At 39.6% G+C, this 72,089-nt stretch overlaps 1 protein-coding gene across 2 annotated transcripts; it reads left to right on the forward strand.

The window, feature by feature from the left end:
• The first annotated feature begins 6,451 nt into the window (after nt 1-6,451).
• On the forward strand, nt 6,452-43,014 carry IL20RA (interleukin 20 receptor subunit alpha). 2 transcript variants are annotated; one of them, XM_059941116.1, is made up of 7 exons: nt 6,452-6,693; nt 26,539-26,674; nt 31,973-32,154; nt 33,361-33,536; nt 34,114-34,258; nt 37,977-38,116; nt 40,922-43,014. In XM_059941116.1, the coding sequence occupies exons 1-7, from the start codon at nt 6,582-6,584 to the stop codon at nt 41,711-41,713; spliced, it is 1,683 nt and encodes a 560-aa protein (XP_059797099.1). In that variant the 5' UTR covers nt 6,452-6,581; the 3' UTR covers nt 41,714-43,014. The 2 variants fall into 2 exon arrangements, with proteins under 2 accessions (XP_059797099.1, XP_059797100.1); XM_059941117.1 differs by having other exon boundaries at nt 31,976-32,154.
• The last annotated feature ends 29,075 nt before the right edge of the window (nt 43,015-72,089 follow it).

The following is a 72,089-nucleotide window of genomic DNA, read 5'->3' on the forward strand; positions in this document are numbered from 1 at the left end:
TTAGAAAGGTATAACCTTCCAAGACTGAACCAGGAAGAAATAGAAAATATGAACAGACCAATCACAAATAATGAAATTGAAACTGTGATTAAAAATCGTCCAACAAACCAAAGTCCAGGACCAGATGGCTTCACAGGTGAATTCTATCAAACATTTAGAGAAGAGCTAATGCCCATCCTTCTCAAACATTCCAAAACGTTGCATAGGAAGGAACACTCCCAAACTCATTCTATGAGGTCACCATCACCCTGATACCAAAACCAGACAAAGATACTACAAAAAAAGAAAATTACAGACCAATATCACTGATGAATATAGATGCAAAAATCCTCAACAAAATACTAGCAAAGAGAATCCAAGAGCACATTAAAAGGATCATACACCATGATCAAGTGAGATTTATTCCAGGAATGCAAGGATTCTTCAATATATGCAAATCAATCAATGTGATACATCATATTAATAAACTGAAGAATAAAAACCATATGATCATCTCAATAGATACAGAAAAAGCTTTTGACAAAATTCAACACCCGTTTATGATAAAAAGTCTCCAGAAAGTGGGCATAGAGGGAAACTACCTCAACATAATAAAGGCCATATATGACAAACCCACAGCCAACATCATTCTCAATGGTGAAAAACTGAAAGTATTTCCTCTAAGATCAGGAACAAGACAAGGTTGTCCACTCTTGCCACTATTATTCAACATAGTTTTGGAAGTCCTAGCCATGGCAATCAGAGAAAAAAAAGAAATAAAAGGAATACAAATTGGAAAAGAAGAAGTAAAACTCTCACTGTTTGCAGATGACATGATACTATACATAGAAAATCCTAAAGATGCCACCAGAAAACTACTAGAGCTAATCAATGAATTTGGTAAAGTAGCAGGATACAAAATTAATGCACAGGAATCTCTTCCATTCCTATACACTAACAATGAAAGATCAGAAAGAGAAATTAAGGAAATAATCCCATTCACCATTGCAACAAAAAGAATAAAATACCTAGGAAGAAACCTACCTAAGGAGACAAAAGACCTGTACTCAGAAAACTATAAGACACTGATGAAAGAAAACAAAGATGACACAAACAGATGGAGAGATATACCATGTTCTTGGATTGGATACTATACTACCCAAAGCAATCCACAGATTCATTGCAATCCTTATCAAATTACCAATGGCATTTTTTACAGAACTAGAACAAAAAAATCTTAAAATTTGTATGGAGACACAAAAGACCCTGAACTGCCAAAGCAATCTTGAGGGAAAAAAACGGAGCTGGAGGAATCAGACTCCCTGACTTCAGACTATACTACAAAGCTACAGCAATCAAGACAATACAGCACTGGCACAAAAACAGAAATATAAATCAATGGAACAGGATAGAAAGCCCAGAGTTAAACCCACACACCTATGGCCAACTAATTTATGACAAAGGAGGCAAGGGTATACAATGTAGAAAAGAGAGTCTCTTCAATAAGTGGTGCTGGGAAAACTGGACAGCTACATGTAAAAGAATGAAATTAGAACTCCCTAATACCATACACAAAAATAAACTCAAAATGGATTGAAGACCTAAATGTAAGACCAGACACTATAAAACTCTTAGAGGAAAACATAGCAAGAACACTCTTTGACATAAATCACAGCAAGACCTTTTTTGACCCACCTCCTAGAGTAATGAAAATAAAAACAAAAATAAACAAATGGGACCTAATAAAACTTAAAAGCTTTTGCACAGCAAAAGAAACTATAAACAAGACGAAAAGACAACCCTCAAAATGGGAGAAAATATTTGCAAAAGAATCCACAGACAAAGAATTAATCTCCAAAATATATAAACAGCTCATGAAGCTCAATATCAAAAAAGCAAACAACCCAATCCAAAAATGGGTGGAAGACCTAAAAAAACATTTCTCCAGAGAAGACATACAGATGGCCAAGAGGCACATGAAAAGCTGCTCAACATCACTAATTATTAGAGAAATGCAAATCAAAACTACAGTGAGGTATCACCTCACACTAGTTAGAATGGGCATCATCAGAAAATCTACAAACAACAAATGCTGGAGGGGGTGTGGAGAAAAGGGAAACTTCTTTCACTGTTGGTGCGAATGTAAATTGGTGCAGCCACTATGGAGAACAGTTTGGAAGTTCCTTAAAAAACTAAAAGTAGAATTACCATATGACACAGCAATCCCACTACTGGGTATATATCCAGAGAAAACCATAATTCAAAAAGACACATGCACCCCAACATTCATTGCAACACTATTTACAGTAGCCAGGTCATGGAAGCAACCTAAATGTCCATCAACAGGCGAATAGATAAAGAAGATGTGGTACATATATACAATGGAATATTACACAGCCATAAAAAGGAATGAAATTGGGACATTTGTAGAGACGGGAATGGACCTCCAGACTGTCATACAGAGTGAAGGAAGTCAGAAAGAGAAAAACAAATATCGTATATCAACATATATACGTGGAATCTAGAAATATGGTACAGATGAACTGGTTTGCAAGGCAGAAATAGAGACACAAACGTATGGACACCCAGGGGGGAAAGCGGGGCACAGGTGGGATGAATTGGGAGACTGGGATTGACATATATACAGTAATATGTATAAAATAGATAACTAATGAGAACCTGCTGTATAGCACAGGGAACTCTACTTCACTGTACAGTAGAAACTAAGACAACATTGTAAAACAACTATACCCCAATTTAAAAACAAAAAAACTGGAAATAAAGCCACTTGTCTGACAAATGGAAAAAAAAAAGGATGCAGTAACTTCAACTGATGGTGATGAAGATGATGATGATGGTGACGATGTATTATCCCTGGAAACTATTTAGGAGTTAAACGGGAACGGGGAAAGTTTACTTCGTCTGTTTGTGGTATTAATGTTGGGGTTGTGGTGGGAGGTATTGGTTTACAGCTGTTCTGATCAGAAAGCCCAAAAACCCATATGTCAGGCACCGCAAAATTAAGACCCCAGCGTGATAAGTCATGGCAAGAAGGGTTGTAATCTTTATGAGTAGAAGAAAACATCAGTTTGAATGTGTTGAGTCATTTCAAAAATCTGTGGAAGGATATACTAGGATTTATTTCGACCTGAAAGGTTTAGACTGGGAGAGACTCAGACTGTCTCTTCCTGAAGTTCACAACATGGGATGAGGGTAGAATTGAAAGGTACAAAGGAAACGCCCTATAGTGAGTTCCAGGTCACAGGTAAAAACAAAGTCATGACTGCACTCTTTAATTTAATGCACGGGAAACATCAGCGAACGCCTAGCAATTTCTCAGGTCACACTCATCCTACAAAAACCATAGGCAACCTGAGGACAGAATGGTGAGTTTGTTCACAGGTATGAGACCATGAAATTCTGACTTGCTGTCTGACAAGTTCACAGGGGAAGATGAGGAGTGGTGGAGGGAGAGGCATACAGAAGACTGCTGGCTCACAAACAAAGGGTGTCCACTTAAGAGGGGAAAGGACTCCAGGTCCCAGGTACCCACCTCCCATTTCTGCTTCCTAGTGGGAGGAAACAAACAGTTCCTGCTTAAGTTAAGAAGGGTCAAGAAACTGTATAGCACAGGGAACTATAATCAATATCCTGTGATAAACCATAATGGGAAAGGACATGAACAAGAATATATATCTATAATTGAATCACTTTGCTATACAGCAGAAATTAACACAACATTGTTAATCAACTATACTTCAATAGAATTAAAAGAAAAAAAAAAAGAAGGGTTAGGAGAAAGGGAAGGAGGGCTGTATGTATGTCTGCCTTAGCCCCTTTAGGGCCATGAACAATTCACACTGGAACTGAAACGCACACAAGTCTTAAGGTTTAGATATCAAAAAATGATAGGCTCAAAATACTTCTATGGCAAATATACATCATATTTAACCCACTAGAATTGAAATGATAATAATGGTGCTAAACTAATATAATTTTTTAATTGAAATGTAGTTGATTTACAATAGTGTGTTAGTTTCAGATGTACAGCAAAGTGATTCAGTTATAGATATATTTTTTCAGATTATTTTCCATTATAGGTTATTACAAGATATTGAATATAGTTCCCTGTGCTGTACAGTAAATCTTTGTTGCTTATCTGTTTTATGTATAGTAATTTGTATCTGTTAATCCCACACTCCTAATTTATCCTTCCCTCTCTCCCTTTCCCCTTTGGTAATCATAAGTTTGTTTTCTATGTCTGTGAGTCTGTTTCTGTTTTATATATAGATTCATTTGTATTATTTTTTTATATTTTTTATTTTTTATTATTCTACATATAAGTGATATCACATAATATTTGTCTTTCTCTGTCTGACTTTAATTTAGTATGATATTCTCTAGGTTCATCCCTGTTGCTGCAAATGGCAATATTTCATTCCTTTTTATGGCTGAGTAATATTCTATTTTATATATATATATATATATATATATATCACTTCTTCTTAAACCAATTGTCTGTCAGTGGGCACTTGGATTGTTTTCATGCCTTGGCGATTGTAAATAGTGCTGCTATGAACGTTGGGGTACATGTATCTTTCTGAAGTAGAGTTTGCATCTTTTCCAGATATATGCCCCAGAGTGCAACTGCTGGATCATATGGTAGCTCCATTTTTTAAACTATATAATTTACAGTTAATAAGAAAAACAGCAACTCAGGATAATGCCTATGATGTACTTTTAACATAAAGTCCTTCCTAAAATGTTCAGTCCTTCCTAAACTCTTACCGAATCAGTAAGAGTCCAGCCAGGAAAACAGAAAACACACTTGTTGTTTTAACAGAAAAAATTTGCTATGAGGAATTGGTTAAACAGACCTTGGAGAACTAAAAAATTTAAGAGGGGATTCCAAGACTGAGACAGAAACTACAGGAAGCAACTACTAGCCCTGGAGCTGCAGGAACAAAGGGAGGACATGGGCGTTACACCTTGGAAGGAGAACCCAGGAAACTGGAACCTCTGAAAATGGGGCATGGCCAGCCCACTGCTGGTATCACTGAGGGGGAGGCGGGCAATGAGGCTGGATCTGGGAGTACAGGAGGAAGCAGGACACTAGAACTGGAACCAGCTGCTCCTACCATGGTAAAGAGACACTCTGGGGCGGTGCTCAACAACAGCACCTAGGAAGCAGCAAGCTCCATCTCTCCTCAGTTTTCAGTGCTCCTCCAGCGCCCCCTATTGCTGGAACCTAAAAGACCCACCTGACAAACAAGAAAGTGGTTTGCAGAGTCCCAGGTTGTGCATCATAAAGCCAAGTCCCAGCCAAAGGGATAGCCTGACCTGGGTTCATCCTCTGTTTCCAAGTCTTTCTGGGGAAAAGGAAGTAGCATATTTAGGAGACTCTGGAAATCCTGCCCACGCTCCCACCAAAAAGACTTTTTTTTTTTTTTAATTACTGAAGATTCTTTTTTCTAAAATAAAGATATTTGATTTAATTTTAGGGTCATTTCTCTTTATCTGTACATTTGAAAACAGGTATTTGTGAGGGAAAGAGAAGGCACAAATCATTTATTTCTCTATTTTCAGGCTGTGCCCAACAATAACTCCCTCTCAAGGAGCAGAACTGGGACTAGCTCTCAGATTTTCTTGATACTATTTCAATACATTTTTTTGTAACTGAAGTCATAGTTGATTTACATTGTTGTGTTAGTTTCTGGTGTACAACAAAGTGATTCAGATAGATAGATAATAATATAGGTTATTACAAGATATTGAATATAGTTCCCTGTGCTATACAGTAGGACCTTGTTGTTTATCTATTTTATATACAGTAGTTTGTATCTGCTAATCCCAAACTCCTAATTTATCCTTCCCCTACTCCCTCTCCCCTTTGCGAATCATAAATTTGTTTTCTATGTCTGTGACTCTTCAGCACATTTCTTAATTTCAGCCCCGCCCTCCCATTATGAAGCGCATGGTACCTAGAATCAAGCCTGTGTGGAAATCCGGGCGTCACTGCTCACAGGCTTGTGGGACTTCAGGCCGACGCCCCAACTTTCCGAGTGTCCCTTTCCTCATCTGTAAAATGGGACAATGCCTAATTGCAGATAACGAGGATTAAATGGAATCAAATACAATGGATGGCAGAGTGACTGACAGTGTGTGGAGAAATAAATACCCATTTCATTCTTCTTCCGGCTCTGAACTCGGACATTTCAAAAGTTTTACAGAAATGACCATCAGGCCCGAAGACCAGAATCACTATTCAGTGTGCGCGGCTCACTTTCTCTTTACTGGACGGAGGTTTTCCCTGCAGTAGTAATCTCGCTGGTCGCGGCGGTGGAAAGTCTCGGATAGTCAGAGCGGCGAGCCTGAGTGGCTGGGACTAGAAGTCGCGGGCCCTCCCCTCTCCCTGGCGTCCGGCCCGGGCTCCGGCGGGACGCGACTCCGCCTCCCCGGTCGCCCCGCCAACCCGAGCGCGGCGCGCAGTGGGAGCTGGGGCCCGGGGCGCCGAGGGGAGGCCGCGCTCCCACCGCCCGCGGCCCGAGGGGGCGTCGGACGCTACCGGCCGCCCGCTGAGATGTGACCCAGACCCGCCGCCCATGTGCGCCCCCCGACCCACAGCGAAGGCGGCTGCCATAGGGGCCCCGGCACCCGGCCTCCCGGCCCTGCCGCTGCTGCTGCTGCTGGTGGCCGCGCCGACGGGACGACCAGGTAGGAGGGTCGCGCCGGGGTCGCGACGACCGCCCAGCTGCGGCTGGTTTCGGCCCTCCCGCCCCCGGGTTTCGCTTTCAAGCGCGCAGAGCGAGAGGAGCGCGGGTCAGCGCCGGGAACCCCGGAGTCCCAGGGAGGAACTCGCCGCTGCCTGGCGCGGGCCGGCTTCAGGGTCAAGTTCGCGCGCTCCGCGTTTCACACTTTTCGTTGCGGGAGTTGCGGGCGAGGTAGAGGAAGGTTGACGGTGGTCGCTCCGAGCGGTACCCACAGCTGGTAACTTACGGTCGGTGGCAGTGACCTTTCGCGTTGCACTCGCCGGCACGTCGCAGGCTCCCACCACCCACGCCGTGGCCTCACCGACCTGCTCCCTTCAACAGAGCGCCCCACGGAAGGAGGCGATGTCTGCGCTTTAAAAATCAAACTTCCTGAAAGAGTGGGCTTTGAGGGAACCGGAGTTAGAAAGGTGCAGCGTTTCTAAACTAAGATCTTTCTGGGCACGTCATTTTTTTCCTCTGCAGTTTTGATCTTGTACATATATGTGCTCTTTGATTTTTTTTTTGAAAGTAACAAAACTTGGAACTGATCCATGACATAGGTAACTCAAGGCTTTTTGGTTTTAAGTTTTAACTCTACCAGCTGGAATCCAGTAAACCAGAATGATTCATTAACCTGATTTCTTTTTTTTCTTCTGCATTTCTGGTGTATGAGAAAAAGAAATTTTTTTAAAGCAAGATATCTAGGACCCTCCTTTTTTTTTTTTTTTAAAGTTAACGCAACACAACTTCCCAGAATACTGTGCTTTGTACAGATTTGATCCAGGCTTCCATGTTTTTAACCCAGAGCTGAACAATGACAGTGAATGCAGGAAGAAAGTTGTTCATGAAACTGCGGTGTCCTTAGTAGTCAAAGAAAAAGTTACTAAAGTTCAATATAGTTACAAAGGTAAGAATTGTGTGCATATAGATCTTGGAGAGATTTTTGGACAACAGACATTATACACAAAAAGTTTCTCTTCTAAATCCTAAAGTTACCAGAAATTGTTCTTTTGTCTTGTGATAAATATTCTTAGGTAAGCTGAATGGGAAGATCTGCTCCTGACTTATCCAGATACTGAACCTCAACTAACAGATATGAATTTAGTTGTTTCTATTTCTAATCAAAGAAATAAAGCTTGCTCCTTAATTGGGTTGGGAGGCTGACATTAGAAGGTAATAATATTCTTGGCTTCAAAGCAAAATTGGGGAAAAAACAAAGCAGAAGAAACTCTTTTCTGACCCACAAGACCCAGGTACTTTCTTAGCTCTTCTTAAAGAGTTCCTGCCCTCTTCTGGGCCTCCAGGCACCCTGAGGACTGCTGGGAAAACCAAGTGAGAAGGCATATGTGGTTACATGGATACCATACCTGACTCTTAATAGAGAGCTATTCTATCTTGATGGATCCACCACCATATCTGCTGAGCAATGGGAACTTTCTAATAGTTATATGACATTACCATTCTCCAGTAGGCGAATTCTTTAATTTTTCAAACTTTTTAGCACAAAAGTTCGAAGTCACACAGCTCTGTGATTGGATCAGGCTGTACAATACCAAACATCCAAAAAGAAAGAAAAAAAATTCAATGTGGCATCAACATTTTAGGAAAGTTCTTCGTATTTCATTTCAGGTAAACTTTTAAAGGAATTCAGAACGTCTGTGCCACTCCCTCAAGGCAGGAGGGATACATATCTGTACCTTCACTCTCTTATGTCTCCAGGGACAGAAGTTTCACTAGGAAGTTTATCACTGTGGTTTATCAAACTCTGCCCTGTTGGCCCAATCCCATGTCTTATTCCTCAGTGAAGATAAAGAACCGTGGTCAGCATAATATAAACAAGCATTTAAAGCCAGTAAGGGAGTGGGAGGAGATGACTTTCCAACGTCATGTATCTCCTCTCCTCAAGCCCTTCAGAGGCTTCCGTCTGAATTCTCCTATGTGGTCTTATACGGCTCACTCCTGCCTGTCTCTCCAGCCTTACCTCACATCACTTTAATTCCTGCTATCCTGGCCTTTTTCCAGTTCCTAGAGCAAACCAAACCGTTTTCCATCTCAGGACTTCATACTTGCAGTTCCTTGGGCTGGAATGTTCCTGTCTGCTCTGTCCCCGGCTAACTCCTATTCAGACTTGGCATCTCACCTCCAATGTGCCTCCTTCAAGGAGGGCTTCCCAAAATCCCCAAAGAGGGAAAAAATATTCTTCATTATGCCTATGAACAAATGAGCCAAACTCTAGGTTTGGAGCTTTTGAATGCAGTGTATTACAGCATCTCTGCTTATTAGAACTAATATACTACAATTAACAGAGTGAGGGTATTTGTTGAAGTGTCTCTTCTTTGATATAAACACAACAGCATCAGGTATTTTATTTAACTGAGAAATTATTTCAGGATATTTTTCAAACACACACAAATGGTTCCAGTGAACTAATTAAATTTTCTTCATTATTTTCTTCTTTTTAGCTTTTAATTTTGAACTGTTTTGAGACTTACAGAAAAGCTATAGAAATAATAGAGCTCTCATAAACCCCTCACCCGGTTTCTCTTAATTTTAACATGTTACATAACTGTGGTACAGTGTTCAGAATGAGGAAATTAACATTGGTATAGTATTGACACTATTCACTAAACTATAGACTTTGTTCCAATTTCACCCTTTTTTCCACTAATTCCCCTTTTCTGTTCCAGGATCAATCCAGGTTCCTCATTACACTTAGTTGCTGTGTCTCCTTCCTCTCTTCCGATCTATGACAGTTCCTCAGCCTCTTTTTGCTTTCATGTCCTTGACATTTTTGAAGAGTTCTTGTCACCTCTTCCTCAGATTGCTCCTCATTGTGGGTTCCTTTGAAGTTTCCTCTTGATTAGAGTGAGGTTATTCCTTTTGGGCAATAATACCACAGAGATTATGTTGTGTTTCCCAGCACATCATATCAAAGGGTTTATGATGTCACTATGTCTTCTTCCTGGCGATGTTAATCTTGATGATTTGGTTTAGGTGGTGTCTGCAGGGTTTTTCACTGTATAGTTACTATTTTCACTTTCTGATTAATAAATACATTGTGGGAAGATACTTTGAGATCATGCAAATATCCTGTTTCTCCTCAAACTTACACCCACTAATTTTAGTATTCATCAGTGGATACTGAATGCAGCAACTACGACGCCTAATGGTGATTTTTTTAATTTCATTTTTTCCTTCTATATTTATTAAATTGGAATTCTAATGCAAAGAAGAGCATTTACTTTTCCCCCATTTATTTATTTATTCAGTTGCTTAAATATATCAATATGGACTCATAAATATTTACTTTATTCTTTGAGTTATAATCCAATACTATTATTATTAATTTTGTTGCTCAAATTGTTCCAGCTTTGGCCATTAAAAGCTCTTTTAGTTTGGCTCCCATGTGCTTTCAACAAGCCCCATTCTTTTTGAGCAGTTCATTGCTTTCTAGCAACATAAAATGTTTCAGGTTCATCTTGTATTTTCCCTTCACCAGGGCTGAATCAGCTACTTCCCCAAGGAGCTCTAGCTCCTTCTACTGGAGAATAGGATCTAGAAACCAAAATCTAGTTGCCAGGCATACTAATTGCTACTGGAATGTTGTTTCTAGGCTCTCTCAGCGGACAGAGCTGGAAGTTATAAATATATATACTAACCGAGGCATCCACACACATCTGTATTTCTGTATCTATATGTATGTGTCTATGTATACAAAAGACGATAAGCTTACACTGATACCTCTGATTCCAATAGCACAGAGTTCATTGTCTTTCTTTTCTTTATCTGTAGCTTCTTTCTCCAACAGTGAGAAACCTGATATCATTATCTATAATAGATTTACTTACTTATTCATTTCTAGTTTAGAGTTTCAGAATTATTAACCCATGCTCCTATGAGAAGGACATTTACTAACTAGATTATAGCACTTATATACAGTTCTTTTGTCTTTGGCTTTATAATACCCAGTCAAGATACTGTTGACCAAAGTTACTTAGATTAGACCGGTTTTCCTTCACCTTCTTTACTGTGGTTATATTGTCTATTTGTAATAAGTTTAGGTTCATTTGTTACTGTTTGTATTTCAGTTGGGGTTGCCCACGTGCTAGTTGGTTTTGTTTGTTGATTTGGGGGTATTTGAAGGGTATGTGAGACATTACTGTGGTTTAAGAGTCAGAGATGTACAAAATGGTACACTTAAAGAGGGGTTGCCCCCTCATCATCCTTACAACCTGGTTCCTATTCTTATCCATGCCACTCCCGTAGGTAACCAGTCTCCTTAGTTAATGGTTTATCCTTCCTGTATTTCTTTTGCACCAGTGAACAGATATGTGTGTATTTTCTCATATTCCCCTTCTTTCTTACATGAAACCTAGCATACTACAGGTTCTCTTTTCCACTTAGCATTTTTTCACTTAACAGGATATGTCTTTTCTGCTTCACAAATCCGTAGTCCTCAAAGGTAGGCCCTGACTGTACCAGCCAAATTCATATCAAGGCTAAATCATTTCCAAATTTTGCTTCAACTTCTCATGAAAACACCTGGTTTTAAACATATTGTATGCTAATAGTCAAGAACTCGGTCTACATCTAGGTTCTCTATTGCAGCTAAAGCAGGATTTGTCTTCTCAAATGTTCTTTTCATCAAACAAGCTTGTCCTCTTTTCCAGCTTCTCTCCCATTGCCTTTGGAGCAGACATGAGGGATTTCTTGTACATTTGCATGTACATTTATCATTTATTGGCTATTATATAGCTCCTCATTGATCAGCTCGAAGCCCATCCCCAGCATGTCTGGAGAGCATCATATACCTGAGATCTAAGCGTGTGGCTATAGGTATCACCAGCCTCCCCTTTCAGAAGATGTGCTCCTACTACCTGTAGCTATTTTTTCAGCTTCCTATAGAACAAATCCAGGAAAGGCAGAATTTGCTCCCTAGAGAACAATTAAGGAGATCTGTTACCCATAGGAGGTGGCATGGTGTACGAACAAGGTGGTAGGGATGAGGAGGGGCACCAGTTCTCTGAGTGCACCTTTCTATACAGCTCTGACTCAGAGCCATAGGTAGGATGCAGATTTTGCATTTAAGCCTAAACTTTAGACAAAGACAATAAGCAGTAACATATATTTTTAATTTTTAATATTAATGCTATAAAACTAATACTTTAGTATAAGTATCTCAGCATAAAACATTAACTATTTTTAAGTGCTTGGCATAGTACTTTTCACAAATGTCACTCAGTAAATTTGCCTTTTTGGTTAAAAGGCACCTTTCATTATATGCGTGATACTTTTAAAATGACTCTCTACCTGCATCTTTTTCTTCATGTACAATTTGACCAGGTATCTTCGACATGTTTACTTACATGATGATAAAAAAAAAGACTGCTAAGAATTAACTGCAGCTTAAGGTAGTATATATTTTAAGAAGTGAAATCATTTTATTCATCTTATTTATAACACTACCCTTATGCTATGATTGTGATGTTCTGACAGCATTTTTACTTTTTCTTGGTCCACATTTATGATTATTTGACTCAAAAGGTGATACTAGAAAAATGAATTAAATCTCTGTAATCTGTCTCAAGATGTCAATTCCATATAAAATTGGAGAACAAGAGAACTTTTTTAAAAAAGAATGCTGGCTGGAGACAATACAATTAAATACTTCCTCTGCTTTATTTTCAGAATTCCTTTTGATATAGAAAACTAGGCTTGAAAAGGCCTTAAAATCCCATCTAACTGCTTCCCTTGTGAATCTTCCTTGCGACATAACTTCAAAGTCATTACCTATCTGCTGCTGGAGCACCTCTCATCACAGGAAACTTGATACCTGACACCCAAGACAGGATGTCCTGTCATTGTAGACTTCCAGCTCCTAGAATGTTCTTCCAATGAATGAGCTGAGGTCTTGATCTCTTTCATCTTGTCACATGGTTGGTCCTCACTCTAAGCTGATGACGTCATGCAGAACAAGCTGCTCAGCTCATTGACTGCAACCATCACATTTCCTCTGTCTTCATTCGTCTCAGCTAACCACCTCCCCAGTTGTGTCATGCCAGGCCCCTCTCTCTCCTGGTCTTTTCTGTATGTGTGTGTTCCAGATTGTCTGTAAGTTCTCAGGCATACTCACTGTAGGTCATGATGACATGGCTGGTCTGCCAACTTTTAATCACCGCCCCTGGCATGTTGGTCCTTAAGTGATTCAGCATCAGTTTCCTGGTGAACAAAGGGTTCCTGATGCCTGAAAGTTACCCTCCCTTTTTACCTTTGTTGTCTTTTCCTGTAAGACACAGACCTTGACCCCTCATTTAAACTCAGAATTTCCTATTAATACAATTTCATTTTATGGAGGCAATTTTCTTTCTCTTTACTTCTCAGAATACAGAGAATGGAAGTATGGCACGATGTTTTATCTAGAGCACATGATGTCTGTCACGGTGGACTTTAATGCAATTAAGGAGACTCTTTTCTGGAAAGGAAATTTTTATTGATTACAAATATTATCTATTCAAAATCAGTTCTGTTTTTCAAGTGCGGTGGTCACCACAGTGCACGTTGAGACGCCAAAATGGCTTCCACTCAGCTTCTCCAATCACTTCACGCACCGCATCATCAAATGCCAGCTCCACCTCCAGGCACAGAGAATGGGCATACCTTGTCCTATACAGATTTGTCAGGAAGTTTTCCTTATACTTCTTGAGTCTCAACGTGTATGCCTTTAATCCAGCCCCCTGAAATTTTCCATTCCATACCGTTAACATTTGTATTTTGGTGATATGAGATATTTTGGCAAGTGTATCCTCTTAGTTGAAGCATTTGTTTACATTACTTCCGCCATTTAAATTTCCTCATTTTCAACTTTGCAGACATTTTTTTCTTCTCCTACATCAATCCCTCCATCCTTACTTTCAGGTTACTTGGCAGCCCTTAAAGCATTCATTCTTCTCTTAAATAAACATTGTGTTCATTTTTGAGGAAAGATACAAGGAACAGACACCTACCATATTACTTTCCTAAGGCTGCCATAACAAGGTACCACAAACTGGGTAGCTTAAAATAACATAAATGTGTTATCTCACAGTTCTGGAAGCTAGAAGTCTAAAATCAAGATGTTGGCAGGGTTGATTCCTTCTGAAGGCTGTAGGGGAACATCTGCTCCATGCCTCTCTCCTAGCATCTGGTGGTTGCTGGCAATCCTTGGCATTCCTTGGCCTGTTGAGCATCATTGCAATCCTCTGCCTTCACACGGTGTTCTCTCTGTCTCTTCACATAATCTTCCCTCTGTGCATGTCTCTCTTTGCGTCCAAATTTTCCGTTTGTATAAGGATACGAGTCACGTTGGATTGAAGCCCACCCTAATGACCTCTTTTTAACTTGATTACCTCTATAAAGACATTATATCTAATGAAGGTTACTTTACGAGGTACTGGAGACTAGGATTTCAACATATTTCTTTGCGGGGCCACAGTTGAATTTATAACGCCTACCATACCCTCAACAGCTTGTAGGGCAGTGAGCAGGGCCCATGAGCTTGGCTTCTAAAGTGGAGAAAAGCTACCATTTCAACCCCATGCAGTTTTCCTCCTCAACGTGTTTATTAGTCTGTGTCCACTGCCAAAGGGAAACCTTTGCAGAAGTCTCACGCCTGAAAGGCTCTCCAGAGAATGTAGAGGGCAGAGATGAGTCATCTCTTGTACCTTCCATAACATGAACATAAAAGATAGCCACCATTTTGCAATATGTACAAACATGGAATCATTATGTTGTACACCTTAAACTAATACGTTATATGTTAATTATACCTGTTTTTTAAAAAGGAGAGAAACGTCAATGGGTATGTAATAAAGATGGTGGAGTTTAAATTTCTTCAGCAGAGGGGTTCACTCTCCTCAGACCTCCATCTCTGTTCCTCTCTGTGGCACGTTCATTGCAAAATCTTCACTCTTGCTCCAGCATGGACCATTTTCATACTTAAGGCTAACTATCCATATGATTCCAAGTCAGCCCTCCTCCTCCATTTTAGATTAAAGTATAAAAGAAGTAAAAGGTCCTCTGAATTATCCTACTAAATGCTTTACGTTGTTATTTATCAAATTTGCTGATAGTTTTTAGGTGCAAAATAGAATATCACGTGTACCTTAGGAGCAAATAACTTAGGGGAATGAGGTATTTGAGGTGATCAGATTTAATGAAAAAGAATTACCTTCATACCCCACATGTTCATTTTGAGTTTTCATAACTTAAAATACAACTTGACACAGTGTGATTTTTAAAGAACCTTCTTTTGAGCACTTTTCATTTAATCATTCTTTCATTCATTTATTCAATATCATTCATTCATACATATCAGGAACTGTTCTCGGTGTTGAGGTGAACAAGAAAACAAGGTCTCTTTCTTCGTGGAGCTTTTAACCTCGGGTGATTACATTAAAGTATAAATGCCAGAACTGAGGAAACCAAGCTTCTTTAGAAGCACAGAGCAAGGCAACCGATCTAATCTAGGAGTCAGGCAGGGCTTCCTATGAAAAGGGAAAGTGAGACTTATGAGAATTGCCAATATACTTGTTATATTTTTCATTTAAAATGCTAGCAAGAAAATAAAGTTAAATCCTGCTCTAAGCATATTCTATCTATAAACTACCACGTAGTTAACATTCCTTTTTCCCTACATTTCTTTCCTGTAAAACTACAAATCAACCAACAAAACCCAACAACAAATAGAAGAATCCTATGAAACAGATGATTTTTTCTGACAGTGGTATTGCCAGGTGGGTAGGAGTAAGGAGCTTTGCAGCTGTAGGACAGCCCGACCTCAAGGTCACTGACAGCTTCAACAGGTCTCTGTGGTCTGCGGCTCTGTGCAACACTGAATCCAACCACAAACAGGTATCAAAAGGCTCCCATGTTACAGCTGTGGTTTTCTAAGAGGGCTGGTGCTCTTTCTCACTTCCTGAATCAACACAGTCCTTTGAAGGCTCTGTTAGCTTTAACAGCAAGAGCAAAGGGAACGTCTTCATTGATCCATTCTCTGAGTTGACCCTGGAGAAGTTCCAGTGTCGTCAGTGCCTTTGGCTCTTCGTGGGTGGCCTCTTCACTGTTGCTCTGCTTTTATCCTGACCAGTGTTTTTTAATATCTTTGTGGTAGGATAACCACCTCAGAGAGCTGATCTTCAGCGAGCCCCGCGCAGCACGTGGATCCCCTGTCCATTTTATCACATTTAGTTACACAACTTCATTGAGGCTTAATTCAACCCTGAAGAGGTGTGATCCGAGCCCTGGTCACCGTCAAAAACATCAAAGCATTGACTTGTCACTATAGAGGAGAGTTAACCTGTTGAAAAATATTGCACCTTTCTGACTGTTTTTGATGGCTGCTGTACACATCTGTCTTCATCTTGTTTGACTGGAAAGTCTGAGATCACAATTGAGATCACACTCTCAACCTCGTTTGCCTCAAAATCCCAATCAACAGCCAAGACAAGTAAATACTACTAATTACTTCCAAATCTCCACTAAGTAATTATTTTTAAGTCTCTCTTACTTTTTCTATTAATTTTTTTCTCACATTTTTATCTTGATTTTCTCTCTGAAAATTTCAAGTGATGGAGATGTTAATGGAAGAATCACATTACTTATGTGAGGATAAAAAGAAGTACTATGATTTATGAAAATTATTTGAAAAATAAAGTGGACGATGTATGTTGATATTTAGTAAACACCTATTGATGGAACTGGGAGTTCCCAACAGCTATTCTTTCCAATACCTTAGTGGTTTCAAATGGTTTGTCTTTGACTATGTTCTTTCTTTTATCTTTTCCTTTCTGAGGCAAGTTATCAAGTTGTAGAGACTCCAACCCACATTTGAATCTATTTTTCCACAGTTACTGTGATATTCAATTTGGATAAACACTTTGGAGATCACAAAATGTGGAGAAAAATCAAGTCCCTGGCCTCAAAAAGCAAGTCTGAAAGGGAAGGGAAGGGAAGACATACATACAAGAGATGACATAAGGAAGTGGGACTGATTTTCTAACAACGGGACCGACATATTCAAATTAATAATGGCATCTTCAAAATAGACATTTTAGGAGGCTGTGCACAAACATCTCACCATGTATTTCCTTAACTCCTTTTTTCAGAGTTCTCAATAGAACCTGTATGCATCTGTCAGATTAAGGTTTGCCATTAAGTGGCAAACCTTCATCTTGGAGGTGTGGTTTAATTTTCAAAAGCATTCAGAGCCACTTCCAACAAACTTGGGTAATCAAGCTAAGAAATGCTATGTTGGGCAAAAACAAGGTGTGACTATAAAAAAAAAAAAAATGAGATGGAATTTTTTGCATTTATACAAGCAACCGCTGAAGACAGTTGTAGCTGAAAGGAAGCATGCCCCAGATGCCAGAGCTGAGCAGTACCAGGGAATAATTATAAACCCTCCCAAGGGAACTGCTTGGACAATGCACACTCTTTTTGATGGGTAAATGCCAATATATTTATTTTAAGAGTAGTCTCAACCTTAAAGTCCTACTTGCTCTCAAGCACCAACAGCAATATTCCAAAACGTGTTTAAGCACATAGATTTACTTATTGAGGTGTGGCTCTAAAGAAATAACATGCTTTTTATGTATGACTTATATATCGCTCATCCATATAAAAGCTCACATACCTGGCAGGGAAGGCATGTATTGATGGATTGTGTCCCAGATTCAGAAAATAGCTGCTCTGTGAGAGCAGGGCCTTCTGTGTGTTTCTGTCTGCCACTGCACCCCAGTAACTATCAGTTTCTATTTCTAGTAGGTGCCCAGTAATGAGGTTGAATGAATGATGTGACTAAGTACACTTCCACCAGAAAAAACTTCAATGAAGGAGAAATACTAGGGTTTTCCTCACTGAATTCCTTGTGTGTGTGTGTGTACATATTTTTATTCACACTGAGAAAAGATAGGGAAAAACAGCATATGAAGCGTTTGCATTTTTAAGAATTGAACTCCTCATTGAATTTCTTATATATCTCCTTAGAAGCAGTCATCTGTAACATGCAAACTTTCCAGTGATCATGCAATCTCTTCTTCCCACAACACTGCTCCTTGAAGCATTCCCTAAAGGCAGTAAGTGAGTGTCCTAGTAGAGAACCCTGTTGTCCTCAGAGCACTTGGGCTCAAACAGCTTCCAGATGGCTGAATAACCACAGGCAAATCAGTCAGCCTCTCTGGGACTCTATCTAATCAGCTCTAAAGGGAGAATAGTAACCATGGAGGACAATACTGAACTAATGATTATTGAGCTCTTTCTTTGTACCAGGCACTATTTTGGGAACCTTATTTAATCATTCCAACAAGCCTATGAGGCAGATAATATTATTGTTATATTTTACAAATGAGGAAATTGAGTACAGAGGCTAAATAACTTACTTCAGGGCACACAGCTTAGATAAGCAGTAGAACAGGGAGTAGGTCCCAGTGTGGCTCTAGAACTCTCGTTCTTAAAACTTCTCTCTGACCTACTCACATAAACAATTACTAGAAGCCAATGAGATAGGGCAGGTGGCAGTGCCCTATATAACGTTCAGTATACTATTAAGAGAAAACAGAGGCAGCATGCAAGTACAGCAGCAAGTGGGCAAAGAAATAATAGAGAAATTGTAGCGGGATTGGTAGAGGAAGATAATCGAGTTCAGAGAAACTACTGTTAACATCAAACTGTACTCTCTCCTTTACAGAAGACAGTTAAGTATATTTTCTCAGGTAAATAGCTCCTGAATAACATTTCAAGTGTTGTTTAGATGATTCACTTTCTAAGGGCACTTGATATATGTAATATATATCAAGGGGGAAAAGAGGAAAGAGGAGTTAATATTTTTCAAGAGAGATAATTTATAACTTAAGACAAAAGAAAATATGCCTTTCCTTTCAGGACGATGAAGTTAGAACCATACTTAATCTGTTTGAAGGCAGTGACACTGTTTGGCTCTCCTTTGGTGGAGGTTGGGATGAGATATTTCCAACTTTTGCTTCCTGAAACTGATTAATCACCCTCTGGTACTTTTTGTACATCGATTGTTTTTAACCCCATTTCCCACAACAGAAAACTCATTCGGGAGGTGATTTTTTTTTTCTTTTTTTGGTCTTACAAGCATAGTAGGTATTTTCCTATTTTGAAAGACACTTGTAAGATGTAGCAACCACTTGCCATGGGCTGCTCTTCCTTCATTAAAAAGCATCTGTTGAGTATCTTCTGACTGGGCTAATCCCCTGTGTGTAGTGTAAGTTTCCCAGGGTGATTTCAAGCTATCAGGGTTTGGTGGTTCAGGCTGTGTCACCCTCATCCAGATGCTCATGTGAATCCGGGTCCTGCCCTGTCTCTACAATATATGTGAGCCCAGTGGTCCCTGGTTAGTTCAGTTCAAAAGTATTTATTTGAGAGGCACTGGGGATACAAAGAATCTTATAAGACATGGTGCCCAGGGTCAAACAGCTCAGAGCCTAGTGATTCCTTCACTGCTTCAGCTTCAGAAAGACAGATGAGGCTGGAGGGCTGGAGACTTTCTCTGGGCAGAGGTGGGCAGGGCTTCCTCAATGCTGAGGTTCCCTTGTTAATCATGAGCTTGAGAAACTTGAATGGCCCCAAAGGGAAGTCCCCAAAAGTGGACACATTTGATTGTTCAGCCTCTTGTAGTCTGGTGGTTTTCCTCAGGGGTGAATGAGTGTACTGTCCATAGCGGGAAAGTCAGAGAGCCTCAGCCCCAGAAGAGAGAGGTTTGGGTAACCACGAGCCTGATTACCCTTTGTGAGTTCATTCTGAAGACCTCACCACTTTTTACCAGTGTTCATCAGGCATTAATTTATGCATAGACTTTTCCCACAGTATAATGAAATGGAAATACCTTTTACTGTCAGGCATATAATGAAAACTGCAACATACTTAAGATGATGACATTAGTATTATCTTTGAGGCCATTAAGAAAATGTCACATACCATTTCATTCCACCTACAGAAAGGTAACTATAAGGTAATTCTTGGAACTAATGTAGCAGCCACATTTTATAAAACTCCACTAATGAAGTTGTCAAAGATTTACTCATTTCAAATTCCATTTATTTATTCTCTTTCTACTAGAAGGACCCAAGAGGAGATAGAGGACTTTTTCTTTATGGTGTTATAACATAGATGGAGCTGGGCTAGAAGACTTTCCCAAAGGCCAAGATACAATGAGAGGAAAATAAACACTGAGAGGGAACACAAGTCTAAATGACATGACTTACAAGCTATAGCTAACCCATCATTACTTAGGAGTTCATTAAGTGGACCCCTTCTTGCTGACCCCTCACAGCTTTGTTAGGACAGAAGCCATCTTTTTGGTTGTTGTTCGTTGGTTAATTTTTTTCCTTTTTTAAATTGAAGTAGAGTTGATACACAATATTATATAAGTTACAGGTGTACCATATAATGAGTCACAATTTTTAAAGGTTATACTCCATTTATAGTTATAAAATATTGGCTATATTCCCTGTGTTGTACAATATATCCTTGTAGCTTATCTCATACATAATAGTCTGTGCCTCTTAATCCCCTACCCCTCTATTGCCCTTCCCCACCTCCCCACTGGTAACCACTAGTTTGCAGAAGCCATCTTAAATACCCATTATCCAAGGGGGCCCCCCTCAAGTCTCCCTCCATTGCCCAATGTCCATACCCCGGTCAGGGAAGCTCAAAGGGAGCCTGGAGTTCTTGTCCCTTTCTGAGGTCTTCTGTGTTTCATTTTCTCCTGAAAGACCAGCCTCCTACCCAGTGACTGTCGTCAGGAATGCCCACTTCCTTTAGGGGAGACCATGCATACCTTCCACAATATCACAACGTAATCACATCATTAAAATAGTACAAGCCAATACTCTAAATGGAGGCACACATGGAAAAATAAGGCGTCTTTTAGTTCCCAAAGATACTATAGGAGGAGGGTACCAAAATTGTAAAGGCATGAAAACCGCAGAGCTAGTTAGGGTTTTGCGGGTGATTTGGTGTGACTAGTGAACATAGTGCATTTGGCAGAATTACAAAAGGAGAGGCCAGACCAGACCATGGAAAACTTTGTGTACCAAACGGAAGTTGTAATGGTATAGCACTCCAAGAAATAAAATTCTGTGTGCTAATCCAACAGCTTCGTGATTTGGGATATGAAATGGATGGACTTTCAGAGGATCAGAGCTGTACTTCCAGGCCATCAATCTATGCGAACAAAAATGCTTTTGTTACCCACGAATTGGCACATGACTCCTGATATCAACGTGGGTGTGACATATTTTCTCTTTGGTGTTGATTAAATTATCTTATCGATACTGGAAGGTTAGGAAAATGACTTATCTCAACTGGAACATTTATTCAGGAGTGTTTTCTTTATGTTTTCCAAACTGGAAACAAACAGTGCCTACAACTTTGTGAAGATGAAAACACCACAAGGAAATACTAGTTGTCAGTTGTTCTTTTTTAAATACTGTTTCTCCTCCTCAAAAACAAAGTGTTAATTCTATTTTTTATCACTCTCTTACATCATCAACAGGGCAAATATTCCTTGATAAATCCTCATCTGTTGATTTAGCTTTCACAACACAGCAACTCTCTTACTGATGTGACTCTCATAGCTCTGCTTCATCAGGGGGTACTATTGTTTCTACTTTGAAAATAGAGCTCCCAGCTGCGCCCACCTCACCCTCCATATCCACAGCCAGCATCTCGGTGCAAGCTCAGCCTTCCTCACTGGGGCTGCTGCAATTACCGTCTTACAGGTCTCTGCAGTTCTATTCTTGCCCCCATCCAGGCTTTCTTCCTCTCAGTAGTGAAGTAATCCATTTGAAATACAAATAGGCCCATGGCTTCCACTGCATAAAAGGCTTCAATACTTTTCTGCTGAATTTCAGTTATAACCCAGCTTCCTTCCCGGGGTTTACAAAGACCGGGGTGTGGGGGGGGAGAGGGGGGAGGGGTCTAGCCCCTTTGAACTTCTTCAGTTACATCGTGGCCGCTCTCCTCTTCCTCACTTTTTCCAGCCACACTGGTCTTTTGACTGTTCCGAAGGCATGGTGTTTTTGGATGGGCTTTTTTCCATCTCAGGAGTCTCTGCCAGGAACACTGCCCTCCCACTTCACAGCTGACTCCTAAGCCCCTATCTAAGTAGGTTCTGTGACCCACTACTGCAACCTTATTCCCTTTCATAACTGGGTCACCAAATTTGTAAGTATGTTTTTGTTTGTTTTTTGACTTGTGAATGGTGCTCTCTTTCCATTAGTCTGGGATCTCCACAGGGGCAGGAACATATCTGTTTATTCACCATTAGGTATCCACACAGTGGCAACTGTATTAGCTTCCTGGAGCTGCTGTAATAAAGTACCACAAACTGGATGGCTTAAAACAACAGAAATGTATTCTCTCACAGTTCTGGAATCTAGAAGTACGAAACCAGGGTGTTGGCAGTGCCATGCTTCCTCTGAAGCTTCTGGAGGAGGTTCCTTCTTTGCTTTGTCCACCTTCTGGTGGTAGCCAGGCTTCTTGGCTTATAGATGCATCTCTCCAACCTTCCATCTTCAAATCGTGTTCTCCCTGTGTCTTCAGAACACCATTCACTGGGTCTTCAGATGGCTTTTATCATGGTAAAGCTGCCCCTGGGATAATACTTTGATTTAATGACAAGAGGATAGATATCCAAAACTGATATATTTTCTGCCTAGGCAATCAGAAAGATAATGTTAATCCAAATGAAGAATCTGAAGGATTAAAAGCTAGGATATACTTTCCCCAGAAACAGTGTACAAAACAGCAACATCCATTTTAAATGTATTTCTGTTAAAGGTGTTTACTACCATGTATTTACAATGAACTTAACTAAGCATTTATCTTTTTTTTTTAATTCAAAAAATTGTTGCTGTGATTCTCACTTGCAATTAAAGGCTAATAAGTTTACAGTCTTCTCATTGGGTTTTTAAAATTTCCTTATAAAGGTGAAATGGAACTATTAAAAAGAACATTTTTCAAGATTGTGAAAGCAGGGGTCTTTTATAACATCATTGGGAATGGAGGGGGCCATTTTTTTCTTCTTCCATTTCTTCTTCCATTTAGGTCGCTTTTTTTTTAGTGATTAATTTCTCTTAGTTTCTCTCAGTTTTAGACTCTTTGTTGTATTAGTTATCTAGTACTGTGTAACAAACTGCCTCAAAACTTAGCAACTTAAAACAACAAATATTATGTCATGGTTTCTGAGGGTCAGGGGTCCAGTAATGGCTTAGCTGGTGGTTCTGGCTCAGGGTCTCCCACAAGAGTATAGTCAAGGGGTAGGCTGGGGCTGCAGCCATCTGAAGGCTTGACTGGAGCTGGAGGATCCACTTCTAAACTCATTAATGTGCCTCTTGGCAGGAGACCTCATTCAGTTCTTCACCAGCTGTTGGAGGCCTGTTACTTGCCACATGGTCCTCTGCAGAGGATTGTTCACAAAAAGGCAGCTGACTTTTCCCAGAGTAAATAATCCAAGAGAGAGAAATCAAGATGGCAGCCACAGTATCTTTTATAACCTAATCTTGGAAATGACATACCGTCACTTCTGTCATATTCTATTGGTCACACAGACCAACCCAGATACAGTGTGGGAGAGGAATATACAGGCTGTGAATGCCAGGAGGAGGGGATTACTGAGGGCCATCTTGTAGGCTGGCTAACAAAACTGTGGCAATATGTATAATTTACCCGTAATGTAAACTTGCAGAGAAGGTATATATCCATTTCACAACATTTATAATGAAATATGTTTTCTTGTCAAAAAATAGAATGGCATGATGAGAAAATTGTTTAATGTTGTAATATTGTTGTCAGATTATTAATTCCTTTTATTTAGCCTATTATTCCTTTTATTTAAACTATTAAAATGATTTTTTCTTTAGCATTTCTCTACAGAGGATTTCTATAAATTAATCCTCTACGTTACAGAGTTTGGTAACATTTTGATAATTGATGTAGCTTTTCTAGAGGATCATTTAAATGATTACAAAACACTAGTAAAATTTTCTATTGAATCAGTGAACATTAATGATTGACAGCCCATTCCAGAGTGCTTTATTTCAGAAAAGCAAAATTGCTTTGTTTCCTCATAACAGTGCCTCCCCCAATTAAATTAAAATGAGCAGTCCATTTACTTTATTCCAAGTTATTTCTTTAAAAATTTGGGGGTACGTTTTAGGCATTTTGAGAATTCTGTTGTTTACTTATATTAAAAGTCACACAGTTGTAGAAACCAATGTTGTAGAAGATAAACCTTTGTATAGATAAACCATGTAAACATTGTAGAAACCAATGTTGTAGAAGATAAACCTTTGTATAGATAAACATTGAGAAAATATGCCTGGATTATAATATCTAAGATAACTTGTGTTTTTTAATTCTCCGAACACAAATTGCCACAAATCAGACTATTCTGGTTCCTTCTCAGTCAGTTCGGTGGAGCCATGTTTTGGTAATGTCTTCCATCCGCGATATTATAATACACAGTCTATTTTAATTTTAGTTTTTACAAGATGCTAACCACTCTTCACATGTTAGTGTCATCTAAAAATATAGAACCACAGCATTTTAGATCTGGAAAGATCCTCGGAATTGTTTATGTTGACAGTGTTCCCCACTTTTGAAGGATTGGGGAATACTATACTTCATGGTGCTGCTTCCCCAAGTTCTCTGTTTTGTCTTAAAAATATGATTAAAAGTTAGAACCTAGTGATAGCACAGAGCAGTATTAAATCATTAGTAATTATTCATTATATATAAGCTCCAGAAAAAGCCAATACCAGTTGATATGCAATGGTTCCAAAGAGTTAGAAGAATAGAAATCAAAGACAGACATTGGGCAGGTGGCATCCTTTAGAGATCCTTTCTACTGCTCCTACACACACAGCCACACAGTGACCAGTTGACAGAGCTTCTCTTTGAGTGTTTAACTTCCCTCTCTAAAATAAAACTGAGGACTTCCCTGGTGGCGCAGTGGTTAAGAATACGCCTGCCAATGCAGGGCACATGGGTTTGATCCCTGGTCCGGGAAGATCCCACGTGCCACAGAGCAGCTAAGCCCATGCGCCACAACTACTGAGCCTGCGCTCTAGAGCCTGCGAGCCAGAACTACCGAGCCCACGTCCCACAACTACTGAAGCCCGTGTGCCTAGAGCCCATGCTCCTCAACAAGAGAAGCCATCGCAATGAGAAGCCCTCGCACCGCAACGAAGAGTAGCCCCCGCTCGCCGCAACTAGAGAGAAAAGCCCGTGCGCAGCAACAAAGACCCAACGCAGCCAATAAATAAATAAATAAATAAATTTATTAAATAAAATAAAACTGAGGTATTAAAAAAAAATGAGCAAGATTAAAAGTAGGAGTCATTACAAATGTAGCACATGCTTGCACACATGCACGAACACAAACTCAACCACTTATAGTTTGGTCACTCTGCCACATGTTAAAGAGCTTATTTTGGCTTAGAATCAGGATCATGTTACATTATAAAGTTTAATTCTAAAGGAAAGAATTTTTTCTTTCTTTTCATTTGGCTTGTGGGATTACAATACATTGTATAGAGCTAATCTTAGCCAAGGATTACCACAATCATAAAGCTAATTCCTTTCTCTGACATTAGTCTCAGTTGATTTATACAAGAACTGTTGAACGTTAGCCAAAATTGGACCAGCCTTCAGTGACTTAGCTAAATTTTATTTCCTGTTTGATTTGAAATATCAAAATTTGATATTTTCCAAATTCATTGACTAGATTATGCATATTTATGATAAATTCTTCATAATATCTGATTGTTTATTACTCAGGACTTTGGGATCTCTCCAATAGTTTAAATTAATATTTTGATTCTTTCATATCAGCACTGAATTTTTTCATTTATTGTATTTAAAGGATCGTCTTTGTTTTCTTTTATAAGAAACTATTCTTCACTTTTCTTTTTTCCTTTTCTAATTTTTTGGTAGTTTCTCCATTTTTTATCATTCCTTTACAGAAGATTTCTATAAATTAATCCTCTAGGATACAGTCTTTCTTAGAACACAGTTAGGTGAACATATCAGTGTTTAATTAAATAAATTGTCTTCTTTCATTAGTTCTTATTATAATTATTTCTTTATTATATACTTTAGTAAAGCTAACCCCAGCTCCAATCTCCAATCTCTGGCCTTTCAGTGACATCTATCCTAAATTTTATTTCTATATCTAATAAAGGGATTGTTTCAGTTATCTTCTGGTGCATAACAAACTACCCCAACATTTAGTGGTTTAAAAGAATCATTTTATAATTTCTCATAATTCAGAGGATTTATCTAGGGCTCAGCTGGATGGTTCCTCTGCTGGTCTCTTTCAGAGCCTCTCATGAAGCTTCAGTCTATGGCACATGGGGCTGGAATGTCCACAGTGGCTTCATTCTGGCCCCTTGGTTGGAAGACTGGACTCAGCTGGGACACTGGGACAGCCGAACCTCTCCCTCTTCATATGGCCTCTTGACATGGTTTCTCCAGCATAGTCGCCCACTTTTTACATGGCAGCTCGGGGCTTTCAAAAGGACAAAAGTGGAAGCTCGTAGGCCTTGTTAAGGCTCAGTCCCAGTATCAGTTTTGTTGGTTAAAGAGGGCCATGAGGTCAGCCCATGTTCAGTTTGGAAGGAAATACACAGAGCATGAGTACTGGAAGGTGTGGCTCATTGGAGGCCATATCTGGAGACCAGCTACCACATGTTAGGTCTTCCTTTCTCTCTATTAAGACCTCAATTCCTCTCTACTCCTTTTTCAGTTCCCTGTGTCTCTGGTGGTCTGCCTAAACCTACAAATATCACCTTCTTATCTATAAACATGAAGAATATCCTACAGTGGAACCCACCACAGGGCCTACAAGGAGTGGAAGTTACTTATTCTGTGCAGTATTTCATGTAAGTTGGTTCTTTTCGTTTTGGCTAATTTATAAGCACAAGACTCAGACTCCTATTAATTGTGCAAAGATAAACCATCTATTGTATTAAACGAGTGAGGAAAAAGAAAGGTTTTAGTTATTTCATGTTAAGTTATCTCATTGTGTTTTGTTAGATTAAATTAGACAACAGTTTCTTCATGGAATCAGAGTATTGAGTACTTAGGCAAGAAGAAGTTATTTAAATGGAGAAAAGAAGTCTGTCAAAATGTTATTCTGTGGCTGAGCAAACAAGGAAATCTATCACCTCTGAAACATCTATACTTACTAGAATTATAGGACATTTTTAAGTGAAACTGAGTGCAGAGTTCTGTACAACTCACAGTTTTTATTAAAGATAATAGTGAATGGACATTTTCACGTTTCACCTCTCGCTCAACACTCATTGCAATCAACAAAGAATGCAAAATGGTGAGTGGGTGTGTGATAGGTCCTCACTCCTATACCCACTCACCTAATATTTAATAAAGAATTGGCTCCATTCAAAGAGTAATTGTCCCAAAGAATCCAGCACACCTATCCCTAATTACTGAAAGGGAGAAAGACAAAAAGAACACAAGTCAAAAATTCCTGAAAGCTTTCTCATGGAAATTAAAGAAAAATTCAGACAAATAATGGTCCATAGTTTGAATCCATAAACAACATGTTCTCTAATGGTAAGCCTCAAAGAAGAGATAACAGTCAAAGAAGAGATTCTAAGACAAGAAGAAGAACTTTTTTTAAAAGCACGGTGGCAGAACTTAGGAAGAAGATGGAAAATAAAAATGTTATATAGAGATGAAAAACCTATTATAGCTAACAGGTAGTAATAATTGAACAGGTAATAATGACTATCTGGAATTGCATATCCATGCATGCTCTGTCTAGGAAAATTTAATAAAAATAATAGGAAGACATATCCTGGTAAAGTTATTGAACTTTGAAGAAAATGAAATGATTTATGACCGTCACAGCAAAAACAATGATTTCTATCTGGCAACACTCAGTTCATGACAGTGATATATCTTCTGAGGGAAAAATAAGTGTGACCTAAGACTCTTACCAAGTTCAGCAAATGTATTTTCTGTATTTTCAAGCAGGTTGAACCTGGGCTATCACTCCCCTGAGACCTTCTTGCAGGCTGTGGCGGGGAGGGAACACTAACTAAAGATGATATCCAACTGACAGAGGGATAAAGATGAGCCTAAATGAACTTAGTAATGACAAGATTTTGGCAAAAAGACAGGGAGCAGGCATTGAAACTATCTAAATGTAGAACTAAGACTAGTGATGGGAAATATGGTTACAGAACTTTCTTGTAAATGTTTGAATCTTATCAATCATATAACAAATCAGAAGGTGGGGAAAAACTGTATGTGTACTGACTTCTGTAGCACGAAGCCATTATATGTGATCCAAAATGAAAATATGGCATCATTTTAATAACTAAACTCTCAATATCTTTCATACACAATTTTCTTAATTTAAAAGATCTTTTAAGAACTAATATCTCGTGTGGTAATGAAACGTTTGAACTGCAGTGATTCATTTCATTTTAATTTCTTTTTCTTTAAAGTTTGAATCAAGTTAAATTTACTACTTTTATTAAAATCATAAGTATGGCATAGCCTAGCTTTTGTCTATGTATTCAGCTATTGAATCATTCCTCTGGGTACATATAAGCATAATGAGATGTGCAGAATCATGTGTACCAAATGTTTCAGGGTAATGGGCTTCAGGGTAATTTATTTCTCTCTCGGTTATACTTTTCTGATTGCGTGAGTTTAAAAACTGTACCGTATTTACAAAAAAGAATAACATCATTTTTGTCTTTGAAAATTCTGAGGAGATATGGGGATATATGTATATGTATAGCTGATTCACTTTGTTATACAGCGGAAACTAACACACCATTTAAAGCAATTATACTCCAATAAAGATGTTAAAAAAAAGAAAAGAAAAGAAAATTCTGACCATTAAAGGCAGTGAAAGACTTTGGCTGCTACTCACAATGACCTCATTTATCTAGAACTTCATTCTCATTGCCAAAGAATTTCTCAGGAACCAGTATTTTAGGGAAGAGGCATCACTCTGCCAGGAGAAATGGCTCATGAGTGTGTCCTTGTCTCCTTTTGCATTAGTGGAGCAAGGAGCTTGTTCTGTTCTTTATGTGTTTATGTGATTCAGAAAAGAAGAGAGAGAGTAATCCCTGCTCTCTGAGAGAAGATAATTTAGATTACATAAATTTCAAGAAAGAATATTTGAAAAGAAACTTGCCATGTTGGAGTTCTTACATGCCTGTGAATGTGGACAGTGGGCAGGAATACAGGGCAGTTTGTGTCACTGACATGGCTCCAGGCTCAGCTCCAAAGACAAGCAGTCCTGGGGTCACAGCCAGACTGTGAACCTAAATGGGTAACTTTGGGCAAGTTACATATTATACTTTTTTACTTTTGAGTGAAGTTTGTTTCCAAGTAAAAAATGAAATTTTAACAAAAGTTTAAATTATATCTACCCAAAGAATTTAATGCGAAAAATAGAGTGTAGCATTAAAAGCACAAGCTTTAGCATCAGGGAGAAGTGGTTCAAATCCCAGATATGCCTGGTACTAGTCAGACTACCTTGAGCAACTCCCTTAATATCACTGAGCCTCAATTTCCTCATCTGTAAAATGGGATGAAAATAATGGTACCTACCTCCTAGGGTTATTATGATAATTAAATGAGATAAAGCTTTCAAATCTTAAGCACCAGTCCAAGCGCATAATAGGCACTTGATAAATATTTCCTGCCATTACCAGAAATCAGAGACCACTGAGGGCCCCGCATGACTTTTTGACATGCATGAACATCATTACTGTAGTATTTATTGAATGATTCATGTCTATCAGCTTGTCAGACTTACAAAGCATTTTGTCCAGAATTAGTAAAGAGCGTTTCTCCTTCATCAACATCTGTCATGGGAAGCTGCCTTGCCCTTGGCAAAGTCAGGAAGTTTGAGGAGAAAAGGTCAAATAGGCGATGGCAATATTTTTCAAACCACAAGTCAAGACCTGTTGGTGGGCCATGAAATCAATTTTGAGGGACATAACTAGCTTTTTTTTTTTTAACAGGAAGGATTAGAATGGTGTGGAGTGGATTGGAATGCAAAATAACTAAGTGCCTGGCATGTTGTAAAGTTTAGGTATTATCTTCTAAAACCTTTGTTTTAGTATGTTGGATATATGTGTGAACTGGGTCACACTGTGAAATGTATTTCTTTCTATGGCTCACAGTCAATAAAAAGTTTGAAAGCCCCTCAGCATGGTGATTACTTGAATGGAGAAATTGGTCAACAAGATCTAGCTATATTTCTAATGTTTTCTGGTAGCTATGGTACTTATGAAACAGGAGACATTTACTTTCAGGACTCTGCTGCCATATTTTGAAAAGAGAAGATACCCTTAAGCTTTGGCAACACTTGATAAAGTTGACATTTCCTCCTTCTCAACACACAGTCTTCCCTTGACTTTTGTGATGTCTGTTTTTCCTTCTCCCTCTTTAGCTGCTATTTCTAAGTGTACTTTGTATCTCACCTTTATTTTTTTAAATTTTTAAAATAAGTTTATTTATTTATTTATTATTTTTGGCTGCGTTGGATCTTCGTTGCTGCACGCGGGCTCTTCTCTAGTTGCGGCGAGTGGGGGGCTACTGTTCGTTGCAGTGCGCGGGCTTCTCATTGCGGTGGCTTCTCTTGTTGTGGAGCACAGGCTCTAGGTACGTGGGCTTCAGTACTTGTGGTGCACGGACACAGTAGATGTGGCTCGCGGGCTCTAGAGCGCAGGCTCAGTAGTTGTGACGCACGGGCTTAATTGCTCCGCGGCATGTGGGATCTTCCCGGACCAGGGATCGAACCCATGTCCGCTGCATTGGCAGGTGGATTCTTAACCACTGTGCCACCAGGGAAGTTCCGGTATCTCACCTTTAAATCTTGCTGCTCCTGAAATTGTATCCTAGGGTTTGCTTTGTCTCCATGGGTAATTTCGTTGATGCCTCTGCCTTCCATGAGCAGCTTTATGCCATAGATTTCAAAATCCCTGCCTCCCACTCACCCCTTTCTCCTGAGCTCCAGCGCTTTCTGGGCATCCGCATTCAGATACCTTTTACGTATCTTAAGCTCAACATGTCAAAAACTGAACTCATTATCTTTCCCTCCCCCTCCTCTCCCCATTTCCCAAACCCACTCTTCTTCCGCATTCCTCATCTTGGTAAGTGTTACCACCATTCCACCCAACTAGCTCGGACAGAAAGAGACATCATCCTTAACACCTTCTTTTCCCTCATCTCTTTCATGCACTCAATCACCAAGTCTTGTCTCCTAATATTTTTTCCTTTTGTCCTGTCATTCATTCCACTGCCACTAGCCTTGTGCAAGCCACCTACCTCTTCCACCTGGACCACTCTAGCATCCTCTCAACTGCTCCCCAGTCGGCCACCCTTGACCCATTACATTCTCTACGCTACCACCAGAGTTAGCTGTCTAAAAGCCCGACACACCTGCTTTAATCCTTTCAGTAGCCTCTCACGCAACCCTGTCTCTTTCACTTGGCTCTTCCCATGTCACTTAACCTCTCAATACCTCAGTCTCTTCCACCTGAGAAATGCTAAAATATTTCCCACCTCCTGTTTCTATGGGTGTTATGTTTTTAATAAAGGAGAGGAAAAACAGATGTGAACAACCTGGTTAATATCATCATCATCACTATGATCATTGAAAATGCTGATTTCGGAATGCACTCCAACCTAGTGAATTTTCCCCAGAACCCTTGAGGGCAAGTATATTTTTAAATTTTATGAGAATGTCAAGAAGAATTTCCAAGGAAAAAATGACTAATTTTTCTTAAAACAATCAATCCAAAAAAAAAAAAAAAAAGACCCATCAAACTAACCTTGGTATGCATGTGGGCTAAAAATTTACATAGAATAATTGATCACACAGTCTGTAAAATTTTTACTGTAGGCCAAGCCTAATAATAAAATACATGCTTTCAAAATGTACCATCCACATTATAATTCACAGAAAAGAAAGGTGATCACAGAAACTCTGACTCATGTTCCTGACAGCTAATGAAAAAAATTGCCAGCAGCAAAAGTAGATTCTTTTTTGTCTCAATGACAAGCACTTTTGTTGTTCTGAAGAGAAGGTCTTAAGTTCCATTCAGTTTTGTATAATGACTGTTTTCTTTTTTCCTACTGTAAAGCATACAGGGCACCTCACTGTTAATTCACAGTTTCCTTCTCAGCAGATATGGGCAAAAGAAATGGCTGAATAAATCCGAATGCAGAAATATCAGTAGGACCTACTGTGATCTCTCTGCTGAAACTTCTGACTACGAACATCAATATTATGCCAAGGTTAAGGCCATTTGTGGAACGAATTGTTCTAAATGGGCAGAAACTGGACGATTCTATCCTTTTTTAGAAAGTAAGTAACACAGTTGTCTGTTAAACATGTATCAATATCAAGTTCATCTGACCCCCTAATGTAACAGTCTCTGCCTCATAGATGGCCTTGTCGAGGCCAGTGCTCTGCACTCTGTCCATCAGGTGGAGTGACCAGCCCAAGGTACTTCACCTTGCTGCATCTCAGAGTCTCATCTTTAGAATGAAAGTTTTGGCCAAGTGTCTCTAAGATTGCTCCCGGATCCAGAATTGACGCTAGATGCCAATATTATCAAATTTTGATTTGGTTTTATTGTTTAGTTGAGATTATATAATTTGAAGAACAACTGACAGATTTATTTTAATGTTGTGGGTTTATAAACTATTTGACATATGCCTGCAGGTTGATTAAAGATTGTTCTGATCTCCAAACTAAGTCTCTTCTTGTTACAGACTTGGTAGAGTTACGACTTAATTTCTAGATGTAACTCAGAATTAAGGCAACATCTTCCTGGTATTTCCTTTTAAAATTTTCCATCCCTGATCTGTGACTGATTCAGCCATAAAGGACCCACTCAGAGCTGCCATGATGCAATTTACAAGCACTCCCTAAGTTCTGGAGCTAGAGCCTTTCCCTTGCTGCCCTTCTGGATCAGAAGTCAGCAAACTATGGCCTCAGACTAAATGCAGCACCTCCTCCCCTTTCTTTTTCTACAGGACAAGAGCTAAGAATGGTTTTTACATTTATATAAATAATAGTTGCAACAGAGGTCACATGGCCTGCCAAGCCTAAAATACTTACTGTCAGTACCTTTATGGTAAAAGTTTGCTAATCTCTGTTCTAGATCATTCTCCAAAGGTTACTTCCCCAAAGGTCTTTAGCAGCGCTTCATTTCTCCATTTCTGATTTTTACAAACACATCAAATCCTCTTAATGTTATTTGTCACCAACGTTTCAGGTCCCAGGAGTGTTGCAAACACTTTTAATTATATTTACCGTCATCTAGTACTGTTTATCCATGTGACTAGGAACTACATGTGACTAAGTAAATTTGCTGTTTTAACATTCTATCAGTGTGTGACATGATTGTTTCAAGATTCGGTATCACTTGGGCCCACCTAGAGCATTCTGAGGCATCTCAGAAAAGAGGGTGGGCTTTAGAGCTTTGATCCCAGTAGGATTATATTGTTTCGTCCAAGGTGATTTCTACATCTGAACATGATAATTCCCTCTCCCCTCCCCTTTAAGCACAAATTGGCCCACCAGAGGTTGCTTTGACTACTGATGAGAAATCCATATCTATTGTTCTGACGGCTCCAAAGAAGTGGAAGAAAAACCCAGAAGAAAGCTCTATTTCCCTGGAACAAATATACTCTAATCTGAAGTATAATGTGTCCATATATAATACTAAATCAAATAGAACGGTAAGCCTGAAATGGAACGGGGACCTATAATTTGTGTCACTTTTTGCAGCTAATGCTGGAAACACGCAGCCCTGATGCTTAAATTCTCGGCACGTGAATCTGGGAAGGTGTGATATTCAAAAGTGTTGCCATACAAGATACAGTTGAAGCTGATGTGTAGAAATTTTTAAAACTGCCTTCAGATTTCCTTTACAGAAAGTCTCCGCTATGATGTTGCTGTTGGTGTGTAGAGCAATTGTCCGCCTCACTTTGGTGGAGAGTTTTTACTTACTTAACATCTGTCAATCACTCTCCAAGAAAGAAAAAAATATCAGCAAGAACACAGGACAAAGTGGAAGAAGAAATCCCTCCTTATGTCATTATTTAGAATTGTTCCCACAATTTGTCCAGTCCCTAACTGGGACTGCCAAGCTGAAGGAAAAGGATATTTTAAAGCTGTTGCTAAAAAAAAAAGAGCTCTTAGTGATAGTAAAGGACTTAATGGTACCTCAGTCTTCTATTTCCTTCTAAAGTTACTTGTCTGGGGTGGTGCTGGAAATCTCTGGCTCTAACTGCTCTTCGCAATTCCCTATCCTAGTGGTCCCAGTGTGTGACAAACCGCACGCTGGTCTTCAGCTGGCTGGAGCCGGACACTCTGTACTGCGTCCTCGTGGAGTCCTTCGTCCCAGGCCCTCCTCGCCTTGCTCAGCCTTCTGAGAAGCGATGTGTCAGTACTTTGAAAGGTAAGCTTTGAGAATCTCAGCTGGTCTGAGGAAGGAAATCTGCTAAAACTAGAAGGAAGGATGGTGGTGTAGACAAGGTTTTGAAAATCCGTGTCTACCAGAAACGGGCTGAAGTGAAGGCAGAAACAACCATCACCAGAAATGCATTGAGCAGCCTGGGACTCTACCATTGAACTTGGCTCACGGTAGGGAGTGTTTTCACCTCCTGGGGAACTCTTAGCACCAGTCCAACAAGACTCTACCTTGGGAAATAAGAATTATAGGAATTTTTACACACACGGTTTTTCTTCTTTAAAACTATAATCACTCTGATCAGTAGAAGTTCTGTGGTCTTTAAGAACATCAGATGAGTTTATTCCTAGAAACAAAGCAGTATCCTAAAAACACTTTACGACAGAGTCTTTTGCTCCCCCTCGGGAATACAAATCATAGGCGCTGCAGGTTGTGTTCAGATATCACTCACTGTGCAAGGCTGTGCAAGGGCCTGGGATCAGCAAATCAGTTATTACTCCCTCACTCTTATAGTTGCTTCTCTGTCTTTCCTTTTATTTGTCTCCTCGTGTTTTCTGAACTTGGCTGCCAAGGAAGTGTGGTTGAAGATTCTCGTTCCTGTTAGGAGACTAGAGTTAGGAGCTTGGCGTTTGTTTAATTGTTCTTCCCTGAGGGTGGTAAGACCCTGAACTCAAAACCTAAAAATTGAAAATAAATCCTAAAGTTTACCTTCATTGAATGGCTCTTCATCCATTCTTCTTCTGTTTCTCTCTTCCAAATGTGCTGGCCTGCCAAGTGTCACAATCGTTTTCCCCAAGACTTGGTTCCGTCACCAGCTGTGGGACAGGAATGGTGACAGAACCCCCATTTTCCTCTCCCCTCAAGCCTCCCACATTTCGAGATGAAACTGTCCTAAGGATTAAAAAAGGAATTTTGTGAATACATATCAGAAGTGAAAAGCTTTATTTTTGAATCTCCATCGTTATCATGCCTTTCCCTTTAAAACGAAGGGTTCTCTACCATATGTCAAATATCAATAAAATTAAAATGCAAAGCAAGCAAAAGGCAAAGCAAAGCAGATTGAGGAAATCATTTTTGTATTTGGAAAAGTGCTCTGTTTACTAACAGCTTGATCAGTGGGCAAATGGTAGGAATGAATTCCCAGTGGAAATCATTTAAGCCATCGGCAGAGCTAAAGCAACTAAAGTACAGATCAAATGAAATACTTCCCAGTAAGCAGATGGAGCCGACTTTCTCCCTAGTCTTGGAAAAGTAATAACAAGGTACCATTTCATGTTCTGACCTTTCTTGATATCCCAGCTGTTAGAGCACCCCAGATACCTTTCCAAGACACCATTATGAGGGTCTACTTTTTCAAAAACTCACTATTAGCTCTTTTGGGACTATTCTTTGAAATATTTCTGCCCTCCACAATCCCCCAATTCCTAAAATACAGATACAGTTTATTAGTTGATTGTTGCAAACATGTGCTGGTGTATACTAAGTGCCTTCAGTCACTGTTGTCACGGCTCTGTTTACCAGGGTGAGTTTGGTCCAGAGGCCAGGGATTGTATTAAGAGGACTGGATTGATTGGGGTTGACATATACACACTACTATATGTAAAAGAGATAACTAATAAGGACCTACTGTATAGCACAGGGAACTCTACTCAATAATCTATAATGACCTATATGTGAAAAGAATCTAAAAAAGAGTGGATATATGTATAACTGATCACTTTGGAGTACACCTGAAACTAACGCAACATTGTAAATCAACTATACTCCAATAAAAATTTTTTTTTAAAAAAAAGGACTGGACTGAGTTGTAGCCTGAAGTAGGGGCAGGTGATGCTCAGCCATCTGCAACATCTGCATTATTGGCATCTTTCTATGTGGAACCTGTTGACAGATGTGCTCTTCGGGATGGAAGAGCCTGCAGTTGGACCCCCATACCTGGGCTTTTCCCACTGGCTATTGTTGACCAGAAGTCCATGATGCTTCTGTTTCCACTCTTTAACTAGACAGTTAACCGGACAGCAACTTAGCTGCTCTCTCCCAGGACTAGGCATCAAGAGTATCCAACGTCTGCAAGGATTAGAATACTCCCACGACACTCTTGCTGATTGTATTAGTATGTAAGGAATGCCCTAGAACTTTTGTCATTTGTGCTAAAGCTGCTCCTTTTTCCACTGCTGTAGTAGTCAGGGTTCTCCATAGAACACAATATACATAATCTTTATATATAAATGTATACACACACACACACACACACACATCAAGACGGAGATAGAGACTTATTTTAAGGACCTGGCTCACATGATTTTGGAGGTTGGTAAGTTCAAACCCTGCAAGGCTGGAGACCTAAGGAAGAATTTATGTTGCAGTTCTTATCTGAAGGTGATCAGCTGGCAGAATTCGCTCTTCTGGGATGTGATCAGTCTTTTTTCTATCAAAGCCTTCAACTGATTGGATGAGGCTCACCCTCATTATAGAGGGTAATCTGCTTTGCTCATGTCTACTAATATAAATGCTAATCTCATCTAAAAAATGCTTTCACAGAAACATCTAGAATAACGTTGGACCCAATAACTGGGTACTGTGGCCTAGCCAGATTGACACATAAATTTAACCTTCACAAATTACAAGTACTCCACAGGAGCTTAACAAATATAAATTAGTCACAGTGAGTCCTATCTATCAACCATATAGTCTGATCCATGGTGATCCAGGGCTACTTTTCTTAAAACTACTCACCAGATCTTTTCATTCCTCTATGGACTTTTTTTTTTTTTTAATTTTATTTATTTATTTATTTATTTTTGGCTGTGTTGGGTCTTCGTTTCTGTGCGAGGGCTTTCTCCAGTTGCGGCAAGCGGGGGCCACTCTTCATCGCAGCGCGCGGGCCTCTCACTATCGCGGCCTCTCTTGTTGCGGAGCACAGGCTCCAGATGCGCAGGCTCAGTAATTGTGGCTCATGGGCCTAGTTGCTCCGTGGCATGTGGGATCTTCCCGGACCAGGGCTCGAACCCGTGTCCCCTGTGTTGGCAGGCAGACTCTCAACCACTGCGCCACCAGGGAAGCCCCTGGACTTTTAAACTCATTATGACCCTACGGCACAGCAGGACCACGGAGGGAGTTACTGCCATTCTCAGCACACACCAATTCAGCCGCCTCTCCACACATCCCCAAGCTCCAGACCTACCAGAAAGCCTGGCCAACTGTGTAAGGATGGTTCTGTTTGTCACACAGAAGATGACGCCATAAATTCGTGGCAAGGTCCTGAATATATGGAAAAGGTTGAGTCGAATGAGGGGCATGGAAATGTGGGGCACCTTAATGGGATCTTCACAAGAAGGTTTTGTTGTTTGGTTTGAAGTGCTGTGAGTTGCTTGAGTATCAGGCACACTTTCCTGCAAATAGAAGAACCAGCATGAATCTCATAGCCAGATATAAAATGTTGGAATATCTTCTGACTTGGGTTGTTAAGGCATCCTTGCTGTAAAGGTTGGAGACAAGTCCAGATGATTCCTTAAGACCACCTATTGTCAGAGAGAGTAAGAATTCTGAGATCCCTTCTAACATTTAGCTCAAGCTTCTCAATTTATAAATGAGAAAACTGAATTCCTAAAAGTAACTGATCTCTCCAAAGCCTCTTGATGTTACCAGTGTTTTCCCACCACACCAAATCACAACTGTCTACCCCACCCCACTTTTCTTTTTACAGATCAAACATCAACACTGAAGGTTAAAATCATCCTCTGCTATGTTTTGCCCATATCTGTTACTGTGTTTGTTTTTTCTGTGATGTGCTACTCCATGTACAGATATACCCATGTCAGCAAAGAGGAACACCCAGCAAATCTGGTGAGTGCCTAGAGTGGTAGGAGGGTTTATAACAACCCCAGGAAGATAGAAAAGGGGGTTCTAGAACAGATACCGTTCCTTTTATGGGCACAGTGAGTTTCAAGTTAAAGAGTTGATGAATTAAAAACACTTTCTGTACTAGACTAACTCATTAACATAACCAAAGAGAAAGATTCCTTAACTTTGACAAAGATTTTATATTTATGGAACAGATCAGACTAGGTCTTGAGGTACACAGATAAATTGTCATGATCCCTGCCCCTCCAGAGGCTGAAGTCTAGTTGGGGACTAGACGTTTTAAAGGATATGTGAAGACTAAGATGAAAGTGGGTTCTAGGGACTCTTGCGGGTACAGGAAGGGTGCTGGCACCCTACGTGGAGGAGGAGGAGTTTCATGCCTGGGCTTGGTCATGAAAGTTCAGTAAGAGTTAGGGCACCTACCTCAAGTGGGAGAAACCGCAGGGGCAAAGGTAGGAGGATGTTTGGGAAACCATATAATTTTGCAAAACCATAAGGTTCCTGATGAGAAGCTATGAAAGAAGAGACTGGAGGGTGGGGGGTAAGGCCAGGTAATGGGAGAAGTGGGGAGTTATTCGAAGGACCTTGGGCTTCATTGTGTTTGCAAAACTCTGTAGGGTTTTGAGTTGGGATCATTATGATCAATATTGAGTTTTAGATACAACTGGATAGTGTTAAAGACAACTTTAGGGGGAGGAAGACTAGAAACAAACAAACAACAAACCCAGCTAGGAGACTGTGGGAGTTGTCCAGGAGAGAGAAGATGAGAGTCTAAAAGAGGAGAGGGGGATGTAGGGCTGGAGACAGACACGGAATGGAAACACGTTTAGGGGGAAAGCGGCCAGGACTTAGTCATTCACAGCAAGGAGAAGCAAGAAAGTAAAAGAAGGAACAAACCTTATGCTTCTGGACCATGTACTGGAGGTTTCCCAAGGCTGAGCATATTTTAACAATCAAAAATTATTTCTTTGGAAATTATCAAAATACGTGTTCACATGTACACGATACATACATGCATTCCTGTTCTGTTTTTAAATGTTTCTATTATTCTGCCTTCATTTAGGTTTCAGAGTTAGCTTTTAAATGATGTAGGGAGAACTCTCCTAGGAGGAAAAAGCACAGGAGAACTGACAGCCTGTGACTTTTTGAAACCCAAATTTTTGTAAAAGAAAGATGCTGAAGTTCCCATTTTGTAGTTAAATGAAATCGCATCATTGGGTGGACAATGAGAATTGTAACATAACTCATCTGCTATAAATTGGCAGATGAATTTCCGTTTTGGGCCCTATTATAGCATGATTAGTTTGGTGTATGGGGGAAGTAAGTAAAACCATCTCTATTCATGTGCTTATTTCTCTTTTTACACCTAGTTTTCATGCCCTTCCACATTTCCTGTCCAGAGTATATGCAAAAAAGAGCTGGTAGCCCAGAGGATGGCTTATTGATAAACACACAGTAAACTATAATTAATAAAGCAATTTCAAAAACTCTCAGTCTTCACCACTCCTGACACAGCAGAAATTCTGATTTTACAGAATTTAAAAAAGGAGGCTCAAGAAATTAAATAAGCCCCCTGAATTCCCTCAGCCAGTTAGAGGAAGAGGGAGTCACACCCCGATCCTTGGACTGGATCAGGACCACTCAGGGAACCACTTTTCACTGCCATATGCATTTCGTGCATCTTGGGTCCCTTGCCTCCAGGTGAGGGAGTTTTCCCTCATATTCCAAACATAACTTTCACTTCCATGAGTTGGTAAGAATAGGCCTGTACAACTATCTGGGGACAGTATAAATTCTAACAGCTGTTTTTTTTTGTTTGTTTGTTTTTTTAACAGCTTTACTGGAGCACAGTTGCCCTACAATGGTGTGTCTGTTTGTGCTTTATAACAAAGCGAATCAGCTATACATATACATATATCCCCATGTCACCTCCCTCTTGCACCTCCCTCCCACCCTCCCTATCCCACCCCTCTAGGTGGACACAAAGCACCGAGCTGATCTCCCTGTGCTATGTGGCTGCTTCCCACTAGCTAGCTATTTTGCATTTGGTAGTGTATATATGTCCATGTCACTCTCTCACTTCGTCCCACCTTACTCATCCCCCTCCTCGTGTCCTCAAATCCATTCTCTACGTCTGTGTCTTTATTCCTGTCCTGCCCCTAGGTTCTTCAGAACCTTTTTTTTTTTTTTTTAGATTCCATATATATGTGTTAACATACGGTATTTGTTTTTCTCTTTCTGACTTACTTCACTCTGTATGACAGACTCTAGGTCCATCCACCTCACTACAAATAACTCAATTTCGTTTCTTTTTATGGCTGAGTGATATTCCATTGTATATATGTACCACATCTTCTTTATCCATTCATCTGTCGATGGACACTTAGGTTGCTTCCATGTCCTGGCTATTGTAAATAGAGCTGCAATGAACATTGTGGTACATGACTCTTTTTGAATTATGGTTTTCTCAGGGTATATGCCCAGTAGTGGGATTGCTGGGTCGTATGGTAGTTCTATTTTTAGTTTTTAAGGAACCTCCATACTGTTCTCCATAGTGGCTGTATCAATTTACATTCCCACCAACAGTGCAAGAAGGTTCCCTTTTCTCCACACCCTCTCCAGCGTTTATTGTTTGTAGATTTTTTGGTGATGGCCATTCTGACTGGTGTGAGGTGATATCTCATTGTAGTTTTGATTTGCATTTCTCTAATGATTAGTGATCTAACAGCTGTTTTTAACGTCTCTCTAAAGTGAAAAGGTGAAAACCATTCTCTACTCTCTTTATAGGTTTTGATTTATGGAAATGAATTTGACAAAAGAGTCTTTGTACCTGCTGAAAAAATTGTGATTAACTTTATCACCCTCAGTATTTTGGAGGATTCGAAAACTTCTCATAAGGATATAAGTGTAATGGAAAAAAGCAACGATGCATCAGACCTGAATGAGCCCAGTGAGGACCGGGAGCCCCATCAGGAGGAAGTGGAGGTGAAACACCTGGGGTATGCTTCACATGTGGTGGACATTGTGTATGACTCTGAGAAAAGCACCAGAGGGACTTCCTTAACCCAGCAAGAGCCACCCAGCAGAACAATGGCCACAGATAAAGCAGTCATCGAATATGAATGTGACATAAGAACTAGCGACATTTCTGTGGGGCCTGGAGATCAGGAGTTCAATTTGCAGGAGGAAGTGTCCCTACAAGGAAAGTTATCTGAGCAACAGGCAACTTTAGCAGACTTGGGTTCACAAACACTACCATATTCATATACCCCTCAGCTCAGAGACTTGGACCACCTGCCGCAGGGGCATGTGGACACAGAGGAGGGGCCAGAGGCAGAACCATCAACCACACTGGTCGATTGGGACCCTCAGACTGGCAGGCTGTGTATACCTTCATTATCCAGCTTTGAACATGACTCAGAGAGATGTAAGCATCCTGAGTCTGAGGGACTCAAGGAGGAGGGCCTCTTATCTAGACTCTACCAGGATCAGGCTCCAGACAAGACACTGGAGGAACATGAAGCCTATCTCATGCAATTTATGGAGGAATGGGGATTATATGTACAAATGGGAGACTAACACTCACACTTCCCTTTGCCAGACCACTACTGTTACAAAACACGTGAGTGCAAACAGATAAGTGACCGAACGATAAAGTACCAGAGACAGAAGTTTACTCAGATTTCTGTGTCAGTGAGAATTACTTATTTCTTCTATTTTCATAGCACTTGTTTCATTCCGCCTCCTGTGGGTGGTTGGGTTGTGTGTGTGGGTCTCACACACTGATGGTGGGCACCCAGAGTGCAGTGGCTGACCCTCTTTGTACCCAGTAAGTATTCAAAAATGTTGGCCAACTTGGATGCAGAATTTATTCCGGTGGGTGTACTGTGGCCTCTTTATTTATGATTTTCTAACAAGCACTTGTACAATTATTTTCTGGGCCCTGAAGACCATTCATTGTATAAGTGCTACTTTTTTAGAATTTGGTTTATTGCCAGAATGATGAGATACTTAAAACATGCAAATACCACTAAGTGGGTGGGAAGTGGTCACATTTAAAGACCTAACCCACTGTTCAATCATAATAATCCATGTTCAGAGTGAATAAATCAGGCACAGATCTTGATGTCATATGCTTTGGGCTTCTTTAAGTGGCCATATTAATACTTTAGGAGAAGTTCTGGAGTGTAAACATAAATTATTGTTACTAGTTTATAGTCAGAAAATGTCCTCTTGCCTTCCCTGGTGGCACAGTGGTTGGGAATCTGCCTGCCAGTGCAGGGGACACAGGTTCGAGCCCTGGTCTGGGAAGATCCCACATGCCATGGAGCAACTAAGCCCGTGCGCCACAACTACTGAGCCTGCGCTCTAGAGCCCTCAAGCCACATCTACTGAGCCCACGTGCCACAACTACTGAAGCCTGCGTGCCTAGAGCCCATGCTCCACAACAAGAGAAGCCCCCGCAATGAGAGACCTGCGCACCACAGCCAAGAGTAGCGCCCGCTCGCTGCAGCTAGAGAAAGCCCACGCGCTGCAACAAAGACCCGAGGCAGCCAAAAATAAATAAATAAAATAAATTTATTTAAAAATGTCCTCTCAATAACTAGTAGAGGCTTTTTAGTAGGGAATTAACCTGAAAAAAAAATGCCACATTTTATAATAGAACAGTACATTTATTTCTGGAAATGTGTTTTTCAAAAGATATTTAGATAGTCTATAAACTAGAACATGTTTAGTAGCTGAATCACTGTTACTATTATAATATTAAATATTCTATTTGAATGAGCAGTGCCTTAGAGATTCCTTGGAATATGTGTGAATGAATATCCCATATCTACATAATCTTAAAATCAATAAATAAAGACATGCAAAAGAAATAAGTTGAGTTTATATGTAAGGGAGAGTGTATTTGACATAATTTACTGTGGGAATGAAAGTATATCATAAAACAATACCACCCTAGTTAAAGTCCAGTAACTTTCCCATCTCCTTCATCATTTGCTTAGAAAATTAAATTCGATAGTCACATTGTATTAAAATATGACAGGATCTGTTAAGCTGAACCATATAAAATTGTTGATATTTGACTGTTTTTGACCTGCAGAGACAACAATTTCATATGATTTACCTTAGCATATGTTTGCTTTAATCATGAGCTCATGATCCATTGATGCTCTTTCAGGAAACAGATATCATCCGTATTTTCTTATTTATATTCTTGGCACAGACAGACAACCCTGGTAGGAGAGATGGATTCTGAAGTCATGGTCTTTTGAGATTGTCCACAAATCCAAACAGCTTCTGATGTAGTGATTTAATTTAGAGCATAATTCTATTAACCAGAGTGTTCTGTTCTTCTAAATCTTTGTAAAAATGATTCTGCTAATTTTGAAGAACAAATTTATTATTAAATAAATATGTACGAGAGAGTGTATTAAAATTTTGACATAATTTACTGTGGGAACGAATGTATATCATAAAACAATACTACCCTAGCTAATTTCCACTAACTGTTCCCATCTCCTTCACCATTTGCTTCAAAACAGCCAGTTTTGAAGAACAAATTTATTACTACTATAAAGGAAATTCAGGAGTGGGAAAGAATGAGTTTCTATTAAGAGCAAAAAGAAAATAAAATGATTGATGATTGTTTGGCTTATTCATTTCATTCACAAAATACTTCCTGAGCATCTACTATGTCCTACAATGTCCTCATTGTAGGGAGAATAACAACAACCTTAGGGTTACTTTGAGGATGAAAAAGCGTTAGAACATAGAAGGCATTTAGAATGGTGCCTGGCACATAGCAAGTGCTATGTGTTTGTTATCATTATTAACTGCCAGAGTATGTGCTTAGCACCAGGAAAAGAAGCCATTTAGACATATGACTATTTTGATTCGAAGGCAGAGTTTGTCTCTCTTTGTTTCCCTTACCTAAAAGTACAAGAGTAATTTGCTTCCTACTTTATGCCTTCAGATTGAAATCCATCTGTGGTTTTGTAAAAGGGAATCTAATTCTGAGTTGCTTTCACATCTCTTATCATTCTAAGCATATCAGAAGTATTGAGCCTTTGTAAAATTTTGTTTCTTTAGTACTTTGCAACATACATAATGCACGCAGATATATATATAAATTCAAATGTGAGTGTACAGTAGGTATGTCTTGTGGGGGGAAGGTGGCACATTCTTCGATGCAGTCTATCTTTGTGAGCAACAGCCGTCATGCTTCCTGTCGCCTCTGTGGCCAGAGCCTCAGCAGCTCCGAGAAGTCATCCTCTGGGGCCTCATTAGATTCCATCCCTAGGCCTGAGGTCCCAGTGGAGCTGGGAAGTTGAGGTTTCAGAATCTTTGACCAGCACCTTCATCCTTTCACTAGCTGTTCATCAGTTTTAGGATTTTACATACCTCTTCCACATTAGGTGATTTTTCCACATGAAAATGTCTGCTAGTGGCTCTATGTCCATACCCCATAAATTCTAAACAACTGGGTGAATAAAAATACCCCCTACTACAAAGTGAGTGAAACCTAGTGCCACATCTTGCACATGGGAAGGAAGTAGGAGAAGAGGGACATTTGTCCCCTCAGCCTACAACATGGGGAAGATCAGGTGCCCCCAGGCTGAGCTCAACGCAAAGGAAATCAGTGCAGGGAAAAACTATTTGTACAGCCCAGGGTGCAAGTCTGTGCAGCATGGTAAATCTAATGAGAACATCAAATAGAGGGCTCCATCAGTATGGATCAGTGCACCTGGGTCATAAATCAAATTCTTTCTGGCCCACACACTGCCATCCCACATCTTGAGATGAATTTTTGCTAAATTACCTTGGAAAGAACTTTTTCTATTTCCTTTGTGGTTCCCCACATTATATCTTCCATAAATCTTCTATCCACGGTTTTTCAAAGACTTTGCTCAAGAACATGTGCCTATAATTTTTTAATAAATAATACAATAAATTAGAAGTTTGGGATTAACAGATACGCACTACTATATATAAAATAGGTAATCAACAAGGACCTACTATATAGCACAGGGAACTGTACTCAATATTCTATAATAGCCTATATGGGGTAAGAATCTGAAAAAGAAATCATATGTATATGTATAACTGAATTACTTTGCTGTACACCTGAAGCTAGCACAACATTCTAAATCTATACCCCAATATGAAATAAAAATTAAATTATAAAATAAATAAATAAAAAAATTTTTAATTTAAAAAAGAAGAGTGTGACTACACACAAATTACCAGCAAGATATATTACTGCTTAGTTTCAAGCAGCCTATTGGCTAGCTGCAGTTCAGCCAATAAACTTAGAATATTTTAAAATTTAAATAAATAAATAGTGCAATGGTTGTGGGTATTTTAAGACTAGATTTTATTTTTTTCTGTAGAAAATAAATGTACACATATTCATTACAAACTAACTAGAGATAAAGGGGGGAAAATTAAAATTACCTGTAATACTCCCACCCAGATTTAACCACTGTACACATCTTAGGGTAGAGAAATGATTCTCAGCTGGGGGTGATTTTGTCCCCGATGGGACACCTGGCGATATCTGGAGACATTTTTGGTTGTCACAACTCTAGAGAGAGGGTGCTGCTGGCATCTAGTGGGGAGAGGCCAAGAATACTCTTCCATATCCTACGATGCCCGGGGTAGCCCCCCACAGCAAAGAGTTATCTGGCCAAAAATGTCAATAGTGCCCACATTGATAAACCCTGGTGTAGAATTTTCCAGACACTTTCAATACATTTAGGTATCTATTTTTCCTCAAAAGAGGGATCCTACTGAACTTTTATAACTCGCTCTTTTCATTCACTCAAAAATATATAACTGTCTTAACTATACTTAGATTAACTTTATGAAGCACCAATCTTATTCAAACTAGAACTACTGAAATGACAGGTGATGAATTATTTTTTCTAAACTTAATGCTTTAAAACTTTTTTAGTCAAACAGCAACCAAAAGTTGGCATTATTAAGAGCAAAGTGATAGGAATCCTTTAAAGAAAACTGAACCTCTCCAAAATGTTATTTCCTGGAAATCACTGCCTCTGCAGAGTGGCTGGATGACTATTAGATGGTCGTTTATCTTCCCTTTGAGGGTGTTGGACTCCCCTGTGCTTAGTTTTGACCACCTTCCATCTCTCCTCTAAAGGTCTTCAGGATCTTCAGTGACAGATCCTTGAAGGCAATCTTGGCTTTCACTGTAAATCCTGGATAAACATTCATGTTTATCACTGATTTTCCTCCAGATTCCTTTGCCTATGGCAGCCACAAGATTTCTTTTGTACTTTACTAGTTTTGGACTGTAACAAATCTTCCAGGTGGTTTTCATTTCTGAATGCCAGTCAAGATGGCAGGTTAAGGCTCTGAAAGCATTGCTTCATCCAAGGCTCCCTTCCGGGAGGGGTAACGTTGTGTTGGTGCCGGTTGAAGGAGTCTCCTTCTGTCCTCAGGCAAGGCTGCTGCTTCATGGGTTTCCCTAAAACCCTGTCTCTGGCACTTTGCTAAATTTGGAAACAGACGAGGTATTTTCTCCCTTACTTCCTCAACAGATTTCTTTTTGACATCTCAATCTGTCGTTCTCTAGATTAAGTGGTATTTGGAGGCTTCCCACCAATTCAGACGATGGACATATGGCTCGTGTTTGTGTTTTCACTCCCCGGCCACTGAGACAATGAACAGTGCTGGGGATAACTACCATCTGCCATTTGCCTGTCCCTGGAACTGACTTTTGTGGGACGTATGAATTAGCCAATGCTTTTAGAGGTCTCATAGAGTTAAGATAGTTTACATATTATTCTTCCTTCTCCTCAAGTGCATTCTTCCCCAACCTGAAATTGATCTGAAATGCAGACGCTTCAGAACATTTGATGTGAGGGGAAAAAAATCAGTGGGAATTTTAATCGCAACCCCCCCCCCCAAAAGGAGGCATGGGATATTGGATCTTCATTAAGTTTGTCAACTTTGTGCTTTTAAAAGAATTTGGCAGCGTTTGACTAACAAAGGGATATATGGACTGTCTACTGAAAAAAATTGCACAACCTAAAAGGTGAGAATTATATTTTATTCGTCAGACCTTCTGAGGACTGAAGCCCAGGAAGCAGTCTCTTACATAACTCTGATAGACTGTTCCGAAGAGGTAAGAGAAGAGCCAGGCTATATAAGAGTTTTTGCAAAAAAAATCAGTCATAGACTATTGAGCAGTTCCCTGGGCTATACAGTAATTCTTTATTGGTTATCTAGTTTAAATATAGCAATGTGTACATGTCAATCCCAAACTCCCAATCTATCCCAATCTATTGAACACTGCTCAATGTTCTGTAATAACCTAAATGGGAAAAGAATTTGAAAAAGAATAGATACATGTATATGTGTAACTGAATCACTGTTGTACACCTGACACTAACACAACATTATTAATCAACTATGCTCCGATATAAAATAAAAATTTAAAAAAACCCAAAACACCATCAATCAGAACATCAAAAGACTACTGCTAATTCAAGAAAACCAGACATATCAAGTTAATGAATTTAGTGCTTTTCCATGTCTGGGAAGATGCAAGAGTCTGGGCTCATTGAAATCATTCCTTTGATATGCACCTTAACTATCTATGGCCAATGTCCTGCTTTTCTCCATCCTGAACCACCTCAGCGTGCATCGTCAGGATATGGCAGGCGACATTTTTCATCCACATTACCTTAGGCAATTTATTTAACCTTTTGGGACCAACTTCCCTCATCTATGAAATAAGGATAATAATTATCCCTATCTCCTAGGGTTGTGGGAGGTTTAAAGGAATCAATATATTGAAAGTTCTTAGAAGAGTGCCTGACACAAAATGAGTGTGTTTATCTATCTATCAGCGGAAGAAAACTCAACACGTCCACATGGCAACCTGAGTGGATCTCACAGGCGTGTTGAGCAAAAAGAGTGATTTCTAGAGAATATACAGAGGATAAATCCATTTACATAACATCTCAAGAAATACAAAATTAAACACTAGTCATATATACATGGTAAAACTATAAAGAAAGGCAAGGAAATGATTAACACAAAGTTTAGGATCAGGGATTCCCCCCGTGGACTGAAGGGGATGGGAGTGCACGGAGCTCAGGGGAACTTCAGCGGAATTAGTAACAGGCGCCTTAAACATGGTAGAAACAGTGTATTCCTTTGATTACTCTTCTTTAAACTGCACATATGTATTATATATCCTCCAATGTGTGTATATTTAATTAAGAAAAACAATAATGGTACCCCAAAGCCCCTGAATTTTGTGTCATTCTCGTAGGTTCCATAACCAGTGTCAGCTTTGTACCATTGGTAAAGCTATTTGGAATGATGATCGCTCTTAGACATTTTCCCTTGCAAGTCGGAAACAAGTATTTTATGATGATATTCTGTTTACTGATCTTCTTAGTTTCCCAAGATTTGATTATGCCCAAAATTCTGAACAGAAAAGAACTATTGACCAATTGATTCATTGGGTTTCCGTGGTGAAGGGCGTGCCTTGGCTCGGCTGAGAACTGCCATTATTCAAAGAGTGAATACCTGAGCCCTGGCAGGAAGTGAGGAGGACACGTGATTCACACAAACTTCTGAAATGCAAGCACCTTCTCCTACTCACAGGTAATAATGAGTTAAAAAGATCTCAGGCAGTCAGTCCCACTGACAAAAATTACATAGTGTAAATAAATCCCTTCCTTATGAAGCAGCTAACAGTTGATCTCTGCTGATTTTAGTATGCAGAGAAGAAGGATTAGGACTTTCAAATGCTCTGCCTTTACACTGCAGCTAAGTGTTCCTTTCTGTAATAAGCTTGCCTTGGTTACACATGCTTAGTGGCCATTGGCAAATAGAATGTGTTTGCTTTTCCTAAGTCCCATATTTCCAGCCAGCTTGTTGCCAGCAGCTTCCAAAATGAAAAATTTGCAAAATTACAAATTTAAACAACACTTTCAAGTGGAAATGCCTTTAATCCAGGCATAATGATGAACTTTAAACATTTAACTTTCCCCCAAATGAAGTATAAACAGAAGTATAATTAAGATGTGCTAATATTTCTTTTTAGCCACCCACATCACCTTAACCCCAGTCTCAAAAATCTAGAGCGTATGTTCATTCTGAGCATCGCATTTTAACAAAGCCTTGAACAACCAGAAAGCATCTCAAAGAGAGTCCAGGAGCCAGGACATAAGGGGAAGTGTGGAGGGAATCCAGGGTTTAGTGAAGTCCTAAGAGCTGCCACATGCAAAGTACTTTTCTATGAGTGAGGACATTGGCCACGTGTTTATTGCTCCAGAGAATGAAATTAGGACACATATTTGGGAGTTGCTAGAAGGCAGAGTTCCGTTCCAAGGAAGGAAGGGCTTTCTATAATTAAGTGGCAGCTCTTAATTCGTAACCATATGAGGGACTGAGTTCCCTGTCACGGGAAGGGTTCAAGCATGGGCTGGTTTCTGCTGATGCTGTTGCAGAGAGGATTCCTCCATGGGGCTGGGGGTTGACATAGGTGGTCTTTAAGTTCTCTTCTGCCTCTAAATGTCTACTATGAAAAAACAATATTTGGAATCTTCTTTATTTCCCCCTTTTTTTCTCCCTTTTCTTCCAGGCAGTTCACTAGCTAGTCACTCATCCTGTTTTTCATAAATTGCCGTAGATCTGCCCTTTGTGGATAGCTAAGGCGAGCCAAGTGGTGCCTTTCCCTGAATGTGATGTACAAGGGCTTAGAAATCCTTACCTGGGGGACTTCCCTGTCCGTCCAGTGATTAGGACTTGGCACTTTCACTGACGCGGGGCCAGGTTTGATCCTTGGTTGGGGAACTAAGATACCGCAGGCCGCACTGTGCGGCCAAAAAAAATTTTTTTAATAAAAATAAAAAAATAAGGAGTGAAGCGTTACATTTTTAAAAAAAGAAAAAGAAAAATTCCCACCTGAAGCATTCGGCACTGGACAGACCCTTCTGAGCTCTCTCCCTTACAAAAAACCAGTGCAAGTCTAAAAACCAGTGTCTTTTTTTTATTATTTCCCCTTGTCATTGCTATCCTGCCTAAGCAAGTCTCTTTTATCATTTTTTTTTTCCTTAATGAAGGTTTTGGGTTGTCAGAAAAGGGCACACTTTACACAGATAAGGCTCAGAACCCATCTTGTTTCCATAAAGCTCTTTCTGACTCTGAGACCAGGACCAGACAACTATGTATCAAAGAAGTACAAATAAATGACAGGTTAAGAGTGGTTTACATTTTGAAAACATCGCCTATATCACCCTTCAACCTGAATAAATATTATCTGTTCTCCTTCCAATTATACAGAAAACCCCAAGGTAGTTAGCATTGAAGTAGAGGTTTCTTTGCTGGAAGCATCAGACTAAGCTGGTAAATACAACTTAGCCAGTATCTCATTTCTTAGTGTACTCAAGGTCTCAGGTATGCCTAGGTCTAAATATCATATGATCGTTCTTTTCCAACAGCTGGAGAAAGTGAGACTCGAATGAACAGAGATGGGAGGGAAGGGGGTACCTTCATAGCCCAGCACCTCGAACAGTGCTCAGCACTCAGCTCTAACTTACGATGAACAAGCAAGTGCATGGGAAAGTGTGAGCAAAGACACGGGCGTTTAAGGGCACACTGTACTTAGTTGGGAAAGGAATGTGAATAACTCTAAAAATATTCTTACATGTAATATATTACTTAACTTCTAGAATGTAAACTCCATGAAGGCAGGGATTTTTTTTAAGGTCTCAAATTATATTTATCTGACTTGATCAATTTGGGTCAAGTCAATGAGAATACTGGAATATATCAACATGAACTCTTTTCAAGTACGGTGAGTTGTATTCAGTGAGGCTACATCTCAGTTTAGATCCAAAGTTAAGATCTCTGATAGTGGATTGATCAAAGCTTTGATTTTAGCAGTTTCATGAGGAAAGATGTTTCATAGGGCCAAGTGGACCAAAATATTGAAGGCAGGGATTTTGACCTTTTTTTTCACTCTATGTTCCCAGCACCTAAATAAGTGTCTATTATATAGTAGTTGCTCAGTAAATATTTGCTGTTGGAAAATATGAATAAATGAATCTTGAAAATTATGTGAATTAGTGCCCAGAAATATACCCACACAAATGTAGTTTACTGATCTTTGATCCAGCCACAAAGGCAATTCAATAATTGAATTGAGAAAGGATAATGTATTCAATAAATGGTGTTGGAACAATTAGACATCCACAGGCAAAAAAATATCCTAGACAAAGACTTTGCACCTCTCACAAAAATTAACTCAAAATGGAGCACAGACCTAAATTTAAAATGCAAAACTATGAAACTTTCAGAAGAAAACATAGTAGAATAGGTGACCTTGGGTTTAACAATGAGCTTTTAGTTACCAAACCAAAAATACAATCCAGAAAGGGGTTCTTGGCCGAGGGAAGGGCAAGTGCTAAGTCTCTGGGATGTACATGTACTTGCAGTTTGAAGGGAAGGTCAGAAAGAAAGCAGGTAGTACATAGTGAACCAGGAGGAACCTGGAAGAAGACGAGGGCAGGGGGCAGGTAAAAACCAGGAGCCTTTTTTTTTTTTTTAAGTGTAGTTGATTTACAATGCTGTGTTAATTTCTGCTGACAGCAAAGTGATTCGGTAATACACATATATAGTCTTTTTCATATTTTCTCCATTATAGTTTATTACAGGATATTGAATACAGTTCCCTGTACTACACAATAGGACCTTGTTGTTTATCCATCCTGTATATGAGTTTGCACCTGCTAATCCCGAACTCCCAGTCCTTCCCTCCCCCCACACCCCGTTCCCCTTGGCAGCTACAAGTCTGCTCTCTACGTCTGTGAGTCTGTTTTTGTTTTGCAGACAAGTTCATTTGTGCCATATTTTAGATTCCACATGTAAGTGATATCATATGAAGACCATATGTGGCAGCTGTAAGACGTTTGGGTTACACTTTAATGACAATGAGAAGCCACCAGAAAGTTTTATGCAGGAGACTGATATGATGTGATGCAGTCAACAAACATCAGTTGACTGAATCTGGACGACTGTGTGCCGGTAGATAGTGGTCACCTTCACTTTAAAAAAGAGAGTACGGAAGGAGAAAATGAGTTGTTTGGAGTTTGTTTTGGCTTTTTGGTGGGAGATGGGTTGGGTTGCTTTTGTTTTTTATTTTTCTGTTTGTTTTGTTTTGCTGGGAGTTTGGAGTAAAACATGAGTTTAATCTGGGGAGTACTAAGTTTGAGGTAGCTACACATGTGGCCATGCCAAGGTGCTAGTTGAGAATATATGTGGAAGGCTTGGGGGAAAGGATAGAACTCAAGCATTAATCATTCTCATAAATTAGAATCGGGGGAGAATTAGCTATATGAGATTATAGACGACAAAGAAGAGAAACCAAGGACAGAAATGTGGGCAATGCAGGCATTTAAAGAGAGAGCAAAGGAACACATTGAGAGGTAGAAGGGAACAGGATATTGTAAATATAACTTTGGCCAAGCCCCATGTAAACTCTAGCAAAGGAATAAAAAACCCAAAGTGAGATACAGCAACTAAAATGAAGACTCGAGATCAGAAAAACTAATATGAAGAATCCAGTAGAGGCAAAAGCTTCTGTATTGGCAAAATCAAGTCCCAGTGAAGGGGGAGGCCACTTGAGGCCATGAGCAGAGCTACCATCAAAAAGAAACTGGGTTCAGGAAATTCATCTTGCAAAAATACTTGAGCAAATGCACAAGAATATAACTGTGTTCATCACTGCATTGACCATAGCAAAGATTTTTAAATAATTTGAATCTCCAGCAACAAAAGATTAATTTTGTTACATCCATACAAGGCAAAATTAGGCAACCATTAGAATCAAGGAACATGTTCATATTATATTAAGCAGGAAAATATTAAAAAGTGATGAAATGTATCACATTTTTACAAATATACACGTACATTTTTATAAATACTTTTTGTAAATATGCATATAAGAATGCATTGTTTTCTTTTCTGCTTACATGTTTTCTCATTTTCATCATGGTCATGTATCACTTGTAACATTTAAAAAAGTGTGGAAATTCTATTAAGAGCACATTCATGCTATTACCAGCACCTCCCTCAAGAACAGAGAGGCCTCTAGCTATCGCATTTTTAAAGACCAAAGACTCACAGAGAAAGTAGCTAGGATGGAACGGTGAGAATTAAATGAACTACATCTTTCCAACAACGTTATAAGGACAGGCACAGTGTATAAACTCAGACAGGAACATTCAAAAATGTATTTGAAATTAGGAAGTAAAACCGGATGAGCACGCTGACGGTGAATCGTCCGCTGAGACGTCTATCAGGCTGGAAATTAGCAAACAGCGCAGTCTACCACCCGAAGAATAATGATAGCTCTTCAGCTCAGTCCCAGAAAAAGGGGCTCATACAACCTTGTGAACCTTTCATTTTAACTATTTAAAAGAACCAAAGTAAACTTTGTAGTTGTAAGTGGGATGAATTAGCTGAATATTTCAATACTGCTAGATATAAACAGATGCTCTCTTAGGAAGCCATGTTTGGTTTGTTTAGAATCTGAAATGCAAATATATTTGTAAGAGCAAGGGCCCTAACCCTCAATAAGTCTGCCTTTTAAACAGCATTCAAGGCTAGGTGGTAGGTATGATAGAAAAGAATTATTAAAGACCCTACGTATCTGATAAGGCAGTTAGTAAACATAAATATCTCTGAGTCATATCTGTATTTCCAGGGAAAGTATAGAAATCAGTGCCTAAGGATTAAATTTGGAGACCCCCAGCAAAATTTCAGACAAGCCTAGAATTTATCTCCGAATGCATAAACTCGGCATGTCTCTGACAGAGAAGGTTCCCGCCTCTGGTTCCTACATATGCCCTCAACTGCGGAACCGCCCAAGCCGTCTTCACATCCCTGAGCATCTGCCGACTTGAGTTCCACGCCGCTGCCGGGGTCAGGATTCTGAGAAAGCCGGAGTGGGAAGCAGTCGCGAGCAGGTGCAGCCCCTGCCGCCTTCCCCTCCGCGGAGCGGCTCAGCTTCCAGGGAGGTGGCTGGCTCAGCGCGGGAAGGCAGCGCGCACCGACCGTCTTCCAGGAAGTGCAGCAGGCAAAGCCGCTGACATTTACATCCCAAACTGGCTCCTTCGGGTCCCACGGCCGTTCCAGAGGAGAGTCGGCTTCATCACCCTCCCCTAAGGACGAGGAGCCGTTCTCAGCGCGCCGCCTCCACTTGCGTTCCGAAACGGCACAGGGTTAGTCCCTGCGCCCCGCGCTGCCCGCCCGTACGTACCCTGCCGCCCCCAGGCCCCTCCTTTGCCTGCCTGTCTTCAGGCCCCACCTGCTCCCAGGTGAGCGTTGAGCTGACCAAGCCCTCCCACGGTGCCACGGCCCCTGGTCGGGGACAGCAAGTCCAGGGAGAGGTGATGAGTCCCCCATCCCTCCACAGCCTCTCTCTGCCCCCAGGAGCTAGGCTGTGCGCCCTTTCCTTGGCGGCCCCCTTCCCAGCTAAATGCTTCCAGAATGACTTCCCCACCCAGAGGTGGCTGAAGCGGGAACGGGTCACCTCTACCTGGCAACTAGCCAGCCACACTTACTGAACAACTTTCAGGTTTACAGAAAATCCCAGCTGCTTGCGGGGGGCAGGGAGGGAGGGTTTCAAAAGAAATAAAAGCATGGCTCCTCCAACCGAGAGCCATGAAGAATAAGACATAAAGACCAAGAAGGCCCACTGCCCGGTGTCGTTTGAATTCACACACCCATATCCTTGCAATATAGTGTTTATCCAACTAGAGATTTTGTAGTGACAAAATCTGCTATTTGATCTCACAGATTTAGCAATCTGATAGAGTAAGCTATATTTCATGTGCAAGGATGAACATTCTCGGGAGTGTTTTTGGAAGTTGGTTTTCCTTGTGCGATGTGATTCTTATTTTCTCTTGTTTCTGTTCCTGCTTCAAAGCCAACTGAGATTTTATAACTCATTTTTTCATAGTATCAATCATGACTCATAGCTATCTGATAAAGGATAAAATGCTTCTGTTTCTCAGGCTTAACTTCCAAAATTAAACATTCAAATAAAAGAAAAATTACATGGCTCCAGTAGATGTCAGTGATTAAAATCACGAAAACAGTTCTTTTCAGAGAAGCTCCATAATGCATCTAGACTGTGTTTTCCCTTCATCCAACGCTGACCTAATTCTGAGCTTTTCTTTTAAGTGCATCTTGACTTAATTAATTGTTTACAAGTTGCCACTCGGAGATAAGCTTCTTTTCTGAATAGATACCCATGAGGAACCTTCTTGGTCAGGAAGGCTGAATGAGGCCTCCTTGCATTTAGGGAATGACAGGCTCCTACTGCACACCTATCCCTGGACCTGTGAGCACGCAGAGTGCCTATGAGTACACAGGGCCACTCCCGCTGCCCTGAGGTGGCACTGCCTGCGTCCCTCCAGATCCTACAGCATCAGAGAGCGAATTGGTGTCTGCTACTTTTGTAAAAGCCACTGGAAATCTAAGGAGATGGAAAGGCTACTTGCCAGGGTCTTCAGAAGATCTGATCCAATATGACAACGCAGACTTTTCAGTTGCCTTAAGAAAAATTCTGTTTGAAAGAAGACTATGTCTGGAGCCAATAGCTATCTGCTCAAGCACGAAAGACATTTACAAATTTCCTCCATTTTATCTTACTCCCTAAAGGGAGATGACTAGAAAAGGTCAAAGTGATTCTAATTGGTTTCTATAAGTCAAATAAATAAATTATTATTAAGCATCCACCAGATTTGGACACTGGGGACACCAGGATAAATCATGTATGTCCTGCCCTCAAGGAACTTACAAGGACTTCTCTGTATACCGTTCATTTGCAATGAGGTGTTTTATTCCCCAATACAGAAAATCACTACTAAATGGATTTCACACTTCCCTGACCTTATGTCATGATTCCCAAGTCTTCATTTAAAATGTCAGCTGTAATAACGTGATGCCCTTATTGGAGAGATTGGAGCCTCTCACTGTTTCTTCATGCCAGCCAGAAATCTCAGAGCCATCCATGACTTTTCCTTCTCCCTCACCTCTCCCATCTAATCAATCATCCTGAACTGGAAATTCTACCTCCTTGATCTTTCATATCTCACACATTTCTTCATTTCCACTGTCTTGATTAGGGTTTCGTCACGTCTCACCTGGAACACTTTAAATGCATTCTGGCTCATGGCCCTGGGCTCAGTCTTATCCAGCACTTAACCATTCGCCATACTATATCGTAATGGCATTTTTATTTGTCAATCTTTATGCTGGATTATAAGCCCTTGAGCGTAGGCAGTCCCATGGCCCCTGGTTGGGGACAGCAAGTCCAGAGAGAGGCTGAGTTTTCAATCTTTGTATCCTGGACACCAAGCACAGTGATAGGCTGATAGGAGGCACTCAGCTTATGCTTATTAAATGTATGTGAGAATGCTAAATGGATGCATGTGTGCATTAAATGTCTCCAAACTACTGTGATTTTACAGTTCCTTCTTTCAGTTTCCTCTCCAATGTCAATAATCACTTCATATGTTTGAGCAGCATTTCTGCTTTCCATTCACTTATTTCCACTATCCTAATAAATTTTTGGTTTTAATCTGCTGTGGGCTGGCAAACCAGAAAATCAAAATTATTTAGAGAGTGTATAAAGTAAGGGTGAACAGGCTCTGACTGGGTCCCTCTTCTACAATTAAAGCAAATGAGCTTCAGTGCACTGATTCTGTGAGAGCTGTCTCAGCACCTCAGGGAACTTTGTTCCACTGCTGTGTTCCAGATTGCAGGAGTTGTCAATAAGTCTGAATTCTAGGTAACTAAGGTGTGACTATATTAAACTTTTTGGTAATCGGTGATTATTTTATTGAAGCAGAGTTGATTTACAATGCTGTGTTAGTTTTTGGTGTATAGCAGAGTGATTCAGTTATATATATATATATATATATATATATATATATATATATATATATTCTTTTTCATAGTCTTTTCCATTATGGTTTATTATAGGATATTGAATATAGTTCCCTGTGCTATACAGTAGGACCTTGTTGTTTATCTATTTTATATAAAGTAGTTTGTATCTGCTAATCCCAAACTCCTAATCTATCCCTCCCGCATCTCCTTTCCCCTTTGGTAACCATAATTTTGTTTTCTTTGTCTGTGAGTCTGTTTCTGTTTTGTAAATAAGTTCATTTGTGTCATATTTTAGATTCCACATATAAGTGATAGCATATGGTAGTTGTCAGTAATCAATGATTTTAATTTGTACTTTTATTTCAACAGGACTCTTCCAAGTTTGCTTCTGGAAATGTATAGCAAGACTCCTGATTTTAGTACATTTTAAAAATTATAGTTATGAATCTAACCAAAAAATGTTATTAAAATTCATCTCACTGGAAAATATTTATGTTGCTATTTTTATTTATATCTTTGCTGTTTAACTTTTTCAAATACAGTTTAATGTTAAATGAGACAGTATGTCAAAAATCCATGTTGGAATGAATTGAGGACCCTCAACTAAAAATTCACGGACATTGCATTATTCTGTTGAAATTTTCCACCTAATCCTATTCTTAATGGGTTCTTTGTAGATGGAGAACTGAGCAACACAGCCCTGAAATACTCGTTAGCACAGAGCAGTGGTTTCTGCTTTTCCTTTTTAAACTGAGGTTGGCTACATTTAGGAGTGAAGATGGTGCACACCCTTAGAAAAGAAGTTGAGCTTGGAATTGAAGCCAGTTATTCTCCCCATATGCATTTTATTGTTTCTTTTTAATTATTTACTTACTTATTTATTTTGCCTGCACCGGGTCTTAGTTGTGGCATGCATGCGGGATCTAGTTCCTCGACCAGGGATTGAACCCGGGCCCCCTGCATTGGGAGCATGGAGTCTTACCCACTGGACCACCGAGGAAGTCCCCACGTATGCATTTTAATTGCCTCAGTTAAGAGCACAAGCCCAGTCCTCAGCCTTTGGAATCGCCTTCCATCTCAGCTCCTGCAGCTGGAGGCCTGGACAGCCAGGAACACATGTGTGGCCCTAGCCAGTTGGAAGAGGTGGATACCTGACACTGGACCAACAAATCCATAGGCCGGGCCAAGCCAGTTAGAGTCTTTCTCTTGGAAATATAGAGTTAGGGCTCTGAGATGAAACTAATGGGTTGATGTTGAGCACTTGACCTAAAAGGTCATGTAGTGTCGGGATGGAAGTGGCCTTGTTGGGTTATATGCAACCATGAAAAGCTGATTAGAGAGAAAGGAAGCAGAGAGAAGAGACCCTAGGAGAGACGCAGAGTGTGACCTCAATTCAGAGAATGACCAGCTATATAATTGGCAGGGTCCAGCACACAAGGGAAATGTGGACCTCCTTATTCAAAAGCAAGGGGGAAAATGCCACTAAAGGTACTAAAATATAAAGATTTTTCCTTTAAAATTATTTATAAAATGTACAGGGGTATATTAGTCAGCTAAGGCTGCCCTAACAAGGTATCACATACTGGGTGACTTACGAAACAGAAATTTATTTTCTCACAGTTCTGGAGACTAGAAGTCCAAGATCAAGGTGCCGCTAGGGTTTCTGGTAAGACCTCTCTTCCTGGCTTGCAGATGGCTGACTTCTTGGTGTATCTCATACAACCCTTACTCTGTGCACACAGAGAGAGAGAGATGTCAAGTGTCTCTTCCTCTTCTTATAAGGACACTTGTCCTATGAGATTCGAGCCCAAGCCTTATGACCTTATTTAACTTTAATTACTTCTTTAACTGCCTTGTCTCCAACTATAGTCACATAGAAGGTTAGGATTTCAACATATGAATTGGGGGCAGGGGATAGAATTCAGTCCATAACAAGGGAATAATAGTGACACATAAGAATCATTTACAAATTGAACTTACAAAATGAACAAAATAATAGTTTTTGTGTCACAATCTTATATAACACAATAAATAATAGTTTATTAGTGTGATGGCTTGATTGATCATTAGACTTTTCTGGAACATAATTATTAGGCCATCAAAATTTATACTTTTAGCAACTTCATTTTCAATTGATATTGAAAGCAATGTGAGGTGCTCTTGGAAAATTCAAGATTGTAAATGATTTTTGAACATTTTTCATTTTGAGGAGCATCTATCTTCTGATAACTCCAGTTACTGGAGCTGTTAAGAGTATTTTACAGGCTGTGAAAACTTTGGGGAAATTTTCTGATTATTTATTTTGAAATACAAATATCAGTACATCTAGAGCTGATGATTCTTGCAGAACAATTTTTCTTAAAAAATGTAATCCTTCATACAAATCCCTTTCATGTAAGTCTGGATCTAATTTTAAATGTAAATTTGAACAATGGCATGTTAACATTTCCTCTTATATTTCCTGTAACTTGTGGAGGTTATACAGAAATCTGACTTCATGATTTATATATAACTCAAACACCTGTTTGTGTATTCTATCACTGTATCTTCCATTACAAGAGAAAACTAATTTTAAAATTATCTTCTTCATTAATAATTGGTTCATCTGATGCTTCATACGACAATAGTGTTGTTTTCCATCAAATGTGATGATCTTTCAATTTAATTTCTATTTCTAGGCTTGTGGATATTTATTTGGCAATGTTGCAACAGTTTTCAAAACCAGACATTTTAAATTATGAAGAATTCTGGTAACTCACTGATAGGCTTTATTACAATGCCCATGTGTTTTTTTTATTTAGTAATAATTTGCTGACAAAGTTTTACCAGCTGAGCTCCAGCAGTTCCTGGCCAAAGATTTAAGATGTGTGTCAGTGCCCCAGAGATGGGCTCCATGACCAGATCAGCAGACAGGCACCCACCATGGATCCTAGCATCGTCTTCACACGCGGACCCTCCTCTCTCCAGGGCTATGGCTACTGCTGCCACTATTGCTGCTTCTGCTGCTGCTGTCACCATCATCACCACCAATCTGGACCCAGGTCCCAGCCTTGGCGTGTGCAGCCAGGCTAACTGCTTGGCACGAACATTGGTCACTGCTCACAGTGCCACAGGACTCAGCCAGCATGCATGAGGGCGTGTGTGCGTGTGTGTGTGTGTGTGCTGTGTGCTGCCACTTCACATATCTCCTCTTTGCACAGGCATGTTCCATCATCTATTCAGACTTAACTTACAAAACACGACCTCCTCATTGGCCAGTTCTGGCACCATCCCTCAGGAATCCAAGCTGCGCTTGTGTCTTGTCCTTGGATGCCCATAAGATGGCCCACTGTATTTTTGCAAAAAATCCCCTATTGGATGCCAAGTCATTGTCCTTTCTCTCTTCTTTACTAAAAGAAAAGTCAGTCTTTTCAGGGGAGCCATATGCCACTTCCCAGAATTCCTTACATCTAAAGGTAATTATGCAACTCAGAGACAATAAAAAATAATCACAAGGCTGCTCTAGATTTCTGGTGTTTGTTTTCCTGATACACATATGGCCTTCTTTCTGTTCCTCTTCTTCTTCCTACAGGAATGCACACATGAGGCTGGAGGTAGAAGAGCTGTCTTGCAAGCATGAAGCAAAAAGCAAGAAGGTAGAGCTGGAACACTGTTCACTGATACCGTCAGGAAGCAGCTACACCCATCCCAGACTGCCAACTTCTGAACTTCTTATTTTATTAGAAACATAAACTCTTTTGGTTGGGTGCTGAATCCAGTTTTTGTTATATGCAGCCAAATGAAATCTTAACTGAGATACCCCTTTTCTTACGTTACCTTGGGTGGGTTTTTGTTTCTTGCAACTTGCTGTTTTTCCACCATCCATACCCTATGGGATCCTTTTCCTGCACAAGGGCCTTCCCTCAAGGTGCTTTCACTCCTACCAACCAGTACCTGCAGCTCTTTGTTAGAGGACTACTCTCAGGCTATTCAGCCTGTTGGTCTTAAGAGCTGTAACTACCTGGGAATTTACATCCCCTGGGAGCTATTTGTAACCCTTGCCTTACTCTGGATGGTTTTACTTACTGCAGGATTGAGTAAGAGTTATGCCCTGTGAGATATTGATCTGACACTCTCGCACAATCCCACTCCCCTACCAGTTTCTCCTAGGGACATTTCCTAATAAACTACTTTCCCATGAATCCTTATCTCAGGGTCCACTTCTGGGAAACTCAACCTAAGATGCAATCCAAAGATCCCTCAATAGAATACATATTCTCAAGTGCTATGGACTGAATGTTTGTGTCCTCTCAAAACTCTTTTGTCGAAACACTTTATCCCCAATTTGATGGTATTTGGTGGTGGTAAATAGGAAATTAGGTCCTAAGGGTGGAGCCCCCATGATTATAAGTGCCCTTATAAAAAGAGGAAGAGACATGAGCTCTGTCTCCCTCTTTTTTTTGTGCACATGCCAAGGAAAGGTCGTGTGAGGACATAACCACATGGACCCTCACTAAGAGCATGCTGGCACCCTGATCTTGGACTTCTAGCCTCCAGAGGCATGAGAAATAAACATTTGTTGTTTAAGTCATCTAGTCTATTGTAATCTGTTATAGCAAACTGACTAAGATACTAAGGGATTTAAAAGTAATTTAAAAGCCAGTCAGTTTTGATATTTGTTGTACATTCAAGTCTTTAATAGAAATAAAGATATCCTTCTTTGCATCAAGCATAAGCTCCATCCCTCTTCATATATCCCGTCTGACAGCAGCCCAGGAATTTTTGTCACCCTCAACCTCCTCATTACCTCCCAACACTGTACTTTCTTAATCCTAAAGTCCTAATTACCTTGCTGCTCTTCTTTGGCCATTGAAGGCGGGCATTTCAGACTTTTGTTTTGCGTGTAAAAGAAAATTGAACGGCTTTATTCACAGCCTGATCCTCTTTTATCTTGATGCTATGAGTCGTCTCCTTGATGTCAGCAAGGCTGGGCATTATTTTTAAAGACCTAAATCAATATTTTCATTGAGAAAACTGGACCATGCGGGCTTGCAAGCTCCAGATGAAAAGCTGAAACCCTTTCCAATCGCTCAGTTCTGAGGGCTGAGATCAAGGCAGATGGCTCAGTGTCCCTTGATATGATTTGATTACCTGTCACTGCCAGATGCCCAGTCTGAGGTACGTGAAGAGAAGCACAGACAGACAGCTGAAATTACAGTTTAGGAAGCAGAGGTACTCGTTCAATTCAATGACCGAGAAGCAAAATGCTCCTTCAGGTTTTAAGGAAACACAATTTTTCTAAAATTGGAAATGTCTTCCTGTCTTAAGAGGTCTGTCTTAACACATTGCCATCTGGCTCCTGGTTTTCACTGAATCTTTGTTATTCTAGAGTTCTACCAAGCTGGGTTTAGAAACTGTCCCAATAAAGGGGACCATTAATTTCATAGACTCATAGAACTGCGGGACTGAAGGGAAACTTCCAGATCAGATAGTGCTGAGTTTGTCCCTTTCGTATTTTTGAAGGAGGCCAGTGACATCCTGAGTGTCAACTGAAGGCTTTCTGGTTGCATAAGTCAGAAATCTCCAACTACCTTAAAAGAGAGGAAAGTATATGATTGAAAGAACACTGGAGGGACTCAGAATCCAGGGGCAGACAGTGCCTTTGAGACTCATTGGAAATTTGAGAAACTCAAGAGCCCTCAAGAACCCACCCTGCACCTTCCACCTCTCAGGGACCACAGGGTTTCTTGCATATCTGCTTGTTTATCTTGTATGTGGCCCAACACATCTGCAGCTCAGGTGCTCACCGCTGAATCACTCAAAGTTCCACATTCCTAAGAGGGCACCCTCATTGGCCCCCCACACAGTCATGCCAGCCTGGTAGCTGGTGAGTCTACTGAGGGAAACCTCTGGTCAGGTGTCCAATTCTAGAGCAGTCACCTGATACTTGGAGTTGGGAAGGCAATGTCACAGCTCAGCTGTGGAAGAATCCCCAAGGCAGGAAATAATTGGCATCTCTAATAACACGAAATGATTTGTTCTCCTGAAAAATAACATCAGATTCAAACAAAATTATGTCATGTCTAAAAGAGTTTATGGAATACAAGGATAGTCCAACATATGGTTTATCTTTCTTCCTGCAATGTATCACATGTATAGATTTAAAAATAAGAAAAATTATTAATAAGTATCAATAAGATACTTGGTAAAATTCAATAACCATGCATAATTTTCAAATTCAAAAAAATTGTTAAAACGCCATTAAAAAGGCAAATAACAGGCTAATTATAATATGTAATAGACAAGGGCTTAATATATTTACTATAGAAAGAGTTCTTAGAGTAAGGTTTTTTCTTTTATTAGCTCCTCGATTTTAAAAAAATGAGCAAAGAATGGGAAAAGGCAATTCATACACACAAAAATACTCAGCCTCATCAGAGTTTAACATACAAAATGAAACAACACTAAAGTATTACTTTACCCATCAAGTAGGCAAAGATTGAAATAATGATTATACCTAAGATTATTTAGCATGTGGTAAAATACATAGACTCACACAATGTTTTTAAAAGCATATATGGGTAAAACTTTCTGAATAACCATCTGGTATAATTCATCAAAAGCTTTAAAATTGATTACGCAATTTTACTAGGAACTTACCAGAAGTATTCTGATATATACGTAAGTAAATGTTTATTATGGCATCCCTTAAAATGTAGGAAAATTATAAACATTAAAAATGTATAACAATTGGGAATTTTAATAATTTATGATAGTATAAAATAGAGAGAAATGAGAAGCTAGAAGGGATAGACACAATATAGTTTATAGGTTTATTTCTAAGTGGAGTTTTTTATATTAACTTATTTTTATTTTCTTCTTTGTGCTTTTTTATATTTTCCAAAATTTTTATGATGTATGGTAATTTTGTTATCTAAAAAGAAAAAAGCATTCACAAAAATACAAAGGGAAAATAAAATTTCAAAATAGGAAAAAGTGGGGAAATACTGGAGCCATTCTCTTTAAAGTCAGTACCAATAAAAAATGTCAAATGTAAAACTATTATTTAATATTTTTATATCCTGTCAATCCAAGAAATAAAAAAGAATAAAACAGGTTAATCCATGGAAAACATGTATTAGAAAAACTAACCAGACACGGTAAGATAGCATATCTTCATGAACATAACAATCACAGGCCAGAAAATGTAAAAAGGAAATAAGGAAAATATACAAATTTGTGATTCACAACAGATAGTCATATCTAACTTACCTTCCTAAAAATTGTTGTGAGGATTAAGTAAAATAATATATATGAAAGTCCTTTCATATTTAAAAAAATGGTGTAATGGTAGTAATAATGATTGTATGAGTGTGTTGTTTTAAGCAAAAAATATATATATAAAATTATGTGGTCCCTTCCAAGCAATAGTCACTATTCTCCCATTTGCCAAAAAGTACATTTTATAATATTAGGGTATACTCATTGTTGATATTCAGGAGCACAGAAATATAAAAGCAATGGCTTATAGAAGAAAAATGGTTTCTATCCTCTGACTCTCACCACCATATACTTGGGCTTGTTACTTACAGAAGCCAAGATATGAGAAGAGGGCATTAGGGATCGCAGTTCTAGAGAGAGGGCATAAAAACTACACAGAAAGTCTAGGGGCATATGTACTCATTGTCTTGCATACATATGTCACACATACACTATCCAAGGTCATTTTCAGCCCATCCCATCCAGAATGGATAAGTGAGTGGCATTCTTCCCTGGAGGCAGCAGAGGTCAGAAGGGGCTAGAAGACCCAACAGGGAGGAGACAGAGAGTCCAAGGAGAGACGAGTATCTAAATAGAAAGGGATGTCCAACAGGGTAGGATGGGGCCCTGGCCCTAAGGGCTGAGACTGAAGGACCATCCCTCATTTAGGAGCTAGGAGTGGGGTTTGGCAGGGTACAAAAGCCACCCCTAACCACCACCTCCCATCCCCGCCCCAACTTCCTCCTTGGGTTCTGAACTGGTTGGAAGACAAAACTCAAACTTGAAGTCAAGAACTGTTTTGTGCCTAGACTAGCTCACATACCAAGTGAGAAACAAAAACATTAATTCAAAAGGATACATGCACCCCAATGTTCATAGCAGCATTACTTACAATTGCCAAGGTATGGAAGCAACGTAAGCGTCCATCAACAGATGAATGGATAAAGAAGATGTGGTGTATATACATAATGGAATACTACTCAGTCGTAAAAAAGAATGAAGGCTTGCCATTTACAGCCTCATGGATGGACTTGGGGGGCATTAAAATAAGTCAGACAGAGAAAGATAAATGCTGTATGATATCACTTATATGTGGAATCTAAAAACTACAACAAACTAGTGAATAAAACTAAAAAGAAGCAGACTCACAACAGATATAGAGAACAAACTAGTGGTTACCCGTGGGGAGAGGGAAGGGGGGAGGGGCAATATAGGGGCAGGGTATTTAAAGAAGGGTTATTATGAGAATATATGAAATCATGTGTGTGAAACTTTTGAAAATGGTAAAGCACTATAGAATTTAAAGAATCTTTCATTCACTACAAACAATAAATGTTGGAGAGGGTGTGGAGAAAAGGGAACCCTCTTGCACTGTTGGTGGGAATGTAAATAGATACAGCCACTATGGAGAACAGTATGGAGGTTCCTTATAAAACTAAAAATAGAACTACCATAGGACCCAGCAATCCCACTATTGGGCATATACCCTGAGAAAACCATAATTCAAAAAGAGACATGTACCAAAATGTTCATTGCAGCTCTATTTACAATAGCCAGGACATGGAAGCAACCTAAGTGTCCATCGACAGATGAATGGTTAAAGAAGATGTGACACATATATACAATGGAATATTACTCAGCCATAAAAAGAAATGAAATTGAGTTATTTGTAGTGAGGTGGATGGACCTAGAGTCTGTCATACAGAGTGAAGTAAGTCAGAAAGAGATAAACAAATACTGTATGCTAACACATATATATGGAATCTAAAAAAAAAAAAAAATGGTTCTGAAGAAACTAGGGGCAGGACAGGAATAAAGACGCAGGCGTAGAGAATGGACTTGAGGACACAGGGAGGGGGAAGGGTAAGCTGGGACAAAGCGAGAGAGTGGCATGGACATATATACACTACCAAATGTAGAATAGATAGCTAGTGGGAAGCAGTTGCATAGCACAGGGAGATCAGCTCGGTGCTTTGTGTCCACCTAGAGGGGTGGGATAGGGAGGGTGAGAGGGGGACACAAGAGGGAGGAGATATGGGGATATATGTTTACGTATAACTGATTCACTTTGTTATACAGCAGAAACTAACACACCATTGTAAACCAATTATACTTGAAAAAAGATGTTAAAAAAAAAACAATCTTTCATTCAATAAAAAAGAATAAACTAAAAATAATAATAAATAAATAAAAGGGAATGCAAAAATGCTCAATATACAAATGAATGATGACAATAAACAAATAATTTTATAGCAGTGAAAAAAAGCAATTCTAAAATAGAGAATACTTATTAAATTAATCAAGCAGTTTTTGAGTACCTATTCCCAAATATATTTTACTTATCTAATACTCTCTCCTGCTTCTCTGTTCATACCTGGTTCAAAACTTAATGTCAAAAAGAAATTTTTTAAAAATTAATGTCCTTCATGCCTCCCTAGATGTAAGTGTATGTCATAGTAAAAACCAAACTCCTAGGTCCAAATGCCAGCTTCGCCACTTACTAGCTGTGTGATTTCGGACAAGTTACTTAATAACAGGGAATAAAACACTTATTTTTTAGGATTGCCAGAAAGGTTAGTTAGTAAGAGAAGGCAAGGAAATCACTTGGAGAGTGATCAATACATAAGGATTGCATCATAAATATTGTTTATTTTTTAAGTAAGACAATGTTTTGTCTTTAATATTATACTTTGCAAATTCCATAACATCACTGTTATAAATGGAATGAGACAGAGAAAATTTACTTACTGGAATTCCTCTGAGGAAGTGCTCTATGTTTATGTGGAAGAAATATTTTGATAAACTGATTGGGACTGAGGGTAAGACAAGACTTCAAGATCAGGCTTCAAGTGAGAAAAATGCTAAATTCAGATTCAAGAGGCAAGTTGAAGAATGTATTTTGCTTTGAGAAAGAAGGAAGAGAAGAGAAGAAAAGCAAAATGGGAGGGAGAGAGAATGAAAGGAGAGGGAAGCTCCAGAATTTCATGCCCAGGTTAACTAACCAGCCAGACACAGGGAAAGGGTATCAATAGCTGGGTTGCGTAGTCTAGGAGGAAATCATCTCCTCTGGAGATTTGAGAAAGGATTTTTATACAGTTTTGAGTAGTTCACTCATTTTCCAAAGGGACAAATGTCAGAGCTGGATGCACAATTTCTTCTAGTCTAGAACCTGGCCAAACAACAAGGTCATGTCTCCAGAAATACTGCTAAGGCAACAAGAGTTATGAAAGTACAGGAATGTTAAGGGAGATTGGCTTAAAGTATCCACTTCCAAATACAGATGACCAGTATATTTTGAATCAGCACTTTCCTGACTTTTGTTTTCAGCCTGCCAGAGACCTACCACTTCAGGGAATTTAAGGCAATTTAACATGCCACACACCCCATTAGTCGGGGGTATGCTTGGCTTGCCACTGTGCCTTCCTGTGTCATTTTCTCCACCCAGAATAATTACTTGATTTCAAAACACAGGCTTAGCTTTTGGCAGTTCTACTTCCTTTGCCATCAGATGGGGCCAGTTGGAAAAAATGAGCCTCTGTTTATCCACTTATATTTAACAATTTATATATGGTCAGCTAGCCTAGTGATGCAATTTGACTTTAATAATTATATCCCATCAAGGAAAGAACTATAAAACTCATGAGACAAATATTAAGTGACCATCTGCAAGTAAAATACGGATCTGCCCCAACTCAGTCACAAACCAGAGATGTGGGTTAAAGACACTATAACCCTGAGTATATTTTATTTTACAGGTCAAAAGGGATGGTGGTCTGGGACTTCCCTGGTGGCCCAGTGGTTAAGAATCTGCCTGCCAATGCAGGGGACACGGGTTTGAGTCCTGGTCCGGGAAGATCCCACATGCCATGGAGCAACTAAGCCCGCGTGCCACAACTACTGAAGCCCACACGCCTAGAGCCAGTGCTCCGCAACAAGAGAAGCCACCGCAATGAGAAGCCCATGCACCTCAACGAGGAATAGCCCCCGCTCGCCGCAACTAGAGGAAGTCTGCTTGAAGCAACGAAGACCCAACACAGACAAAAATTAATTAATTAATTAATTTTTAAAAAAATAAAAAGGGATGGTGCTCAACTTCCTCCAAACTTGCTACCCTATAATATACAGGCATAGCTCCCTCGCTACCTTTGGTCACTTCCCAAGTGTTGGGTACTGTGAATTGGGGCAGCTTTGTTCAAAGAGTCATTGACCTTTTTAGAGGAGTAAAGAGAAATTAGAACAATGGCAATGAAGATTACCGGAAATTTTTTTCACCTCAAAAAGAAAAAATGTCCTCTCCCCACCCTCTGTACAACCTACACACACACAGCTTCCCACAACCAAAATTCCTTAGGTCTTCATTTAAGGTACTAGCAGAGATGCACACCAGTGATTAGGTGACTAATGGCTTTGCTTTTATAGTCCAGTCAGATGCACTAGAAAGGCAACAACTGGAATCTGACTGAAGAGAGGAGAGAAGAGCAACTTGGAGTATAAAAAAGGTCCCCCAAGCTGGGGGAAGTTGTCTAAAAGCCAAATTCTGCCTGAAGTCTCTGTCTGCATATTCCTGACCCTTGTTCCCATGATCTGAGATTCTCAAAGAACTTCTCTTGGGAAGCCAGGCCACTTAAAGGGCCCATTTAAAGCATCAAAACTAATGCTGGTATGTACTATTTGTTCTGAAAGGGAAATTCAGAACATTCAGATATGCAATAAAACCAAAAAAATGATATGACACACATATATCTCTAACATACAAGTAGTCTCGAGCCAACTTTGTGCATTTTTGGATTTATGTTACATCAGTTTGGAAAACTAATTTAGCATACTAGGGCTATAATTTTACATTAAGCAATTCAATTTTAGCAATCTTTATTTGCACAGAAATAAATTGGAGTGGGTAGCCTTTAAAAGAAAAATTTTTTTATCTGTAAAAAGAATACATGTGTATTGGGTAGATACAGAAAATATACGGAAGAAAATAAAAATCAACAGTAATTCCAGCACCAAGGGAAAACCCCTGTTGACATTTTGAGGTATTTACCTTCAGGTCTTTTCTGCTCATATATTTAGACATACTTTTCATGGTTATCCTATTGTTTATGCAGGTTTTACATTAAATTTATTTTTGAATATGTAAAACATACATCTGGCATTAAAGTCTGATTGAAATATACTAACTGTTCACAATTTTGTCCCTTTTATCTATTGTTGCATTAGTGTTTTTCTTATTGAGTTTGAAGAATTCTGCATATGTTTGTCATATTTATTGCAAGTGTTTTCCCTGCCTTAGTATTTTTTTTCATTTTTTTAATTTTAAGTGTTTCTGACAAATTTAGACAAACACCTACTACTGCTTCTATCGTCAGAGTCTTTGACCTCCTGGGATGTAGTCATTTTTCTTCTATTTTTCTGTTTTACTTTTTTATATTTTAGGTTTAATTTTAATCCATTTGAAATTTATTTGGGGCTGAAGTCTAAGGTGTGTCCAACCAACTTTATTTTTTGTCCAAAAGAGTTAAATACATTGTCATTTCTTGAGCAATGGTTTCTTTCCCTACAATTTTGTGATACCATCCATTATGGATTGAAATGTGTCCTCCAGAAAGATATGTTGAAAGTCCTAAGCCTCAGTATTTCAGAATGACCTTATTTAAAAATAGGGTCATTGAGAACGTAGTTAGTTAAGCTAAGGTCACGCTGGAGTAGGGTGGGCCCTTAATCCAATATGATGCTTGCCCTTATAAGAAGAAAAGAAGCAGACAGAGAGGAGAACGCCAAGTGAAGACTAAGATACACAGGGCGAAGACGGCCACGTGAAGGCGGCTCCAGAGACTGTAGTCATGTTGCCACAAACCAAGGAACGCCTTGGAGGATGGCCACCAACTCTCAGAAGCTAGGAAAAAGCAAGGAAGGATTCTTTCTCAGAATCTCCAGAGGGAGCATTGTCCCGCTGACACCTTGAATTTGGACTTTTAGCCTCCAGAACTGTGAGACAATAAATTTCTGTTGTTTTAAACCACTCTGTTTGTAGTACCTCATTACAGCAGCCCTAGGAAAGTAATGCACCCTCCTTATCACATATAAAATCCTCTTATGAACTAGTACATTTTTTGGTTCCATTGATTTATGTGTATTATTGTATGAGTATAATGCTATTTTACTAAGGTTTTTTGATTTAATCCTCAGTACTTTTCCCTCATTACTCATCTTTTCTGAGTTTTCTTAGTAATCTCACAAATTATTCTTCACAAGAAGTCTTATTTTTAGAATGAATGTGTCAAGTCCTATTTCCTCTAAAACACAAAACTTGTAATTTTTTATGTACAGTGATTCATTACTTAACAACAAAAATTCACAGTATGATTACATTGAGTAAAAAAATCTCCAGTTCCTTTGAAATAGGATTTTGATTTTTAAAATTGATTCACATTTAACAATTTACATTTATTCCATAAAATTGGACAAATATGTGATTTTAAAACAATTATAGATCTTAAAGAATAAAAATCTTATATTGCATATAGTTGAAGGAAACTATTTTTAAATGATAACTTTACTATTATTGATAATAATGCATACCTCTTTGATTTCCACATTATTTTAAATGTTTAAAAATGCTTTCCCATCATTTAGTTCAAGTAAACAGTATAACAGATGTTCTGCCTCAAGGATGTTACCACATTCATCAGCTACCCAGCCCAATGCCCCAGCTCCAATCATAAATGTATTTCCAAAATCCTTACCTGCCTTCCCCAAAATCTTCCCCCTCCCTATATCATGAATGCTTGGACCCCATCAATCCTTCAAGGCCCCCTCAGGAGTTGCTGGTATCTTAAAGCATTGAAGCCACCCTAGTTGGAAGGACTTTCTTCCTATTGCTTAACTGGTCACTTTTTGTCTACAGTTCATCTTGCACTTAACATATATTGTGTAATAATGTTACCTTTTATCTATGTTTAGGGTTTGAACTACGATTTATTAAGTCACCTTCGTTTGAAAAATATATTTGGTTATAATGTGTACTAAACCCTTTTTGAAAGATCGGATTGGCTAATTCCACCTACTCCTCCTAAATTTATGCTTCCAAATTACCTGTTCCTTGTGTAAGTGGATGATGGGAATTGAACTCACCTAAGACATTTTTGTAGAGGGGAATACCCAGCATTTAAAATGCATCTCTGTGTAGGTCAGGGTTGGACCCTACAGCTATCTTTCCACATACTAGATATAGACATCAGTACTACAATGATGTTTTCCAACAAAACTTCAAATATCACTTTCTCAGTGTGATGGAATAAGCATTGGGAGAAGGGTCAGAGAGACTGGATTCAAGGTCTGGCTTTGTTCTAATCTTTCCTCCTCTGGGCCTGTTTCTTCATCTGTATCATGAGGTTATTGCACTGGGATCAGTGGGAGATTTTCATTGTGAGGTGTTATTTGTTGTTTGTTTGGTTTTTGCTTTGTTTTGTCTTGATTGCAGCAGCAGTAAAGACTTCCAAAAATTAAAGAGGGAGGAGGGGCAATAATCGATAAAAAAAAAGAGAGCTGCCCTGGTCGAAGCTGATAGAATGGGCTGGAAACCTGCCTCTTGACCTCCCCATCCCCCTTCTCATAGCAGCCCCAGAGGCTCCTCTGCAGCTTGAATCCCAGGGTAGTTCCTGAGAACACACTTTGAAACCATTAAACTAGGTCAGGGTTTCCTAAGCTTCAGGCATCCATGTACCAACTTATAACTTTTGCCTGAATCAGCATCTGTCATGTGCTACTCATT

This window comes from Balaenoptera ricei, chromosome 12 (genome assembly GCF_028023285.1).
Source record: "Balaenoptera ricei isolate mBalRic1 chromosome 12, mBalRic1.hap2, whole genome shotgun sequence".
Classification (NCBI taxonomy): Eukaryota; Metazoa; Chordata; class Mammalia; order Artiodactyla; family Balaenopteridae; genus Balaenoptera; species Balaenoptera ricei.

Bases quoted from the DNA above. Each gene is read 5' to 3' on its own strand.
- IL20RA (XM_059941116.1), top strand. From the start codon at position 6,582: ATGTGCGCCCCCCGACCCACAGCGAAGGCGGCTGCCATAGGGGCCCCG. The intron at 26,675-31,972 runs GTAAGTTGGTTC...TTTCCTTCTCAG, and splicing joins TATTCTGTGCAGTATTTCAT to CAGATATGGGCAAAAGAAAT. The intron at 38,117-40,921 runs GTGAGTGCCTAG...CTCTCTTTATAG, and splicing joins AGGAACACCCAGCAAATCTG to GTTTTGATTTATGGAAATGA.